Source organism: Cucumis melo, chromosome 5 (genome assembly GCF_025177605.1).
Source record: "Cucumis melo cultivar AY chromosome 5, USDA_Cmelo_AY_1.0, whole genome shotgun sequence".
In the NCBI taxonomy this organism is placed as follows: Eukaryota; Viridiplantae; Streptophyta; class Magnoliopsida; order Cucurbitales; family Cucurbitaceae; genus Cucumis; species Cucumis melo.
Window position 1 is genome coordinate 2096127 of NC_066861.1, and position 66237 is coordinate 2162363.

Here is a 66237-nt window from a genome sequence, read left to right on the forward strand (position 1 = left end):
TCAATAGTATTAAATCTTAATTTTAAGTTATCTTTTTTGTTTTGATTTTTCGTTCCCGTTAGGTAATATTAAAATTGCATTAGAATAATTAAAGAAAAACACATATCTTATTTTTTTTATTTATTTTATCGAATAGACTTTTTGGATAACACATAAAAGTACAAAAAAAGAGGAGGAGTAATTTTTAAAATTTATTATTATGTTTTTGAAAAGTTATTGTAATTAACTTAAGATAGAGGAATTTAAACTCGAATACATAGGTGTCAGTTGACACATTCAGTGTTTTAAAAGGTTGCAGGTACACTAAGGCATAATGGCCCTCTAAAGCCTAGCGTAAGGCGCACAAAAAGGCGTGACTTTTTTTCATGAGACTCACTATATATAGAGAATTTATATTTATGTATGTATGTGTATCTATTTTATATATGTATGTATGTACGTACGTACGTAGGTAGGTATGTATGTATGTATCTACAAAATTCAAAGAAGCAACAATATATAAAATATAAGTATATAACCAAGATGGATTGTTAAAGCCGCTTATTTTAAAACGAAATTGGGATGTTTCTTAGCTTAAAAGATACTTAATTAGGCTTAAAAAATATATATTATATTATAATATATATATTTTAAAAACCCACACCTTAAGAGCGTTTTGCCCTTTTGCACAACTTTGCCTGTTCAAGGAGAAGCCTGAGCCATGTGACCTGGGCCTAGACGTGTGCCTTACTGCACCTTTCAAAACACTAAGCACATTATTGATTTATTTTGTTTTTAAAATTTATTATTATTGTTATTTTTACTATCATTATTGATATATACATACATATACATACATATTGAACTTCTTTTAGCTTATCCTCTTTTTCATCTAAGTTTTTGTCCATATGCTAAGTAGTATCCCACAAAATTTATTATTGACCAATTTCAACATTCACCACATAAGACACTATAATGAAAAGTATTTAGATAGAAAAAAAAAATTGAAACTTTTTTTTTTTCCAAAAAAAAAGGAAGGTAGATTGAAAATAAAAGTAAAAACTTTATAGACACTTTCTACAATAAATCATAAAAATATTATTGTAAACAAACTAATTAAATTCGTACCTATTATATGAAGGTATATAAATAATGTTTAAGTTATAATTATAAAACAGTTATATTAAACAATATATATCACTCAAAATATTTAAACTTATTAAACGTACGTACACTATGCACATGGTCGAATATTAGTAATATATAAAAGAGCATGACATTCAGAGGAGTTAGAACTCCCTTTCCTCCAAACCTTATACTAAATCTGTTGGTGGTTGAAAAACTAGAGGGAGAAAAAAAAAAATGAGTTCAAATGAATGTTAAAATAAATCCTACTTGTTATTTTAATACGCACCTAAATATGAATACCCGAGCTTATGTTGGTTAATATGCCTTTTGTTCATTTTTACTTAAAATAATGAAAGATGGAAAACTAAGAGAAAGAACATTAAGGAAGGGTTCAAAGATGGGAGCATGAACAATAATGCAAGTGCGACGAAGGAAGGTGAGAGCTAGGAGAATCAAAAGAAGCAATGGAAGGAGGGGTGTGAGAGAAGGAGGAAGACAATGTCGAATGACTTTAATCTAGTTAATATCAAACTAATTAAATTATGACAAATATCATATTGATACAAAAGAAATTATTACTATAACAAAATCAAAACAATCCGAACCAGAGGTAGTACCTCACAACCAACAAAAGTAGTACCCCCACAACCATAATGACACATCATTTTCAAAATTAAGTGTTTCGACCTTTTTTGTTTTATTATAATTATTTTTCTCTCGTGAATAATAATGTCTAGCCTAGCTAGTTGTTTTCAAAGTATATATATATAACATGTTTGATTCATGTATGCCTCATAATAATTTGTTTCTCAAATTTTTATTTTTCTTTTTGGTTTTATATGTAGATAATGTAGAGAAATAGTATGTGGGTGAAGTGGGTTCACTAATATCTTATCGATATTATTATCGAGTGAATATTGAGAAGTTGGGATCAAATATAAACTAAATAATTGTCTTTCTATGTGTCTCCCTTTCAATCACATAAAATAAATAAGTATATTTTATTTAGAAATAGTTAAAAACAAAAAAATTATCACGTGCTAATTTGTAATTTAATCCTATGTGACCTTTACCAAAATGGTGTATGCTATAAGCCATTTCTAATAAATTCTATTTATGTTTTAGGGCTTTGTATACATCTTTTCATGAACAATTTTAAACCTTTTCAAAACATTTGTTACAAATTTAGTGTTATAGAATGGGAGCAATTGCTCGGTAATGATATAATCTGCCATTTTAGAGATGTAGGGTTCGATTCCCCATCCTCAAATAGTTGTACTAAAAAAAATATAATTATTTTATTTTTTAACTATTTGAATTACTGCTGATAGACTTTTATAGTCTTAATTTTTTTCTTTAATACATTTTTTTATTAAGAAGAAAAGATAACTCAAGGATATAAACATAGCATTAAATTTTCGTTGAAGTGTCGATATTTCTATCAAATTTTTACGTTTCCATGAGGTCAATATCGATATGAGGAACAAATTTAAGTATATTTCCACATCCGATCATACTGTAAATCTTGGGTTCAAGCATAAGAGGAGAGGGAAAAATAAGTACATATTTGAAATGCCTTTTTTGAAGTAATTAATAATCTTTCAAAAACTTCCTTTGATAGTAATTGGACGTGGATAATTTTATAAAAGTATGTTTGGAAGAAAGGGTTATAAAGGGGAGGGTTGGGTTCGTGTGGAGGAAGGGTTGGGTTCTTCAACCGTTTCTCAACTCTTCCTTAATCCATTTTTTTTCTTATTTATAATTTATATACTTATGAGTTTTGTTGATTTTTATTTTTTTATTTGAAAAACACAGCTTGTTTTTAAGTTATGAATTTAGTACAATTACATTATTAAAATTTTAATTTTCTTCCTTTATTCTTGAATTAGATAATTTATTGTGATTACACAATTAAAATTTTAATTTAATTACCTTCAATCAATTCTATGTTCGAATACATATCAATATATTTGTGAAATTAAAATTTTGATATCAATTTCGTATTGTATTTATGAGATTGATATCAAATTGTAATTTCACAAATATATTGATATAGATTCAAAGATAGAGTTGATTCAAGGTAATTAAATTTTGATATCAATCTCAATCTCATTATTTCTGGTACTTCGTATTTTCAATTATTATTTGTACTTATTTACATGTTTACGGGTTGCATGTCACATTCATAAAACCAATTTATTGAAACGTAACGTATACTTAAAAATATTGAAAAAGAACGTCGTAGTTAAATAAATTAATGCAAATTATTTTATGAAAACTAGGATGATTCGGTAAATTAAACATATAAAATTTCTGTATTGGATTTAGAATATAATTAAAAAAAATTACTTGATCGTAGCTACCTAAAAAAAGGTTGAAAATGAACCTTGTGATTAAAGAAATTAAGACAAATTGTTTTACGAAAACTAGAACAATTCGAAAAATTAAAATATATAAAATTTGTGTATTGAATTTAGAATATGATTTAAAAAGAAAAAAATTATTCGCACGTAACTACTTAAAAAGCGTTGAAAATAAACATCGTATTTAAAGAAATTAAGGCAAGTTGTTTCACAACAACTAATAACGATTTGGTAAATTAAATATACGAAATTTGTGTATCAGATTTATAATATAAATTAAATAAATAAATAAATATTTATATAAATTCCATAACTCTTCTGTTTGTCATAGATTATTTGAGAGAGAAAAAGAAAAAAAAGAAAGATATGCGAGAGAGTCCTTACTGCATCAGTGTTGCCGGTGGTCACGGTGGGCGACGACACTGGACCGCAGGGTTGTGTGTCCTGCAACATTTAATGAAGAAGATATTTGAATTATTCTTCTCTTTTTTTTACTGTCTAAACTAATATATATATATATATATATATATATATAGAAAGCTAAGAATTTGTTATTTAACCCTAACCCATCATACAAATACGAGTTTGGATTTCGAATCCAAAAAAAAAAAAAAAAAAAACTTTCTAGCAGTGTAGCACAGCATAATTCTCTTATACATGCATTATTGTAGTGACCAACAATGGATGCCAGTTGCTAGGTACAATTTTCTTCAAACAAACACATTTTTTAAAGTCATGTGCATGCCACACTTTCAAGTTACAAGTTACAACCATCAAATTATAATTTATATTGAAAACAAAAGATATCAAAACATTATTTGTACTTGATAGACATATCACTGTTGAGGTAATTTCTCTCACCTTAGTTATTGAGACAATGGTGACATTATTGCTGCAATGATTGCAGTTATAATAATAACAACGATAATAACGATCAAGATCTTCGTAACTACTTATGGCTATGAAAAATGACCCATTTGACATGGCCTATAAATAAAGCCACACCCCCAACATACATCTCCAAGATATACTACTTTGTATTTATGACTTTAATTCTCATGGCTATGCCAATTTTTAAAATCCCTATTCTCTTACTTTTCCTCCTTACATCCATCCCTTCCATCTCCTCTCATCCATTCGATCCTCTATCTCCGCTTGAGATTCAAATCGTCACCTCCACAGTCAAATCCAAATTCACCAACATTGCTCAACGTCTCACTTTTCATTACGTCGGTATCGAAGATCCGAACAAACCTGCCGTTCTGTCATGGGTAGCGAATCCCCGTTCCCCGCCTCTACCACGTCAAGCCTTTGTTGTGGTACGAGCAAACAAGCAGACCCACGAGTTCATCGTGAGTCTAGCCAATGGCAAAGGGTCGATTGTATCGGAGCATGTGTACCAAGGCAACGGTTATCCAACACTAACACTTGAAGAACAAGAAGAAGCCATTGAGGTTTCACTCAAACATCAACCCTTTATATCCTCCATTGAGAAAAGAGGGTTAAATATTTCGGATGTTGTGGGCTCTGTATTTTCAATTGGGTGGTTTGGAGAGGCCCAAAGTGAGACGAAAAGGATTGTGAAGGTTTTGTTTTTTTACAAGGAATCAACTGTGAATGTTTGGTTGAGGCCAATTGAAGGGATTGAAACGACGGTGGATCTTGATGATATGGTGTTGACGGAACTTAAAGATATTCATGTTTCTGTTATGCCATCGAGTGAGGGCACAGAGTATCAAGCTTCGACTATGCGGCCGCCATTCGTGGCGGAGACTAAGCCCATTCTTGTTAATCAGCCGCATGGTCCTAGCTTTGTGGTTAGAGGACACACTGTCAGGTTTGTTTGAGGAAAAAGTGGCTTTAATTAGTAACATTTAAGACTTAAAAAAAAACATGACATTTAAACTATGAATTGGTATCTTAAGAGTTCCTCGACCCTACAACTACAAAACATTAATTTTATATGTTACGAGCTTCTTATAACGTAGGCTTTAGAAGTTTACAATTTCACTCCGTATCTCAAATGTTGAGCCCATCTTCTAATACTAGCAAAATGAACTAAAAGCATAGTTATATATCAAAGTAGGTTGATGAAAGTTTGATTCCTTAACAGTTGGGCGAACTGGGATTTTCACCTAAGCTTCGACATGCGAGTGGGAGTCGTAATATCAACAGCTTCAATATACGACATCGACCAACAGAAAAACCGACAAGTTCTATACCGAGGCCAGATCTCGGAGCTGTTCGTACCGTACCAAGATCCAACAGAGGAGTGGTATTATCGGACGTTTATGGACGCTGGAGAATTCGGGATGGGGTCGTCAGCGGTGGCGCTCGAGCCCCACCACGACTGTCCTTCTAACGCCGTATTTTTCGACGCCTTCCACGCCGGCCAAGACGGAACGCCGGTGAAGTTGGAGAATGCGTATTGTATGTTTGAAAAATATGCCGGAGATATTGCTTGGCGCCACACCGAGGCCGTAATTCCGGGAAAATTGGTAATCTTAAACTTCAAGGAAAAAAAAAAAAACGATTTTAAAAGTTGGTGTATAATTTGATATATATATTTGAAATGCAGATAAGAGAAGTGAGAAGGGAAGTGAGCTTGGTGATAAGAACGATAACGGTAATTGGGAATTACGATTACATATTGGATTGGGAGCTCAAAAAATGTGGCACTATCAAGCTTTCGGTAATACCGACACATTACAAATTTTACTTTCTTAAAAGTTTAGGGTTTCCAATTATCTCATAAGAAAAAACTTTTTCTTTTTCTTAATTCTTTGACAGGTGAGTTTAACAGGAATCATGGAAGGAAAAACGACAACATATAAGCACGAAAGTGAGGTAAAGGAGGAAATATATGGCCTACTAGTAGCCCCCAACACAATTGGCATAAACCACGACCATTTCATCACATATTATCTAGATCTCGACATCGACGGTCAGGAAAATTCCTTTCACAAACTTAAATTGAAGAGTTTCAAAACCGATGGCTCAACGCCGAGAAAGAGCTACTGGTCGGTGGTGTCGGAAGAGGTAAAGAAGGAACTCGACGCTAGACTCCGACCAACTGAGCCCGTGGAGTTGCACATTGTGAACCCAAATAAGAAAACTGCAGTAGGAAACAAAGTCGGGTAAGTTAAATCTTTGACAAGTGAGATAGAAAGTTGTCTTGTATTACCTCAAACTTCTGGTTGAAATTTGTTTTAAACAGGTATCGTTTAATTCCGGGGCCAATGGCTATTCCACTCCTATCAGAAGATGATTATCCACAAATAAGAGGATCGCTCTGTGATTATGATATATGGGTTACACCTTTCAATAAATCTGAGAAATGGGCAGGTGGTATGTACGTCGATCGTGGTCATGGTGACAAGACCATTACTCATATAACACAACAGTACGTATCAAATTATTTTCTTTACTAAAGTTTGAAAATCAATATATATATATATATATTAACCTAGCTAATATTGTGTATATAATTTTATTTTGGGCGTGGACAGGAATAGGGATATTAACAACAAGGATATTGTGCTATGGCACACAATAGGGTTCCATCATCATCCAAGTCAAGATGAATTTCCAATAATGCCCACCCTCACCGGAGGCTTTGAACTTCGACCTACTAATTTCTTTGATAGAAATCCAATTCTCAAAATGAGATCCCCATAAGTATTAAGTTATCTTTATAAAACCTCAAAACGACATAATATTCATGTACGACGACTTTTGTGTTTCGAGGAATTCTAGCTCCCCTTTTCTTTTGCTATAATAAATTCTCTCTATTGTTGAAGATAATTAATTAACATCAAATAAGTATTAATTAATTGTCTCTAACATTCATGGGTTTTATTTATTAAGAAATAGGTGTTATATTTTCTAAAAAGTATTGCAATGACTAGTGTAATGTTTTGAACACCTAAGATTTGGATCAGGATTTGAAATTCGCATTTGATATTTGATGGATTCGATATTTCTCCTACATTTTATGCTACTCGACTTTGTTATCCTTGCTTGTTTTGAAAGTTTTTAAGAATGAAAGTTGTCTTTACAAACCAACACAAGTATTTGAGTATGTTTTGTCATCACTTACATACATTCAAGAGGTCAATCAAATTAAAATAGGATTTCAATAAAAATTTAATAACTTTGAATTTCTTATAATTGAGCCACAAAAAAAAAAAAAAATACACTTGTTGGCATAGGTAGCAACTTTCAATTATTTTAAATTTTTCTTAACCATATTTTCATATATCATTAGGAACCCTCCTATTGAATGTGATCTTAAGTTCATTCATGTTATCCTCCTAAAGTCAAGGTGTATGTTACAAGAAGAATTAATCTTATTTTATAATATGAAAGAGAAATGACTTTAACAAGTTTTATGCTTAAATGATTAAAATTGTACTATTCAACCATCATTAATTAGATTAATTAAAAATGTATAAGAAAAAAAAGGAAATCGACAAGCATACATATACAGGGTTCACTAATAGAGTATTAACAACAACGTCCACGAGTCGAGTGAAATCAATTTTATTAGGGTGTTTATTAATTATCGCACTTCTCTAAAGCGTTAAATTATAATCACAAATACTATTAAAAATTAAATAGCAAGATCCAGTACTTAGTTGTTTGTGACACCAATTATATTGGATTCAAGACCTAACAACACTCATATTAGTTATATTTAGATTCCTAGACATATGCAAAGGTCTAATATAATAATAACAACTAACACCATTAACCGGAGGGTCAAGCATTTTAGGTCAAATTAACATGCATTCCTCTAAAGAACTGATAAATGTTTTCGTTAAAGATAACTCACAACATGACAAAGCAAAGCAGTGAGCTGCTGCCATCCTATAACTGAGATGAATTGTCTGAAATTTATATTGCCCATCCTATAAGCTGCTGCCATCTGTTGTTGAACAAAAATGGGTGCATTATTTATAATTCTTTATTTTTATTACTTCAAAAATAGGGATTTATCTTTGTATAAGAAAGTACGTACATTGGCTGTCAATTCAATATAGAGAAAATCAGGGAAAGCTTATCCTAAAACTGTCCTTTCTTCTGAAATCTCCACTGTTTTGAAAAGAAAGAAATGAAAGAAAACGTGAAAAATGAAAGGAAGTGTTGAGTTAGTAATAATAATTCATGAGATTTTCAAAGGAAGAGAGATATAGGAGATATTGTATCATGGAAAGGATATCATGCACATGTGAGAAGATTAAGTACCATACTTTTATTTGCTCTTGTCTTTATTAATAATTTGTTTGTTCGTTCGTTGTTGTCCTTTTAATTGCAAATTCTTGTTTTAAAAATATCTTTAAAAGATGAGTTTGGTCCTAATTTCAATGGATTGAGTGGACTATAATATAGCTTATAATATGTTCAAAGCTGAAAAGAAGTTGTTAACATATAATCAACTATAGTATTATTATTTCATATCTTTCTTTGTTTTTTGAGAAGAGAAGTAGAGGTCGAGAAATCAGCAGAAGCATTCGAACATCTCAATTAGGTTGACACCTCATTTATGCTCCATCATGCCTCTGTCCAAAAGATGCATAAATCAGAGAAAAAAAGATGCAGAAACGCAAGATGTGCCAAAAGTTCGAAAACAAGAAACATAGATAAGAGGCTAGAGGAAAGTCTTCCAATTGAAAGTTATGTAATTATTTCCGTTATAATTACAAAAGAGATTAGATTTAGTATTATTGTTACCGTGCTTATTATATTTTTATACTATGATTTTACATTTTTGATTTGGAATTCAAGACTAGCGGTTCTATCAAATTTAAGGTGTATGTATAAAATATTAAATTGTTACCAATTTGAAAATAGAAGAAGTAAATTGGTATTTTTTTTTTATTAACTTCATCATGATAACAAGTATATTTTTAACCAAAAAAATTGACTATAGATAAGATTGGTCAATAATTTTAAGATTTATATCTAACTATATTAGTATATATATGAGCTTTATATTTTTCTGAAAAAAAAAAGAAGAACATACAAAAAAATAAAAAACTTATCTAATGTTCAAAGTATTTTTAAAAATACTTTATGAACATTAAAAATAAAATGTTCATTTTTAATGTTCAAACACACATTTAAAAATAAAATACCTATCCACTCTAATTTTATTAAAAATTGACTTTAGAAAAATGTCCTCTCTCTCTCTTCTTTTCTTCTAAACACTATAATATTGATTATTAGTAATAATAATTAATAAAACCTTTTAAAAATTATGCATGAGATCAACATTACCTAATTATACCTACAATGATCATTCTTAAAAATAATAACTTTATAAACCAATTGTTATGTGTATTAAATAAATCTTAAAAGTATATGAACTAATTCCTTAATAGTTTTCCTAAAAAATTTCTTATTTATACATTAAAAATAAGTTTTCTTTTTCTCTCTCCTTCCTCTTCCACTTTCAATTCTAATCTTATTAAATAACTAAGTTAGCGATAAACATCCATTAAAACCTATTTATTTTGCCTCCATTGTTGGATGTTGAGACTAATTAGGGTAAATTCAAGTTTTTTTGATTGACTTCCAGGTTGGTTTAACAGGCAATTCTAGAAGGGAAGGCCACAATCTACACTCACACAAAGGATATCAGAGAAGACATATATATTTGGCACTCTATTAGCACCAAACATATAGTGCGTGTAAACCATGACCATTTTCTCACTTACTATTTGGATCTCGACGTAGACGGTCAGCAAAACTCATTCGAAGAAGAAAAGGGGGACGGTGACACTCCGAGGAAGAGCTATTGGAGTACTATGATAGTGAAGGAGACAACCAAAACAGAACTCGACGCCAGAATCCGCCTGACGGAGCCAGCTGAGTATTTGAATGTCAACCAAATTAAAGATACTGAAATTGGCAACCAAGTTGGATACTGACTGATTCCTGGGCCTGATGCTCTGTCGTTGCTATTAGCAGATGATTAACCGTAGATTCGAGAGGCCTTGTCAGATTATAATATTTGGGTTAGTCCGTATAATAGATCTGAGATTTGGGCTGGTGGACACATTGAAAGTTTGGACTGATAGGTAAAATTTACATACAAATAAATAAAAAACAAATTCAATCAAACCTTCCAATTAATCTCTTCTGTTTAGAGGTTACCTCTTTGAAACCCTTTTCATACTAGGAATGATATGTATATAACCCTAACGTGATCATGATAACAAAACGTATACCAAGGGATGCCATGTGTCCCCTAATTAACACAATGACCAGCCCTATTATTTTTTGTAATCGTGTTCTATCGAATTTGATCATCCCTAACGTAGTACTGTAGAAAAGATGTGACTTAATCAAAATGTTAAATTTCATATTTTAATTTTGAGAAGTGGTGGGTCATAAATCACATAGGTCCTTCTGGGTTTGTTTCACTGTATGCAGCAGTAAGCTAATATTTTCTGGGTTTGTTTAATTATTTTAATTTTTTAAAGTTTTAGGAATATATAATATATTCAAGAGGAACTTCCATTAATCCCCACCCCTGAATTTCTTCGACCGGCGTCCCATATTACGAATGAGGGCTCCGGAGGTTGTCAAGGCTCTGTCGCCATGCAACGCCACCGTTCCCTAATCGCAAAGGTACAAAAAGAGAAGTGCATTTAGCATCACAAATGTGGCTGTAGTTTAGTGGTGAGAATTCCACGTTGTGGCCGTGGAGACCTGGGCTCGAATCCCAGCAGCCACAAAACAAATATTTTTGTCCATTTCACATTTTAATGAGAAAGAGATGTATAGAATATATATATATATATAGTATTTTGAAAGACTCTCAATTAGTATAAAACACAAAAAATTGTTATTCAATCAATGGTTTGAAAAGTAGAAAGTCAATAGAGTTTTCCACAAGTTAATTGAATTTCCCATATGAACAATACAATTTGAATTGGTCATTTTATTTAAGCAAAGGGTTCCTGTCAAAATAATTAGTCGGTCGTAGCTCGAAGCCGCCATGGAGGGATGCCATCGCCGGAAACTCTTCTTGGCAAGGGCTATGGTGGAAACCCACTGTGTACCATAGAACAATATCTCTATTGTCGATTCTCCTATTCCTAGACGAACACCCACACAATCAAAACAAATCAGACAATTAAAATGATCAATTCAAAATTAAAAAGGATTATTTAATATCCATTTACCTTTTCGTCCAAACAGCTAAGCCATCATCACCACGACTCCGATCAGCATAAAACCCAGCCGGCCATCTCTCCGACTTGTTATAAGGAGTCACCCACAATGGGTACTTGGTATAAGCCCCTCTTATTTGAGGGTAATCATCGTCATTCAGTAGAGAATTAACAGGTTGACCCGTAATGAGCCGGTAACCAACCGGATTCCCAATCTTTGTCTTCTTATTGGGGTTGACGAACAAGAGCTCACCTGGGTGATCGGATCCGAGCAGAAGCTTAACTTCAGATTCGGTTTGAATGGTTTGTCGGACAATTTTCCAGTAACTTTTCCTAGGTGAGGTGGCATTGATGTCCTCCACCGTTGCCTTCACGAAGTTGGATTTGACGAATGTGTTGGCGGTGCCGTCAACATCGAGGTCGAGGTAGTAGGTTAGGTAGTGGTCGTGGTTAACGGCAACGGTGTTGTCGGCGATTAATGTACCGTATGTTTGTTGGGTTATATCCATTGTGTTTTTGTACGGTGTGGCTTTAACTTCCAACAGCCCCGTTAAAGCAACCTGCCCAATAAAGCACACTTTCAATTTATATAAACAATCACTTCTTTCTTCAACCTTACCTAAATTTAAAAAACACACACACACACAACCAGAGTAAGTTAGTTTCATCCACGTATACAAAATCGATAAATTAATCATAGATTCAATAATATCATATAAAAGATTTTGAATGAGTACAAAAGGATTCAACAACAAATGAATACAGAAGGGTTAAGTTGAGGTGTTATTGTGTATTTTACTAACCACGTGCTTTGCACATCTCAAACTAATTAAACTAAAGAAATTTATAGTACAACAAATAAAGACATTGGGAAGATCACTTTCTCATCTTTCTTTATTAGAAAAAAAGGTTAGTGGAATGAACAATAGGACACAAAATAAATATTGAATTAAGACCAATTAGCATCTTTTTTTAAAATTCGAGGACAAAATAAACAAATCTTGAAAATTCTATGGTCTATTAAGAATCTCTTGTGAATTAAATGGACTAAATGGACTCACTCACTCAAAAGACTTCACCACCAAACTTATTAAAAAAATGAATCTAAAAGAAAGAAAATACCCCAATTTGAATAGAGCCACTTCTTTTGAATTCCCAGTCAAGAACATAATCATAATTCCCAACAGTTGCCACCATCCTCACCACCAAACTCTTCTCTGCTTCCCCACCTCTAATCTGCCAAAAAAAACAAACAAAATATTGGAATCACCATCGTAACTAAAAGTCATTGTATCTTGAAAGGTTGAAAGTAAATAAATAAATCAATTGAATTCTGTTTACCACTTTTCCTGGGATGTTAATCTCAGTATGTCTCCATAAAACATCTCCGGATTGGCGTTCGAAGATACAAATAGCTCTCGATACTTTCTGAGCTCCCCCATTGGCGTCGGCCATGTATCCGTCAACATACTCGGCGGTTTCCAGGCAGTCAACCATTGGCTGCAGAGTATCTGCCGCCCGTCCGAATCCAAACTCTCCGATATCCATAAACGTTCTAAAGTACCATTCATTCGTCGGATCCATATACGGCACAAACGTCTCTGAAATATGTCCTCTGTAAAGCACTCGTCTGAATTTCTTCTTCTCCTCGTCGAAAATGGAAGCTGTTGAGATAATAACTCCCGCTCTAGCATTGAATCCCACGTGGAAAACCCAATTTTCCCATTTCACTTGATGACCTTCAATGGTGAATCTTCTTTTCGCCGCTTTGCAATTGGAAGATTTGGGGTCTGTTTTCCGTGATTGGTAATCGGTGCCTTCCGATTTCGGTAAAGGGGCGATGAAGCGATCGGAGTAGTTGATGATTTTCATCGAATCGACGTCGATTTGTGTGATGATACCTTCGATTGGCCTTGAGAAGACATTGCTTGTTCCTTCTCTGTAAAAGCACGCGACTTTTAAAAGCCTTTTGGTCGTTTTTTCGCCGTACCAGCCAACGGTAAACGGTATGCAAGAAACATGAGACAGATTCAAGCCTCTTTTATGAATGGAAGCTTTGAATTTGGGGAAATTGAGAGGTAATTTGCTGGCTTGGAAAAGCTCAACAAAAGTTAGAGGGGGATAGCCATGGCCATTATAGATATTGTCAGACTTAACAGAGTGCGTGTCAAGGTCTACAACTATCTCGTGGGTCGAATCAGCTGCTCGAACCACAACCTTGGCGTGGCGGGGCGGGCGGTGGAGGGGGTTGTTTTGTTCGCCGGAAGAAAGCCAGGAAAGAACATCCTTCTTCTCTGGTTCTTCCAAGTCAACGAAGTGGAACGTGAGATTTGGAAGCTTTCCAAGGTGGGATTTCTTGATAGCGAGCCGAATCTCGTCGAGCTCCGTCGGGTTTAGAGGATCAAGCGGATGGAAAAAGGGCGGCGCCGCTATACAGAAATGAATTAGGTGAAGGAGTACAAGAAGAAACAGAATAGGATTCATGGAGAGAGGAGGGAAAATTCAAATGGTTTTTGGTTCTCTTTTTGATGAAACTTGCATGCTTCTTTATTGGACAATAGAGATGAAAATTCTACATAGAAAAGCAGAAAGAAAGAAGTCCTCCTTTATAAGTCAACCGTAATTAATAGAGTTACTACCAATCTTAAGAGAATCAAAAGTGAATGAAAGTAAAAAAGTCATTCGATTGGAACGACAGAAAGTTAGATGAGGAAGTCTAATTGCTTTTTGTTGTTTTCAAATGATGGAAAATTGGAACTTCTCCTCAAAGGCATGATGTTTGAAGAGGCCTTTTTCTTGAATTGAGAGCAAGTGTAATTTGATTACCTCAAAGGAAAAGAAAGACATCGTCTCATCTTCACAAAATTCCTTTTTAAAAAATTCTCAACTCACACTTGTCCACTAAATCTCAGAAAAAGTCAACTAAACATTGGATGGACACATCAGAAAGCTTCAAAGGGGAAAGTGCATTTAATATTAAGACCAATAAGCTTAATGGGATGAGATGTGAAGCAAAAATCATTAGATCATGACATAACTCATTTAGCTTGTTATTCAAATAAAGGTACACTGATATGTTTGTATAATATTTTAAGGATTAAAAAACATAAGTAGTGTATGAGTGTTGTTGATGAAGTTTATTCTTAAAGTACAATCCAAGGAGATGGAGGTTTAATTATGGTTTGAAGTCTAAGAGCAATTAGTGAAGTTGACTATGTGGGGTGGGGTGACTTTAAGAACAGGATTGCTCTCAAAGAAATTGGTTGGTCTAAGCTCAAAGCCACGTCTCAAAGTTGGCATTAATGGGTAATCTTCTTGGCAAGGCACATGATGAAACCCCATTGTGTACCACATCACTATGTCCCTGTTCTCTATCTTCCTGTTCCTGCAATATTCATCATCCCATCCACATTAATTCTAGGTTACAACATCTTTACATTTTAGTTCGATTCTATTATTTGATATAAACTTTTGTTAATTATCCTAACTACATCACATGTTAAAGTATACCAACCGAAGTTCCAAAAGTTCCAAACCTACTTTCTTTTTTAACTTTGTTAAATAAACCACAAATCTCCCATCCAAAGGATTCACTTTAAGAATTAATTTAATTAGATTAAGTTAGTAAATCAATATAGTTTACCTGAGAGTCCAAGTAGCTAAGGTATCATCTCCGTGGCTCTGATCAGTGAAGAGTCCAGAAGCCCATTTTTCGGAGCTATTATATGGTGTAACCCACACATCGTTATTGGTGAAAGCTCCCCTTCTTTGAGGGTAATCATCAGGACTTAAAAGAGGACCCGCCATGGACCTTGGGATCAGACGGTAGCCGACGGGATTTCCCATTTTGGTCTTTTGATTGGGATTAACGATGGAAAACTCGAGCTCTTGGTTGCGAAGTTTGATCATCGCATCGGCCTCTGTTTTGGCTGTCTCGGCGATGACTGTCCAATAACTTAGTCTAGGGGAATTGGCGTCCCGCGATCGAACTGTGCGGAGGTTGGATTTGACAGCGGAATTGGCAACGCCGTCCATGTCAAGATCGAGGTGGAAAGTGACGAAGTGATCATGGTGGACACCGATCGTATTCTCAGCTAACAATGGGCCATAAACTTCCTCCTTTATTTGGTCATTGTGAGTGTACTTCGATGCTTTAACTGCTAGCAAACCCGTTAACCCAATCTGTTACGAAGGGCAAAACAAGAAATTTTATTCAACATTGTATGACGAAAAATTATTTTCTCAATAATTAACAAGGTAGATTGTGCCATCCATCAATCAAAGACCACAACCAATCTAAAAAAAGAATATAAAGCAAATTGACCTACATCAACGACAATGGAGCCGCTCTGCTTGAATTCCCAATCTAGAATGTAGTCATAGTTTGCCACAGTAGCCACCATCCTCACCACTAAGCTCATCTCCGCCCTTGTCTCTGTAATCTGTAAAAACGTCACCCCACTATATTTGTCAATACCACAATGAATGATCTCACCTCATGTACTCCCTAACTATCTATTTGATATAAGAAAAATATCAAATAGAAAATTTGAACAATCTATTCGATATAAGAAAATACTTCAACCTAATATTGATAAACAAATGCTTAACTCAATTGTCACTAAAATATACTGAATCATTTGTCTACGTAGACAGCTTAAAATGTCATTTGTAGGACATCTCGAGAGTTTTTTATGTCCTACTAAAACCGAGATGTTATAAAGTTTTTATTTTTATTTTTTACTTGTTTGACCTTTCTTCGTTTTTCAAATATATTATAAAGTCTTGGTTAGGTCAAATATCTTAAATTTCTCAATATCTATAATTTCATTCATCTAAATATTTTTATTTTTGTCTACATCTTTGAAAAAAATCCTTAAAGGTAAATTCAAGAAAGATTTTAAAAATATTTTCATAATAATAATAATATATTTTTTTTTTATAAAAAAAATATTTGTTTAGAAGTTATTGGAATAAGAATTTAAGATCTAAGAATATATTTTCTTTATTTAGAGTGCATTATTCTCCCAATTAACAAAAAAAGAAGAAGTGTAACATACAGGTGTATTAGGAACGTTCTTGTTGCCCTCCGTGTGACGCCACATGATATCGCCGGCATGGCGTTCAAATATACAGAAAGTGTTGGACATCTTCATCGGTCTACCGTCTCCCGCAGCCGTGTAGGTGTCCATAAACACTGCATTTTCCGGACAGTCTCGAAGCGGCTGTAACGACACGGCACACTGGCCCAATGCATACTCGCCAGCGTCGAAAAATGTCCGATAATACCATTCTTCGTTTAAATCCATGTATGGCACGAACAGCTCCGATATAAATCCTCTGTACATTACTTGTCGGCGTTTTTGCTTTTCCATATCGTAGATTGACGCTAGTGAAATAATTGGCCCTGCTCTCTCATCTAAGCTCAAATGAAACTTCCAATTCGCCCAACTGCTTCGTTTTCAAAATAAAACGTTCAAACATTTTTAATAATTCATTTAACGCTAGCTGACATGCCAGTGTACTAAAACAAGATGAGATTGTTGTAAGAAGTAATAATAGTTTTTGCTTCTTTTTCTTTAGACTTTTTCTGTGAAATTAAAATGCTTACTAAATAACATGACCGTTTTCATCCAAAACTAACAACAAAAGTGCATTTTTTAACTATTTTTTAAAATACCAACAAGATAAAAACTTATAAAAGTTTAAGGTTCTTTTGTATAATATATTGTTTAACCTAAGAGTATTTTATAGTTTGTTGTATATTGGTTGATTATATATATAAGATTCATAGCTTAATAATAACTTCCAAATGAATGAAACTAAAAGGTCTACCTAATAGATTGGCCATCGATTTTAAAGCTTGGGCCATCCGGTTGCAGCATCTTAATTCCGTTCAAAGGTGGCAAAAATGGTGGTTTGAGCTTTGATGGTCTGTACTCAGTCCCACTCGCCTTTGGCATTGGGACCCTATATCTATCATGAAACCCAACAATCTTCATCTCATCAAGGTCAACGATCACTATCACTCCTTCCACAGGCCTCATGTAATAATTCAAACTCCCATCCAAATAAAAGCATTGAACTTTCACAATCCTCTTTTCCATTTTCCTTTTCTCCCCAAACCATCCAACGCTAAAACATACACAAACTACCTTTTCTACTTTCAGTCCTCTTTTTTTCACTGCGGCTGCAAACGGCGGGTGGGACAGCGGCAAAGCCGCGGCTGCAAACTGCTCCTCGAATGTGAACGGTGCGTACCCTGGACCGGAGTAGACCTGGTCTGAGAGGATGGTTTTTTTTACTAGGTCTATGAGGATTTCGTGTGTGGCTTTGTTGAACCGGACAATGGCGGTGGCGCGACGTGGCGGCGGAGGGGTTTTGGGGTTTGAAAGCCATGAGAGGACTGACTGCTTGGTCGGGTCGGCGAGGGCAACGTATTGGAAGGTTATGTTGGTGTAGGGGTTGGAATTTGTTATGAGTGATCGGGTGAGTTCAAACTCGTTGGGGGAGAGTGAGTCAAGAGGGTGGCTACCGACGGCAGCGATGGTGAGGAAGAGAAGAGGAATGAGGAGTGAGAGGGAGAAGAGAAGTTTTGCCATATTTGTTTTGGATTTCTTTTTACAAAGCAAATGTAAATTTTAACACTAAATAAGACAATAAAACTTGGGTAGGTTAATTAGGATGTATTAATGGTTATAAAATTATCAATAAAAGATGGAAGTTGAAAAATATTTTAAAAGAAACTATGAAACAAAAATTTAAAATATATATTTAAATAAACATTTTCCAAAATATAAAGTACATTGTTGTATTATCATATTTAAATGACATTTTATTGTTTTTTTTTTTTTTATGTTTCGTAAATTTTTCAACCATAAAATGAACATGTACATGCTAAGCACAAGAAAATGTGAAAATATCTTTTATAGCGATGAAGATTTATATAATGTAAATGATGATCGAAAACATGAATTATTAGACATAACAATATCTATGGAACATGTGTCTTTATGGAAGTTTAGGCTATAGTTAACATTTGTATGCGTCGACAGCTACGATGTACAAAGATATAGATGCAACATGAAACTTTATATGGGTATCATTTTGGCTACAATTGATGTTAATATTGTTAGTGTTAACAAACATAAAGTAATTTGTGGTTTGAATGCTTCCAACTCTTGTTAGTATATTCTTTTACCCGTTGAACATCCTATTTTCTTTTTTCAATCACCGATTAATTTAGTAACTCAAGCTAGTAGGTTATGAAATATGAAGAATAGACAAAACAAGGGCTTGAACATAAGACATTCTAAAGTAAAATGCTCTGATACCAGTTGAGGGTAAATGTAATATAAAATTTTATTTATTTTCTCACGGGGTAAATATAAAATATAATATTGGTTGAGAGAATTTGCATTAAAAATATTGAGTGTTGAGAGATCTTTAAATTTAATGAAATTAAAACATATTTAGTTCCCCTTGTCAAGGGGTAATGAAGAGAAGAAAATAGGGAGGTATAAATGTATAATAAAACAATAATAATTAAGTTTTGTCGTTTGTAAGAGGATTAAATATAACTATTTTTGGTGCTTCCTACCTCTCTCTTTCACACAAAAAAAAAAATAATTAAAATTTTTTATTTTTTAAAATATAAACATGTCAGATTAACGACATTTTATCGAAGAAATTGTATTGAACTACACTTAGAATACACAGTTATATGCACAGATAATCTATAATCTATTAATATCATTCTGATCAAATGATTTTTCTGGTTTAAAGAAAAAAACTATTTTTCTAAAAGAAAAATCGATTTAAAAAAAACTACAAAAAATATTTATAAATTTAGCTAAATTTAATAGACTATCAGTTATATGTACTGATAATCTATCGATATCTATTAGTGATGATATTTGTTATATTTGTAAATATTTTGGTTCATTTTGTTATATTTGAAAATAAAGCTTTCTAAATTTTTTGGAATAATTAATTTGTTTATACGGAGCCAATTTTCCTAATCTATTGGTTATAAAAATAATTTATTAAATTTAAAAAATATAAAAAATTCAAACTAAAACTAAGATATGGATAATTTTTTATTGGAAAAAAGAAAAAGAAAAAAATTCTCATATTGTTACAATTTGGAATCACTTGAAGAAAAAAAAGGAAAAGACAAGTTAGATCAAAGAAAAGGGTTTATTAGAAATTTGGTTTGAAGTTTCAATTTCATAGTTTTGATATAATTCTAATTTGAACTCTAATATTCCAAAGTTATATCTTTTATAAATCAGATATTTTTCACTCAATTGTTATTTTTATTTATTGGTTTTGCTTTTCATTAAGGAAAACATGAAATTTTACAAATTTAAATTTCTATTCCTTTACAAATTTGACTCAATTCATAGTTGTTTGGTTTGTTATTAATGATTTTAATTTCATCTAGTTTGTGATCATCTATAGATTAGTATATACTAAAATTGAATCTAGATATCGAAAAGGATGAGTAAAAATTTGATTCTCATAAATGTGATTTAGAAAAAAAAAAAAAAAAAAGCCTAGAAATAGTACTCTTGCTTCTGACCTTAGACATAGGACAGCAAAACTTTATTTATAACCAAGCTAGGGATTGGTTTAATTAATTACATAAATTCACATTAACCAATAGAATTATACGTTTAGTGGCCAAAGAAACTAAGTTCAAATGGTTGTTCTTGTTGAATTCTATTCACCAAAGCATTGAAATTGAACCCCAAAGTGTTTCAAGTTAATTTACATACTAGACTATAATGCCTTTCATAAAAGACTATGAACTTCTCTCAATTTTTTTTATCAAATTAATTTTCTACCAAAATCCAAAATTATCTATAAGATAGATAAACATACTAAGCGGATAGAATTAAAACATTATAATATAGTTTAATTAAGAGAATTTACTTGAAAATCGGAGAGAAACATAGATTTAAGAACAACTACTTTTGATCGATGTTCGAAATTCCCACATGTTTGTTTGTTGTAATCTCCGATTAGGAACACTTCAAGGACTACTACGAGAGTTTTTCTGATTAATCTTTCCTTTGGAACGAAAGGGTGGAATTTGGGGTGTCACTCATTTCTAAAAGTTTAAGGTGGGAGTGTTTCATTTACAAGGCTTAATTCAACCTTCATTAGCCCTTAATCTCATTAGAAACTCTCTAACATATAGAAGAAATTGATGCAAAAACTTGAGGTTGAATTTGACACTCAAATTCAACTAACCCAATTAATGGGATCAACCAAGCTCAAGGAGAGATTATTCACCTAATTCTCTACTAAAGTGAGAGATAATCCCACCTAAAGTAAGATTTCTCCACCATAACCAAATCAATGTATAAAATTTGGAAGCCATATTTTGACTGCTTGAAAAGTTTGACTAAAAGTCAATCTTTTGATTATTTATTATTTTTGCCAATTTCAACTTTGACCGTTTTGTATAAAATTCAAATATCTCTTTTTCTTCTCATGGATCTTTAGTTCTTTACGTGGCCTTCCCCGCACCCACGACTCTTCTCGCAAAGACGTAGCCGTAGCACCGCCGCCACACGTCATCGTCCCTCGCTAATCTCGTTCTCCATCGGGTCACTCCTTCACTTTCACGTCCATCTTTGCCGCTGTCACCACCTCTCTTGGCAAGGCAAGTTTTAACAACGTCTACGGGTCCTCCTACGACGTCATTCTGTTCAAAGCACGTCCTCTTTTCCCTTGAAGTAGATCTAGCACTGCTGGATGACCTCTTTCATCCCCGTCAAAGTAGATCCAAGAATGTGAAGTTTGGTAAGAGTTCTACTACTGCTAATTCTTTATGCTTGTAGTTCTTACAAGGTTGAAAATATCTAAATCTTCACGAACTGGGGAACGATTGAAGACATTGGGCACTGCACCATTTTCTACTTCTGTATGCTGTTGAGGGTTTGTGAAATAAAGCTTTAAATATTATTCTTTACTTGATCTAAGAAAGGGATATACTGATGGTTAAGGGGATAAGACTTTTCCCTCTATAAACTGAACATTTTTCAAGTATATACTTTTATATGCTGCAGGTGATTTTTAAACCATTTTTATTTAATGCATTCATGAATTTTGACCTAAATGAAATGATTTTGTTTCTTGTGCACAAAATTATGCTGAGAAACATGTTGAAGGCTATATAGATTATGCAATTTTTATATAAAAACATTTCCAATTAACTCTTTTGTTATTCTTTATACGAAAAGCATTGCTTGTAGTTTTGCTTTGTGATGACTGATGCCTCATAATGTTTAACAAGTTTGGTCGTCCTTGTTTTGTCTACCGTTCTACTTATTACTTATTATTGTTGTTTGTTTTCTTAAGGAGATTTCGTCCATTAATTAGAGAACAAGAAGGAGTTTTGTTGAGTATAAAATTTCAAGTCAATCACATATTTTTTTTGTCTTATTTAAGCTTCTATCGCGTAGATACATTTTTTTTTTTTTTTGAGGCATTTAGAAGAAATCAACTGATGTGGATCTTGAATTGAAATGAACTTCCTTAATTCTCGTGTGTAAGCACAAACATCTCACATGGATGTGTTGGAATTAATTCTCTTTGTTGGTTCAAGCTAAGATTCTTGAAGACTTATACTATGTATTCTTTCTTGAGTGATGACTGAGAATAATTCCAGAATGGTAGCTTCTTTGCTTCTTATTTCTCCTCCACCGAAACCACTTCTTTCTCTTTTGTTTTCTTTTTCTCCTTAGGTTGATGGCAATTAATGATGAAAGGGATCGATGCGAGAGTGATACTGCTTGTAATTTGCTAAGAAAGGCCAAGTTGGAAGTAAGTTTTGATATTTCTACGTTGTTTTTGGCTTAAACAAGATAATGCTTTTGCTCATTCCTCATTGTTTGGATGAGGTGCTTTGTTCAGTATACAAACAACGTACTATTGCTTTCTCGTTCCCCATCTTACTAAAAATTTTAATTTATCAGATTCCAACCCACCTATCAATTTATATGTTTTTTCAGTTTTTCTGTTTTATAATTACTAAATGTATAAATTTGGGTTATGATAAGCATAGATAATATAATTGTGTTTCGAGGAAGAATATAATCACTAATAAAAGCAATACAAGTTATTGTTAACCATGCCTCTATATTATTATCAATTTCATAGATTTTTCCAAAAGTTTGACAGCAACATTATTTGTTCTCATCTTTCGTTTGATTTTCTCTTTAAAAATTTGTTAAGTTACAAGACCTCGTTTGATTTTCTCTTTAAAAATTTGTTAAGTTACAAGACCTCAGCATTCCTTCTTGGCTGCATGCCAACCTCTTTAGAGCTTCTTCACATTTCCTAAATGCCTAGCTTTCTTGCCTAGCATACTCTTGACCATCTAGCTTTGTCCTATAGAGGTTGTCTTGATGCCTCTCAGAACATACCACAACTCAACCTTTGGCCGTCCAACTTGTCTCTTTTAGAGTTTCTCTAGACACTTTTGGCTGCCTAGAGTATGCAACGCCCTAGCCAACACTTAGCCAATTTTTAAAAATTCTTTAGGCCTTCCTTTGTTACGATGGCTCTTTTCTTTTGTCATCTTAAAAACAATGACACATCTTCCATAACACTTGAACTTTACCATCCAATCTTATTAAAATTCATTTCCAATCTTATGCAATGAAGAGACACCAATTAGTATTTTCCCAAAGGTTTAGAAGATTTGTAACATTCTTAGTCAAAATTAAAAATTACATAAATTTGCAATACCTATCATCATTCAATCGGGAACAAATAATATATATTGTTAGAATTAATGGACTTGGCCCTTTGAGTATTTTTGGAAAGTATATGGAAGATTTTCCCTAGTTCCTAAATCTTTCCTTCTTTTACTCCTTATTGTATCCTTCCTCCCTCACTATACCTATTGTATTCAATAGAATAATAAGAAGCAAAATATTGTGATTTTTCTCCCTTCTCAATAATCATGAGTTAAGGACAACGTGATGTACCATGACCAAGTCAATTTTTAAAAGGTTGTCATTTTTTACTATAGGGATAGATTTTCTCTCAATATATAAATGAGAGTGTGTAAAGAGCAAAACATATATTCCTTCACTATTTTCAAATTGGGGTAACTCTATTCTTGACTCTTGAGTTGTCTCCAAGACTTGAAGTTCTCAAGAGTTGTAGTGTAAATGACCGATGCAAACAATATTATTTCCAGGTTGGTTTTCTTGTTTTCATTTTTATTTCTCTAATTATATTTCTAGGTTACAACCTTTACTTGTAGGAATGAGTTTCCTATTTCTTTCTTAAAAATACTTTCTTTTTTAACAAGTATGTCTCTTGAGTTCTAACAAGTACACAAGTAAGAATTTCAATTCACGCCTCATTTAGAATATAGAAAGAAATAAGGACTTGTGTTGAACATTGTAGAACTTGTTTTAATTGAACTCGAAAAGTTTGTGAACTGAACTCCTTTCTTTCTCCATGGTTAAAGATGAATGTGTTATATGATTTACATGCAGGACAAGCTCGAAAGATCAAGAACACACAAAAATTGTACTACGAGTTGGGTTTCTCATTTCATCTATAATAGCTGTCTGCCTCGATGTTTTGTTCTTCTACATCTACAACATAGACGATCAGAAAAATTGCATCGTCGTAGACAGAAAAATAAAGAACGTGGCCCTTGGGGCCAGGTCGGTAACGGACTTCATCCTTCTACTCGAAGTCGCCTACAAGGTCTGCCCAAGTTCAATACTTGAGTTATGTCCCAATTCTAAAACGAATGCGGCTACTCTGACTTTCTTCGGACGTCTTGCTGATGTTAGCAAAAGGGTTCCATGGATGGATGTCCTTGTCGACTTTTTGGCTTTGCTTCCCCTTCCACAGGTTCTTCTTCAATAGTTTATGTGATTCTTATACTCGTAACACTTTTGATCTTCACTTCTAGTTAATTTGTCTAGAACATTCAGTTTTGTCATTGACTCTTAAGATTTATATAGAAGAGATACAATTCAAATCTTAAGATTTATTAGATAACATGAAGTTCCATCTCATCGCTTGATTTAGCACAAGGGGAGAAGTATGCATCTTTTTAATATTCTAATTTCTAGCATCTATTGATTTTGGAATATGGGGTTCTTGAGAGGAATATTCATTTCTCGATTCTTCTGTTCAATAGACATAAAATTTAAATCCGTTGAGTCTTCATGACAACCATATCGCGGTATGAGTCTCTCAACGAGAGAGTTTATCATTAATAGATTTTATTATATTTGCATTTTTAGAAATGTTGTTATATGCTTAATTATTATATTTCATGCAATTTCCAAACATAAATAAAAATAAAGGCATGGGCTAAAATAGAAGGTTTACAGCAAAATAAACTTAAGTCAAGCCACACCTAACTAATTTTCAACAAAAATGATGTAAATGATCACAAAAAGTACCTTCAAACTTCAATTCTTAACATTGACAACAGGAAATGTGCAGATTATCCTTGGGGGAGTCTTTACAAATAGGAAAGGTATCACATATTTCGAAAACAAGTGGCGATTGATCTTTCTGCCTCTCTTCCAATTTGTCCCAAGAATCATTCGAATCTTTGTGCTATGTAAGAAGCTTTCCAGGAGTGTCGCTTCTAATGACATAACAGGAACTTGGCAGTTCAGAGGCATATTCAATTTCGTCCTCTTCATTTTTGCCAGTCACGTATGTTATCTTTACCTTCTGTTTATCAAAAATGGAGATTTAGCGTTTTAAGGTTTTGAATGATCGTATTGGTTCTGAAATTGTATTTTTTTCGTTCGTGAAGGTGGTCGGAGGATTTTGGTACTGCTTCTCAATTTTAACAGAATTGAATTGTTGGCGAAGTGCCTGCGAATTTAACGGTGGATGCAGGGTGAATTCATTTTCTTGTGAGGATATCACGGGCAATGAACAGTTTGTTGATAAGTATTGCCTTATCAATCCGCCCATATTCGATTTTGGTTTATTTCTTAACGCCCATCAATCTGGTATCACGAGGGTAAATGATTTTCCTGCAAAGTTATTATACTGCTTCTCTTGGGGACTACGTGCATTAAGGTTTGAAACTCTTCCTTTCAACACATCTTTGTTTGTTCTTAATTTTAAATGGCTATTGCCTTAATCATCAACTATTGGTGTAAAGTTTATGGTTTATGTGAGGATAATAGGCTTTAACTCAACTTAGAACTCGATTGAATGGTCTTTTGAGTTTACAAGCTCAATGATTTCCTCTATATGTGTTGGTCTTCATCATCGAACGTAATCTGAGCAAATAAGGGGAGAAGAAAATTAGACTTAAAGATCCTAGTTTGAGATTATGTTGATCCGTTATGTTTTCTCAACTTCTAACCTCGCCCCCTCCCTATGAGACCACCACCAAGCCATGCTGGTTATAATATTCTCGAGTATGTTTGAAGTAACTTTCAAAGATAGTATTTTTAAACGATAACTCGAATTAACTCTTGTTTATTGAAATTATGAGATCACTTTTCAACTTCCAAAACTCTCATTTGGTACAAATAACTTCCTAGTTTTGAAGATAATGAAATGTGATAGTATCATCTCATGTTTGATCAAATGCAATCTGCAGCTCATTTGGGTCAAACCTGACTCCAAGTAGTCATTCATCTGAAAACATCTTTGCGGCTCTCATTACCATTTTTGGGATACTTCTAGTTGTTTATCTTATCGGCAACTTGCAGGTTTGTTAAAGATCTTTTCATCCAATATGTCAACCTCTCCTTTTCTAGATCAGTAACAAAGAAATGGTTGCATCATTAAACAGGTATATCTGCAGTCCTCAACTTTAAGATCAGAGGAGAAACGGAGGACGATGCAAAAGAAAGATGTTGAAATAGATTTATGGATAGATTATTATAACTTCCAGAAAAAGAAGGAAATCAAGGAGTTTGTGAGAGACAAGTTTGAGTGGAAAAATGATGTCAATTTGAAAACTCTACTCGATGTGTTTCCGTCTCCATTCATTGAGGAGATAAAGAAAGAACTTTGTTGGGATATCCTAAAAAGGGTGAGTTTTGCTTGATACATTTGTGAAGTAAATTGTTAGAATAGAAACGAACGACCTTGATCAATGTTTCATTGGTAGGTTCCCATGCTTAAAGAATTTGAAGAGGAGAAGTTAAAAGAGATGATGAAGGATATGAAGCCAATGGTTTTTGGAGAGCAGAGCTATATTATTCGAGAGGGGGAGCCTGTTGAGCAGATGCTATTGTTCACAAAAGGTATGGGATTGACATTTAGCAAGAGCACTGGAACTAGAACAACGATGAACGCTTTTGGAAAAGGTGATTTGTTTGGGGAGCAGCTACTAAATTGGGCAGCGGGAAATCTTCTTGTATCTGAAATTCCTTTGTCCAAATGTACTCTCAAGGCACATACCCAAATGGAAGCCTTTGCTCTTAAGGCTATCGATCCACAATATCATACCAAATGGGACACAAATACGTATAGGTTAAGTTAAAGTTTAATCTTCCTTGAACTTTATGTTTGTGTTCCTATTTTATAAACTCGTTTTTTTTTCTTTCTCTTTTGTAAAGGCATAAATTCATTTCAATTGTTTGGAAAGAAAATTTAATATAGAATTATAGAACTATTTTCATAAATATATATACTATTTGAAATGAGTTATGGAGAGAAACATTTTCTTCTGCTCATTTTAGTGATCGGTTATAAGGTCATGGGGCTATGGAGAAAAACATTCTCTTGTGCTCATTAAAATTGATGGGTTATGATAGAATACATATCCAAATAGAAACAAGAATAAAACTAAAATATTCAACCTTATATTAGATAACAAAGTCATTAACCATAGTTACATATTTGTGGATTATGAATTTTAAGTCAAAATTAAATTACCAAGAAAGAGTGAATCGAGACGAGAATAAGTTTCTTTTATTTTAATTGTTTGGTAAGGCTTTCATTTGAAACTAAAATACATTAAAATTTAGAAACTTATTTATATTGTACATAAGTCAAGTTGTAGATAGACGATAATATTTTACTATATTTTATAAATATTTTAGTTTATTTATATATATATATATATATATATATATATTTGAATTGAATTTTGAAGAAAAAACCATTAAACAACTAAATTATTGCATAAAGAATTGAGTCAGTATAGTCGTTTTCAAAAACTAAAACATAGAGACAATGAATTATAACCTTATCTTTTGGAGATAGTTTGTATACTAACTCTATGTTTGCGAAGAGTATTTTTCGAAACAACCCTACAATGACAATTTAATGGTGCAAGTGGGTGTCGGGGGGTAGAGATAGGGGACCATAATCCATCTCCATCATCTTGACACAAAAGAAATCATTGCGTAGGACATCACCATGTAAATATAATTGTTTAGTGATAAATGTACCATACAAATACATTTATTTTTATTATTTTTATTTATTTATTTTCTATAAAAAAATAATATAATATCAAATGAGAAGGACCCGATAAATTTTGATCAAAGTACAAACAAAACACAACATCTAACAAGATGACGAGTATTGATTTTAGATTATACTTTTAAAAAGACCCTAGAAGAGTAAATTACTACCCTAATTTTGTGAGAAAAGAAATGCTACAAATTTAACCTTCCTAATTAAAAGTCAAAACTCTTGTAACAATACATTGAAAAAAGTCAAACTTGTTTAACAATTGGTTATTATATTAGTTTTTTTTTCTTTTTTCCGAATTTCATACCTATCTCTCCTTCTTCATATGCTTTTTCACTTTTTCAAATACAAACATTTCAACTCAAATTCAAACTTTTAAAGAAACATTTAAAGAAAGTAAAATGTATTATAAATATAATTAATATAGATGTCGATTATTATGCTTAGTGACACTTCTCTCTACTTCCAACACTCCCTTGTTCAATATCTTGAAGATATCAAACCTTACAAGTTAAAAATATATTTATAAGTTTAATTTTTTTTTATTGTTTGTAATGATTTAGTTTTTCTATTTTCAATTTTATAACAATTTAATTCATGAACTTTAGTACGTAAGAATTTAGTTCTTGTATTTACAAATTTGTAAGAATTTAATCAATGTAAAAAAAAAAATCAAAATTTGACATTGTGGATTTCTAATTAGTTTATCAATTTATTTATGCAAATATTATTAAAGTCTAAGATAAATATGGATTGAAATTACTAGTTTAAGATTGAACGACCCAAAATTGAAGGTTGAAATGGATATTTATTCCAAATTTTAAGCTATCTAAATAATTAGATTATGGTCTCTATATGGATGGTGGAGTTTAACCATTAAATTATGTTAAAAATGCATGCCCTACATCATGATTAATATTATAGTAATAGGTAATAGTTTAAATATAATTGCTAAAATGAATAAAACCAAAAAAGAAAAGGTGAAAAAGAAATGGCACCAAATTATAGCAGCTTCAATTGAAGTCATAAAAGTTTAAGCAAAGCGAATCCCTCCTTTTTTATCAATTCTATAATTATCTTCATCAACCATGGAAAACCGCCGATCCCTTTCTCAACCTCTCCTCTCCTCAACCTCCGCCGCCCCCACCACTCCCACTTCTCCTAACCTCTCCAATCACGCCGTCCTCCTCCGCCTCCTTCTGGTAGCCGTCGTCGGACTCACTTCACTTTGGGCCAATCACGAAGCCTCAAAAGGCTTCGACATAACAATTCTCAACAACGCCAAAGGCTCCTCCGCCGGTCAACGTTTCGATCTCTTCTACGTTTCAAATGACGAAGCCACGCGCCTACTCCTCAACGCCAGTAACTTCATTCAGAATCTGATCTACCCTTCACAAGACCTCCCAAAGAAGATAATCAAAAGCGTACATCTCACGCTCTCCCTCCGGGATCTCTCTTCTAATGTCGCCGTCGAGCAGCTCGACGGTGGAGTTGACTTTGCCGTCCATTTGAGCCCTTCTATTTTCAATGACACAAACATGAATCACGCCATGTCAACGGCGATTCTCAGAGGTATGTCGCGCGTGTGGTTATGGAATGGAGAGGGCCACGCGCCGCCCTCGCTCCTCGACGGAATGGTCGAGCATATCGTCGCGGCAGCCGGATTTGTCGAGAAGAAATATTCCGGTGGGGCCGTTGGCACGTTGGCGGCATGTGAGCCCATGTGGTGGAAGGATAAGGACCCTATGGAGATCGCAACGTTTCTTGATTATCATGAAAGACAAGGGGAGGGTTTCATCCAACGGTTGAATCAAGCTTTGAGGTCCAGATGGCAGGATCGGACCGTTGATAATGTGTTGGGTTTGCCAGATCAGCGCCCATGCGGTTCGTTCAACACATCCGGAAGCCTATAGGGCAATGGGTCGTCCACATGGGTCAATTATTCCAATCCAACGAATGCAGTGCCGTTCTTGAACTGCCACGTCGGATGGGGTTGTCTTTCCAAAAAAACAATCTCTTCTACTTTATTGTTTCTTTTTTTCCGGCCATTTCGTCCTTACAATTTTTTACATTTGTTTATATATTTTTGTAAGCTCCGAATTGCACAACTTTGTGTTAAATACTCGCATTAAATTATCCTTCGACAATGTGTATTAATTTCGGTTTAATATAGTGATTATAATCTCTTATGGGGTGGTTTCTTCTTTTCCGAGGATTGGTTTCTAGACTTAATTATCTTTTTGGAGAATCAACTCTAGGACTTGTTCATGAATTTTTGGATCGATCTTTTTGGGCTTCATAATTTCAAGAGCTTCAAAATCCTCTGATCTTTTAAAAGTTTTTCGAGCTTTAGTTTTGTTTTTGGATCATCTAGAGAGTAAAAGTTGATATATTTGGAGCTTTGGTTTTTAGAGCTTTAGTGTGGCTTTTAATTTTCAAAACTTGGAGGGAATTGTGTTCCTTAAAAATTTGGAGCTTTAACTTTTTTAGTAATCGAAAGACTTCAGTTATTCCAATTCCTCAAAATGAAGGAGTACGACCTCTATTTACGTAGGTTTTTCTATGTGCTTTTATGGGCTTAGGCTTAGTTGTTTTGTTGGACATGACTTAGACTCAATATCTTACTTTGTTCAGATTTTCATAATGGACTTAAATTAGTATAGATCTTGAACCCAAGCGACTTTTGTTACTAACCTATACAATATCATTTTTCAGATTTGAGTATTGGTTGCAATGATGTGCCAAAATTTGACTAGCCAAACTTTCTCTTTCAACAAGGATTGTTCATTCAAAAATTGTTTGACTGGATTCCTTGATTTAGATCAATTAAATTAAATATTTTCTGAATTGAGTAGTTAAATTAAGATCCCATGTTAAGGGGAAGAAAAAAAAGCTAATGTTTCCACTACAAATGTTCGTAGATTGGATTGGGTTGAAAGAGCTTTTAGACCCAACCATAAGATTGTAAACTTCTTCAACATGCCTAAATAAAGCTTATTAAAAAATAAACAAAACCTAACCCAGCCATAAAACAATTAGATTGAGTTGGTTCGAGTTAGTGAGGTTATATATTTAACTTTTTATGCTCTAAAAAGAAATAAAAAGGTTAATACGTAAAAACTTTATTCAATTATTTACGTGTATTGAACTAAAATTAACAATTCAATATCAATTAAATTTTCGTTTCCTTAAAAAAAACTATTTCCAGAGTGGTTGGAGAATCATTCATAAGAAAAATAAAATTAAATAAAACTAAACGAATATATGTATATATTTGGAGTTTTTCTAAAAATAGAAAAAAAATCTACAAACTGTTTACATTTCATAAAAAGAAAACAAGACTTGATTTTTACGTGAAATGTAAATATTTTGTCAAATATTATATTTCAGACAATTTCACTATATTGTTTTTATTTATTTTACTTTGTTTTTTTAAAATATTTTCTTTCATTTCTAGCAATTCCTATTCACAAGAAAAAAATTGGAAAAAGAAAAAAGTTATATAACTTTTTGTTAGTTCTACTTTTCATGGAGACCTAACATATATCAAATTATATATGTATGCAATCATATTTTCTACCACACACACACACACACAACATATATATCCTTTGATCTATTAGCAGTGAAAATTAATTGACAGATATATGTTGTGTCAATGTTAATTTTTAATTTGATACTGATGCCATAAAAATTAAAAATGAAATGAGAATAATTTGTCAGATTCTTGTTGGTCTCAAATTCAAAAGTAGTTGGCAATCTTTTGGATGAGGATTTGAAAGTGATCAATCCATAATACCCCTCTGCTAGAGGTTGATTCTAATCCATAATTTGATGAATTCAATTCTTTGTTTGAAATTCAACTACTCTCATGCTCTTTCAATATTTTGACAACAATATTTTTTTTTTTTTTGTTATTCGTGAGATTTCAAACTAAACTTGAATAATTTTATGGGAGAATCCGTCTGATCTAACAACATTTGGATGTCAAGAAAATTTGTAGAAAATAATTAATTCCTAAGTAGATTAGCCATCATAGATTGGACTGTCATGACAATAGTGTTACTAAGTATCAATTTATACTTCAATCAAACGTATGTTTGTGAACAAAACTACACTCGTTCGTATTTGATCCTTGGTATCTTCATCTATTCCATTCTTCTTCATCGTTGTCTAGGCATCTTTGAACTTCCTTAGAACAACCATCGTCGCTGCCATCTCCACCACCAGAATCGTCAACAAACTTTCAGTAATTCAAAAGTCTCCTTAACAAGTAGTTTGAAGGTTGTTGCTATTGCAGAGAAAGATCGATGAAAAGAAACAAACTAATAAGAATAGATGGAAACCACTTGCATTTGATGTTTTTATCGATGTCTGTATAGAATGATAATGATAGTACTGTATCTCAAATAGATAAAAAAAAAATAGAGTACTTTCATGGTTTATTTCAGATAGACATCGATAGAGTACGTGTACTTTTTTAATCTATCTTAGATAGACATTGATCGTGTTCTATCATTATCTATCTCTATCCATTTTATCTCTTTCTATTTTAGATAGACAAAATTATTTGTTTGGAAACATAAATTACCGAAAAAGAAAAGTAAAAAACATGAAACATTCAAACAAATGAATTCCAAATTAACTCTCTGTTTTTAAGAAAAAAAAAGAAAAAGCAAAGGACTTGTTGAATTGTTGACCAAAACTCTCGGTTTGATTCACTCACACAACCGATTAACGATTTTTCTCATTTCTCCATGTATGCAAAAGCTCCTCAATCTCGTCTTCTCGAGAAAATAAAATATGGTGAAAGGTGCATATCTCTACTCCAAAATTGACAAGAAAGCTAGGGATTCCTTAATTGCTTATTATTCTCTCTCTCTTTTTCTTTTTATGTGTTTCTTGTTTTTCAACTCGTTGAAATGGTTCTTTTGTACTTTCCACAAATCTTCTCTACAACGATTACCTAAGCAATCTAGGTGGATGAATGTCGATGACTTGGCTCTATAACGTGGTAGATTATAGATCGAGGATAAAAATCTATGTATAATGAGTTTTTAGATATTTTATACAATATAATTAGTTTGATTTATAAAAAGATTCTTTAGAAAAGTGTTAGATTTTTAGAAAAATATCAAATTATTTTACAATTCTAAACATCATATCCATTGATTTTTTTCCCTCAACGACATATGCTTTTTTTTTTATTATTCTTTTCTTTTCTTTTGTTTTACCATTGTTTTCAAATTATTCTGACCACATGTTATTGAGATAATAGTGATATATCTTTTCATTATTATAGATAATAGAGAATTTTTACGTTTTTTTCTTTCTTTTTTTTTGAATTTTTTCATAATTTCTATTTTACCATCGTAACCTTTAAAAAATATCGCACATTTTTCACTTCTTTATACAATAGAAAGAATTTTAGAATGATAATCATTAATTTGATTTATTTTATATTTTTTGTGAGTTAACCTAAAATATGGTAAGATAATATTTGAGATAGATTTAAAGTTGAATGAAAATTATTTATAACATAATTGGACTAACGGCGTAAATATATGATTTTTCTATTAACAGCAAATATTTTATCGATTTTTTCTAATTTTGAAAATTTCTCTAAGTTTTAAATCATATCTCTTTTCTTTTCTATAATTCAATTTGATTACTTTTAAATTAATCTATTTAAATTTACTTTTTATTTTTTATTGCTTTTAAAAAATTTGGTTTGTTTGGATTTTTTTTTATTTTACGTAGAGAATAAAGGGAAAGAGAGAATGAAAAACAAGTAATATTTCACGTCTCTTAAATTATATAATTTTTTCAGTAACATTTTTAAAAATAGGAAAATATTAAAATTATTTACTAAATATAAATATAGCAAAATCAATCAAATTCCCTATAGCCTGTTTAAGTTTTTTTACTATATTTTGTAAGTAGTTTCACTATTTTGCTATTCATGATAAATTCCCATTTATTTACTCAACTTTTGATTATATTAATCTGTTTGAATTTAATTGCAATGAAGGTATATTCTTTTAATTATTTTTTATTTAATTGCATTTCATTTAAATACAGTGATCCACCTTAATAAATTTTATTTAATTTATTGATACATATAACAAGAGAAAGTCAATATAAGCTCAACTCAATTGTCGCATACATTTAATGACAAGAGATCACAAGTTGAAATACTCATCCCCAAATTGTATTACAGTACCTTTAAAAAAAAAAGACAAATTAGCTGAGAGGATATATAAAAAAATAGTTGAGAAAATTAGGGAGATATAAATGTGAAAAATAGAATTATGATGGTTTTGGAAACAAAACATATTTCATGTTTCATTCTAAAAGTTATAATTGAATAATCTATTCTAATTTTTGTAAAAAAATATATATTCTACAATTTAAATATCTAACAATACAAAAATTGTTGTATTTTTTTTTTATTATTATATAATACTTTTTTTAATTTTCAAAAAATACTTTCTGATTTTAATGAACCTACAGAAAAATCTACTTAGAAAAATCTTTGAAACAAAAAACAATAATAACTTGACCAATAGACCATCCTTATCCATTAAATAAATCCTAACATGTTGGAGTAATTGATGTCATTTGATTTTAAGTCTTTTTTTAAATTATGAAAAAACTATCATGTTATTTTAATATTAAAATTTTTATTAATAGCAACAAATAATACAAAAATATATTATTGAAATTTAAAAAAGAAAAAATTGATAAACTATTATATACATAACCACTCAATTTAATTCAAACTAATTTAATCATACCTACTCGGCTTCAAAGATTTGTTTCATAAACTTCCAACTTTATAATTAGTACATTCTTAAACTTTTAATTTTGTTTGAATCTGATAATTAATTTTTGATAAAATCAAAAGTTTAAAATTCTATGTTGAAATACCTTGACATTGTTACGTGGTGCTACAAACAACTAGTACATGGTATTACTTTTGATCATAAGACTTAAAAAGAGAAGTACTATTCTCTAATTTAGTCGCACTGATTTGTATGTTAAAATATTCTCTCTAATAATATTTGTTATTCGTTTGTTTGTTAATATATATAGCTACCATACGGACGGACTTTGATTGATTTTGATTTTAATAGTTTTATGAATGATAGGGGAAGATGGGAAAGTGAGTGTAATCCAAAAACAGCAAATGAAACGATGTAATTAGAAGTTAGTGGGAAGAATTGAAAAAGAATAGAGAAGAGGGGAGGTAGCAAATTGCAAAAAGAAAAAAGAGAGAAAATAATTAAGGAAAGACATTGACATAAGAAAGCTAACATTTTGTAATTGGAAGACTATTTTATTATTGGAAGATTAAGACATCAAATTTATTTGTTAAATTAGAGTGTATGGTATTGACACGTGTCTTGGTGGGGGGGGGGGGTGTTATAATCTAATGCAAATGCACTCATTGTGCGACATAAAAGCTCACTTTTTAGGTAGTTTATTGTTGGAATTAATTTAATGATTCTATTCATTTATCTCTTCAATCAATTCAATAATTTGATTGATTTAATTAGTGTACCCTTTTATTATCTCTCAAGACTTTTAAACATTTTTGATGTTGAGATATATCTCAGGGCCAACGAGGTAATTAAACTTTGATCGATATTCTTTTCTATATTTTTCATCTCGATTCGTATATAAATCATGGTGTGTACTTACACCAAACAACTAACATTTTCATTTAATTTATATTTGAATTAAGTTTTTTGTACGACATATTTTTTAGTTTTCAGTCAATCAACATCTCAAATATTCTACTTAATCGCAATTCAAAATGGTACAATCAATATTTACTATATTTTTCTTTCATTTAAAATAAAATGGATGTGTAATCTCTGGGTAATCTAGCCCACCATATATTGTTATTTCAAATTTTGCAAATTAAGTGTACATACTACTATACTAACATTATCATTATCATGACTTTTAATTTCTGCATTTAATATACCCTTTGAGCTTAAATTGTTAGATTTAGAACTTGATTGAGAAGAAATACTGCACAAAAACTAAATACCAAATGTGACATTTAATTATCACAAAATCCATGTAAAGCAAGTTCATCATCAACACAAACAACGTAACACAAAATAACAATTAATAGAAGCTGCTCATGATGAATTTGGATTTGTACCAAACAAGAAAAAATACACACACACACACACATATATATATCTATGTTGTTGTTTTTGAGGATTCAACACCTTCATTCCCAGCCAACATCAAATACTTATCCTTTCTAGTAAGGTTAGTACATTGAAATCCCAAAACATCACCCAATTGTCTTTGAACATAGTTAGCAACCTCGTAACTTGATTTTCCTCCACCACCACATGTTTTTTCCTTTGGAATCTTAGGAAGAACAACCATATGGTAATTAGCTCTTGGATTCATCAAAAAGAATATTGGATCCAACCATTTTAATCCACTTGCTGTCGTGCCATAAAACATACTAACCCATGAATCCACAGCAACAGGTACTATTTCATCTGTCAATTCAGCAAAGAGTGGACTAAATCTCAACAAATACGGCTCCCGACATGTCGTCCCTTCAGGACAAACAACCAAATCCCCTTGTTCGAGTAATTTTTGCATTTTTTCACCATCTTTCTCTCTCTCTCTGCTCAATCTCACTGTTTTAATTGGAGCTATGATTTCTGAGAATTTGCTTAAACTATATGTAACAGCAACTAATGGTTTCCCAAGTAACGCACTTAAAAACACGGGGTCTAATAATGTTCTGTGGCTACAAACAAATAGAACTCCTCCTTTTTTTGTTGTTGTCGTCATCGTCTTCGTCGTTGCGTAATCTTTTAGAGTTATGTTTAACCCACTCCAATGGCCTAAACAAAGACATAATTTGTAAGGAAGGAGAATGCCTATCAAAATTCGGTAAACTGCCAGCAAAATACCAAAAGGAATCCATAGGAATGTGCAAAGACTTGCAAATGGAGTTGGTAAAAACGCTAGCCTTCCATCGTGAAATATTAATGGCTTTGGATATCTTTCTCTTCCTACTACTTCTCCTTTTTTCATCTCCTCCTCCTTGTTCACAACATATCCTTCCTGTCAAAATATACAGATATATATTAGACATATACTTGATATTGGTGGTTGTTCATGTCATATCATAAATAGCACCTGTTTTTTCTGGCCCACTATTTTTTTTTTTTGTTTTCTAGTACATACTACATCAAGAAGAAAATAAAACACCGTTGTGAATGCGAATCTTAAGAAATGAAAATTAATGGGTTGGCTGAATTTTCTTCACGACTCCATCTACTACATCTTCATGTACGGATTTCCCTTAAAAACTTGTATTTTGAATTAAAAACTATATTGAATGAATTTTCAGAAGGCAGGTAAGATTTTTTTTTTTTTTTTTTTTTTTTTTTTTTGTAAATACTCTCATCAATTTAGGGAAAAATCAAACAGAAAACGCACTGACATGAATTATTCAAGAACTTGGTCTGACAAAATAAGCCACTTTTTCTGTCACGTGTAAGGATTTTTATGTTATTTTCTATAAAAATAACAAGTAAAAAATGGTTGTATTTTGTAGCATTTATTAATAGACTAGACAGACTTTCAAACTTAGGTAGCATAGTTAAATAGTGGAGCCAAACTGATATATATAGATTAATTAACTATATGTACGTGTCTCTCTCAGTAACATTCATGTAATAACCGACATAAAATTCATAATAAAATTACCTTGCAAAGAGAGATGAAAAGATGATCATGAAGATGGTTTGGAGATCCAATACCAATATCAGGCCTCTCTTCTCCAAAATACTCAAGTAAAGCTTTATGTTTGACAAGCAAACCATGTTGAGACAGAAGACCGGTGTAGTAACGGCCATAAGTTTGCAATTCAGTCCCTACAACATCCTTAACATTCAAATAATTTCTCAAAAACCCTTCCACCATAACTCTAGGAGCACTAGTGAACACAACCTTAGTGCCAGTAGCTTGAAAGACTTCAAAAACATGAAGGTTGAGATTCTCAAGAAAAAACTTAGGGAGAACAGCCTTACTAACATTGGTCATATCCTTAATTGGTAGCCCACAATAAGAAATGAAAACCATAGCTTTGAATTTGGATTGGGAATCCAAAAGACAAAGAAATGGCCACGAAATAAGCAAGATCAAAGCTCTAAAAATGGTGCCACCTTCAAAGCAAACAAGCATGAAATAAGGGAAAAGGGAGTTGGTTTTTGAGGAGTTTAAAAGTACATTTAAATCACAAACAAGAGTTTGGGATGCTCTGTTTTTAAGGCTACATTTGGAGATGTGGGGGTAAAAAGCAGAAGCAGCAGCAGCAGCAGCAGCAGCAGCAGCAGCAGAAGAAGAAGAAGAAGAAGAAGAAGAAGAAGAAGAAGAAGAAGAAGAAGAAGAAAAAAAAGAAGAAGAAGAAGAAGAAGAATTATTGGGTGTTTTGAGAGATGGGTTTGTAGTAACAAAAAGGGAAGTAAAGGTAAAACCATATTGTTTTACTTTCTTAGCTGCTTTGTAACATGAATTGGCTAAGAGTTGGTATAAAACACATTCTATGAGCTTCAAAAGAAGCCTTGGAAAAACAGCCATTGCTTTTTCTAAAGATAACGAGTGGATTGATTTTGGGTAAGTTTGGGGTTGGAATATGAAGAAGACGAAGAGTTTTGAGAGAGTATTTATAGGGAAGGAATTGAAGTTAATTGTGTGTATTTTGGAAATTGGAAAGTTGACCAATGTAATTTTGGTTAGGCGACCACTGTGGTTGGCATTAAATTGAATTTGTGATTCATTTTTTTGATCCATATATTTATATGAAAGTGCCGTTAACATGCAAATATTACAATTACTAGTAGTCGGTTCGGTTGGATTGTAGGTGACCTTCCACGGAGTAAAGAAGAAAAAATGAAATTACATTGTCAACACTATTTAATTACCTTTAACACATTTCTTAAATCACTATTCTAATCCTTAACTTTTTCACTCTTTTAATTCTTTTGTTTGATCTTTTTTATGAATTTATATATTAATTTTGATGAGTAATTATTTGGTTTTGTAACACTTTACTTTTCTTAAGTGCTGGAAGTGAAAAAAAAAAAAAAAAAAACCTTAAATATCGTTTTGTGAAATAAAACACTGAAAGAAATCAATCTATTTTCTTAATTATCTTTTAAAAATCTACTCGTTTTGTTTAGTTTTTTTTTATTATTATTATTAAAATAGCAATTTTTTGTTTAAAAAATTTATTAATAATAATATAATACAATTTTAATGTGAATTAAAAAAAAAAAAAGATTATGTGTGTTAAACAGTTATTGGTAGCCCATTTATTTAAGTATAAATGAAAAATAAATGTATTAAACATTTATTTAAGTATAAATGAAAAATAAAAACGTATTTAATTTTCTTTTGTACGAAAAATTTTAATTTCCCATTTATTTATGTTCAGTTTACGCTGTCCTTAGGGAAAAAGGACACACACATTTGATTTCTCACCATTCTTTTCCTTCTGAAGAAAATGAAATCTGTGGGTACAAAAACAACCTTTTTTTCTTTTTAAGAAAGTAATTTACTTATCATTAATTTACAAAAATAAAATTAAAACTATCTACATGAAAAAGAAAATATAGCAAAATCCAACTGTTCATAAGAATTTAAAAAGAGTTGGATCAGCTTAGGCAATGTAGTAATACTTTTGTTCTTTTGTGGGAGGAAATGTCTCTTTTATAGAGTTAGATAACCAATATTGTCTGTTATTTGAAAAATCTTTCGCACCGATTAATAAATGTTAAAGAGCTTTTTTCTATAAAAAAAAATAAATAAAATAAATGAAGAACTAAATAGTCAAAATGTATCAGAACACAACAAGATTCCATTGACTTAATCTTTTCTTTGATGTTATGTTAATAATAAAAATTGACTTTGTGTTGGCGGCACCCTGATCATCTCGGCCTCCTCAATCTCCCCAATCACAACACCGCAGTGATTTAAATTTTATTTGTTTGTTTCCTTCTAATTAATACACTCTGAAGGTTTACAGTTTAGATCATTTCAGGGGTCCAATAATTTCACATCTTCATTTAGAAGGGTCAAGACCTTTAATTTAAATGGGTGCAGCATCCAAGAAAATGGTTGGGGGTAAGAAATATTGAGGTGGTCATTTCCCAATGCAATTTATAATATATAGTAAAGGGCTAAGTGCATGACCATCCTCATCTAATTTGTTTTCATCTTTGAAAACTTCTTCTTTCCAAATTTTGTTGTGTGGTAGTTAAGCTCATGCATTTACAGATGGGTTCATAAGAAAACTGGGGGAGAAGAGAACTGTTTATATAATCATTTTGTATGAATGCTGATATATAGTGTGTGTGTGTTCTCTAGAAAGGCATCATGGTAACATTGTTTTGTTTGCATGTACATTTCATGTATATTACAGTACAACACCCTTTACACACACACACACACACAATTTAGTTTAAATTACACAATTAAATCACTCTTTTAATTCATATTTATTGTGTTGGTTAATTTATATATTACAATAAATATGAGCATAAGAGTACCTAGCTATTACCTAGAGGTTAAAAATTCCATCTGTTACCGGCCTACTAGAGGTGTTGAGGTCTGCATCTTGGGGTGAGTAATTGAGTGGGCTATTTAGGCTATAATCAACCAACATTCGAGGGGTGTGTTCAAGCAGTTGGGGAAGTAAGGGTTATTTTAATTAACCTTCACTCTGCTATAGGGTAAAAGTAATTAGAACCCTAAGTGATTAAAATAATATAAACTCTCTTTCGATTATGAGTGTTTTTGCTATTCATTTTATAACAATTTTGTCATTCAACTTCAATGTAATGTATGAATAGTAGGTGAATTTTAACTCTTTCTTCCCATTTCTCTAATCATTTCAAAATTTGATTATTGCTCTAATTAACTTCGTGGATAGTGGAAGAATTTTTATAGGCATGATAATAAATTCAACTAAGCATTTTCAAATTCTCTAACTCATATTTTCTATCAATTTATTTAATATAAATGTATGGTATCCTTCTTCTATCGAAGAAACAAGTCATTGTCAAACGGAGAGGGAAATACAAGGAGACAAGAAAAATGAGAAGATAAGATAAACAATGAATTTAAAAAATTGCACCATCAATTAAGGTGGAGAGGAAAATGCTAGAAGACAAAGATTTATTTCTTCGATGTTGGAAATCATATATACAAATATCTTCTTTCATTTCTTTGGAAATATTATCTTTTTTCTATTTCTTTGAACCTATTTTTCTTTTGTTATTTTTTTAGTTATAATACATGAGAGAATGAAAAATTTTCTTACATATTCTTTTCTGAAATATTAATTCTAAATAAAAGTAAAAATCAATAAGATGTAACCCTAAATTAGATAAAATTTTATAAAATTATGAAAATTTAATTATTTTATTTATTTTATATTTCAAAAGATAACATGCATTTACATTAAAAAATTTAATATATATAAAATTTAAGATATGAGAATAATTTAAATATTCAACCATTAAATTGATTTAAGATTTAACATAACAAACAAAAAATTGACTAATTCAATTCTAAGGTTAATTAATTACCTAAAGGAAATATGTTTTTTTAAGTTGGCAACGATGTTTTTATAAGTTGTCAACTTAAGTACCTAAACCTATAGGCCATAACAATTCTTAAACAGAGTTCTCTTTGTCAATTTTATTTCTGATTCATTGATATCTTATTTAAGAGTTAATTAAATGATTAGTTAATGAATCTCTAAATGAATTGTTAACCTCATTAAAACAAATTGACTAAAACACAATCTTAATCTCATATTTGAAAGATAAAACAATGTTGTTTGAAAAAAAAAAGGTAATTTTTATTAATATAATAAATTGGTAAAATATTTACAATACGTGTAACAAAATGAACAAACTCATGAAGCTAAATATTCTAAGTTTGCCCTTCCTTTTTATTATCTTTCTTCTCTATCATTTTTTTTCTTTCCATCGTTTTTATGCAAATTTATGTTTGTCCTTACTTTCTATCGTTTTTTTCATTTTTTTTAATGTAAATTTCTGTTTGCCCTTCCTTTCCATCTTTTTTTTCTTATACAATTTTTCTTTTCCTTTCCATTGTCTTTTTCTCTTATTCTATATTTTTTTTTTCAAATTGTTATTTGATTCAAGATCATGTACCAAATATAAAAAAAGTATACAGAGACAAATAAGGAAACTCATTAACAAATACAGAGAATAAAAAACCATTGTATCATCAAGTTCATATATACATAAAAATAAACAATATGGAGAGAATAGAAAGACAATATGGAGGGAATAGAAAGACCTATAAATTCCAAATTTTGAGAACTAAAATAATAATAATACTAAACATTCTTAAAAAAAAATCAAATTTGGTGCATAACTTACAACATAGGAGAGCATTAGAGAGAGAGTTTCAGAATCCTGTTGGTAATTATAGTGATCTGATTAAATCATGTTCTGATTACCTCAAGAAAACTTACAAATATTGTAGTGTCAAAATAAGGATCATTTTTTAAAATCATAATAATGTGTGTAATAATGTTCATATAGCTAAGAAAAACCTCACACCTCTGTCTATCACAAATAAAAACCTCGACCTATACGTCAAAAAGAAATCCGTCATGTAAAATTTTTTGACAATCACTCAAAATAATTCTCTCTTCCGATCCCGATTACAAAATTACACTCTAAAAGATTTAGTATTACTAACTTTTTTCCTCTCTTAAACTAGAGAATACGTAAAGTGATTTTAATTAGAGTTAGAGTTAGTATGGGTGATTCTAACAGATGATACTTGAAAGTAGAGGCATGGGTCCTTTTAATAGACTTAGAAACATATTCAAAATTCTTTATTTTGGTCCATGTGGGGATAAACTTTAGTTGTAATATTTTACCAAATTAAATTAAACACAAAACCTAGAAAACAACTTAAACAAATGAGATGAACATTAGATTGCTACAGTACTCTAACCATTTTCGACAGAGAAAATATTGTATTTGGTCGATAGACAGACAAATTTTGTGAAGAATGAACTTTAAAAAGTAAAAACACAACAAAATTTTGATTGATCGGACATTTTTTTGTTCCATTTTCACTTTTTACTTTTTGCAATTGAATTGATATGTAACCTCATTCAAGTTGAGAGGTTTAAATTACTATTCCCTCCATTTCTGTACTACATAAAAATTAAAAACGAAAAAGAAAAGCTAAAAGTTATTTATATATTTGAAAGTATTCATGAATCTCCAAAAGGACGCAAATTAACTCTCATCAAATCTATTCTTGATAGTCTCTCATCAAATCTATTCTTGATAGTCTTCCCTCCTATCACCTCTCTGCTCTCAAAGCTCTTATTGGCATCTGCAAGAAAATCGAAAGACATTGGTGTAATTTTCTCTAGAAAAATCAAGAGTATTTTAAAAAATATAATGTTTTTTGAGAATAATGATAGAAACAAGGTAGTTTGTGAAAACGTGACAAAAATAAGGTAGATGGTCAAACTATCGTAAAAAATAGGATAGCTTGTGTAAATGAGGGAAGTTGTGTAATCGGTACACGCTTTCTTTTAATCCATGATAGCCTAACTAAAGAAAGTCGGGCCGACTTCCATAATTAAAAAAAATTATGGTTTAAATACCCAATTTAAATTAAAAATAAAAATTTTTTAGTCAACATTATGGTTTAAATATGCAATTAAATACTTAATCAAATTATAAATGAAAATTTTTTAGTCAATATTATGGTTTACCTACGTACTTAAATAAATAATCCAAAAATGAAAATTTTTTAGTCAATAGACTTAAATAGCAATTAAATGCGAAATTAGAAATGAAATTTTTTTAGTCAATATCATGATGGAATTTAAATTTATTGATTTTATTTTGCATCCAAACATAGAGATTTATTTAAAATAAAGAAGCACCGGTAAACAATAAAGAGAAATTAACCTAAAGCTTTTCATTGTAAACCCGTTCATTTTCCTCTTACCTATCACGTGCTCCCCTTTTTCTTCCTCTCTCTTTATCCCTTCTCCTCCTCCTCCCTTCTAGCAAGCTCAGTGTCATTTTTGTCGTTTCCCACTCTCACTGATTCAATGCTTCCACCATCATTTGTGTTTCTTCTCACAACTTGTTATAGCAAGGGGTGATGGATTGACGATGGTAAGGAAAAACTACAAATTTGAGGAGCTGAAATGGTTTTCTACTGCGACGGAAAACGTCATTAATGATGAAAAAATAGGAAATGAGGAAGGAGAACAAAGATTATATTGAAAATTTGAATGAAAATAAGAAACAAATGATTGTCTTTTGGATGGAAGAAGATTACTCTATTCATGTTTAAAAAAAAATTAAGAAATTAGAAAGAGAATAGATGAGTTGTTTTGATTATTTTTTTATTTTGATTTCTTAGAACGAAGTCGTGTACTTATGCATCCGTTCTACATATGATCGGAATTGTGTACTGGGTATACGATTCCAGTTAGATTTTGGTCCGTAGGCGTGTACTCGGTCCACGATTTAACGGTACACGACTTTGTGTCAATATTTTTTAAAAAAATATTATTTAAAAAGAAATCAAAAAACCATAACATGGATAAACTCACTCAACTTCTCAAATGGTCCAAAGTTTCACTTCCTATTGAAAAAGGTGGTTTGGGTTAAGATGGCCGATATAAATTTCTCCTTTCTTTGCAAATGGCTTTGGAGATTTCGTATGGAAATTGACCCTCTTTGGAAGAAAATTATCAAAATATAAGCAGTTTTACATTGGTCAATTGCCTTCTGCAGGAAAATACTGCACCACAAAAGCCTCATGGAAAAATATTATCAAAGGTGCTGAATGGTTTAATACTCAATTGAATCGGTCTGTTAACAATGGTGAAAATCTTTCTTTTCGGAAAGGTATCTGGTGTGAAAACAGCCCTCTTTTTTCTTACATAAACCAAGACCTTTTGCTCTATCTACAATCCAAGAAGCATCAGTTAAAAGATACCAGGAACTCCAATATCTCGGACTGGGATTTTAAACCCAAACGACCCCTGTGAAGCTTGGAAAGACAACAAAGGGATGTTATGAAACAGACCTTCATCACCCCAAATGACAGCATGGCGGCAAAATGAGCATATATTCAGAAGAAACACAGTGTGATTTTTATTCACAAGAGAGACAGAACTTCCTAAATAAAATGTAAAAGTGTTCCAATATTCTTATAATTAGTTCTTATAAGACATGTCAAATTTTGTTAAAATGAACTGTCTCAAACGAATATAAATATTCAACTTTACATAGGAACTCACGTTCAAAAATTGAACCCTTAATGGGGTTTAGAGATAAGAACAGAGAAAACGTAGAAATTAAGGGCAAAATTATCAGGTCGTAAAGGAAACTCACAATGCCACAGTGAACACTGCTAGGCTTGACCATAATGTAAAATCTGGTCCACTCCACCAAAAGAACCCTTTGCACTCCCAACGCCTGCCTTTAAGAAGTTGAATTAACAAATGAAAATGAAACAAGACACAAATTCAATAATCATTCACTAAAAGTTCCAAAACAAGATGTTAATTATCCATATGCTTCATTTATATTCTAAACTTTCATAATTACAATCTTAATTATTTACTAAACTTATATTTGGCTCTAGTAATCCAATTTTTGGCCCCCTTTATCCTCAACTAGACGAGTATGAGAAACATTGCCGAACCAAACCTAAAACCAATTAATTAGTTAATCATACACCTAAGTTAAGAAAAATCCAAAACATTTTTAAGAAAGAGACAACTCTTAATTAGTTGTAGTAATCTCAAATCATTGAATTTCTATAATTAATTATCATAAAGCCAGAAATATCTTCCAATTTTTTTAATTTTTTAGAATCTCATTTTTATTTCCATCACGCATATTACTATATTTGTTCATTCTATCATACAAATTATATATATATATATATATATATATATATATATTCATAAAACTCCAAAATCAAAATCTTCGCTTAAAACATACCAAAACCTAAAACGATAAATAGTCAACCAAAAAAATTATATAACTTTATTTGGCTATCAACACACTCTCAACTAGTAACGTATAAATTTTATTAAAAGTTTTGAGTCTTAAAATCATTTAGTGCTTTATTTCTTTTTTTATTATTATTCAAGGCTTATTAAAACAAAATACGGTTCTATTCAAAGCTATATTTTAATTCATTTTCTGAAAGTTGGGTATTTCTAAAACTTTTGAAATTTTGTAACTTCTTTTATATAAATATTGTAAAGTCGATGGCACATTTATAATTTAACCTAAAAATAATGTAAATTTTTTATAAAAGGAAGATATAAATGTTAAAATTATAGTTAAAAATTAAGCAATTTATAATTCAATACTTCATATTTAAATTTCTTTTTGTATAATATCTTACTTCATTTTTACCTAATTGATTATTCCTCAAACTTCATGTTCAATATTTTATATTTCAATACCAAAATGAACATATAACTAAACATGATTAATATACTATTAATCTATAGATTATATGTAATTATATTAGACATTATAAAACCTACTAATTAAAACTAATGTTAGGAGGCATTTTTTTAAGTCTTTTTGAACTTTGGAAAGTTCATGATCTTTTTTAACATAAGTTCAAAAACATTTCATAATTAGCATTACAACTATGTCTATTCACTCAACAAAATGATTTTTTTTAACATAAAAAAAAAAGTTCAAAAACATTTTTACAAGTAGAATTAAAATTATGTTTACTCACTCAATAAATTATATAATTGAACATAAAAAATTTTAAATTATTATAAGAAAAAAAATACTTATTCATGGTTATTTCAAAATATTAATCAAAATGATCTTAAAGAAATTAAAGTTTCAATATATAATAAAAATTTAAGTATTTCTTAAATCTATTAGTTGTATTTTTTATTTACCTTATATAACATCAATGGATAATTGATGATACAAAGTAGACTTTTAACTAAAAGGAGAGAAGAGAGATTTGGAATTTGATTCTTCTTAGTCTAATTTTGAAAGTGGCAAACAGAAATAGAAATGGATATATATATTATTCCCACACTTTTCTTTCCTTTTCCTTCCTTCATTCACTTCTATATACACAAATTCTATTTTGAATTCAACATTTGAGTTGAGAGAGAGAGAGAGAGAGAGAGAGACCATACCTAGTGAAGACTCGCAATTCCATGCTGACTGCTTAACCATACTCATTTTTCAAAACTATTTCTATTCTTTCTAAAATTAAAACGCTTCCTTAACAATAGCCTAAAATGAAAATTAAAATTCCAACCAAAATATAAAAATGTAATATTTCTAAAAGAAAATAAAGAAAATTATGATTGGTGTTAAAAAGAAAAGAATATATAATGAGAGAATATGAGATGATAGGGTTGAAGCGAAGTGAGCAAGAAAAATGCCTTTTTTTTTTTTTTTCTTTTCTCTCGGCGAGGAATGCATTAATTCCATTTCAAATTTCCAATATAGAAGGAGATGGGTCCCACCAACAAAATTTGAATATATAAAAAAGAAATAATTCCTAATTTCCCTACGTCTTGTTTGGTAACTTGTATAAGCTACTCTTGACTTGGAATTCAACATCCAAGTTTCTACTTGGTATATACATTCAATTCAATTCAAAGTCCATAGCAAACTATACTTATTTTGGCAAAATATGTTTTATTTTAACTTATAGTTGTATATAGCCTTGGTTTCTTCTTCCTTTGAGTTTAAGAATTATATTGGTATAGATTGAAATATCAAAATATTTTATTTGCGATCGAATTGATTTTATTTTATTTTAATTAAAATTATGAAGATTAAAATGAAAATTTGAAAACGTATGATAATTGATCGGGGTCTTTTTTTCTAAACGAGAACGACAAATATCAAATTAAGATCATGTAATTAAGCATATTTTTTAAGGCATTAAAGATCATTTTTTATTTTTATTATAAACATAATTCATAAAAAAAAAATAAGAAAATTGACAAAACCATATATTTGATGAGCATAAATTTTTGTGTTTATTATTGTTGTTGTTATTTGAAAAACCCCAAAAAAACAAAAATAAATATTAATAGTTGAATTAAAAAGATTATTTAAAAAATGGTTTTAGGACAAATTATTAATTTATATATATATAATCGTCCCCAAAATCTATTTCTCCACTAACACTCTCTTTTGTTTCCTCTCTCTCTCTCTCTTTCTGCTTTGAGTGAAAGCAGCTTTGTGGTGGAAGTTGAAGTTGTGGGAATCAATGGCAAAGCCGCCGAAGAAGCACATCTTTCTCTTTTACTGCGAGGAATGCGAAGAACTTGCTCAAAAAGTTGCAGCTCAATCCGATTCCATCACCTTACAAACCATCAAATGGAGGTCCATTCCTTTTCCTCTACCCTGACATGCAAATTTCTTTGCTTCCCATTCGATAACTGTTTGTATTTCTAAGTTTTGTGGCTTTTCTGTTGGTTTTCAGTTGTTTAACTGTAGTTTCTTTTTAGCTTGTTAATGTAACGATCATCTTATGCTTGAAAATCTACAAACTATAAGTAGACTGAGATAAAAAGTTAAAGAACCCATTTATTCAATTAGTTTTTGTTATGAACAAACTTTTCCTGAAAAAATAGCTGGTGGCGATCCTTTGGGTTCTTAATTTTTAAAGTTGAGCTTGTTGCCCTTTCCTGTGGAATTGTTTTGTCCCTGTTCTACTTCTAAAATTTAAAGTATCTCTGCTGGTTTGTTTGACAGATATTACTGTATAATTGTTACAAAAGAAAAAGGTATTTAGACATTTTATTTGTTATGGATCTATGTGAAAGACATTTAGTAAAGAAAATGGGAAAAAAGTGATGAAGCTTGAACAACTCTAGAACTCAAAAAGAATCTAAGAGTTGCAAGGGAGTGAAATTTCTATACCTACCCACGTACCTATCTGTTTTTAAAGCAAGAAGAAAACTAAGGTTCACGAGACAGTAAATTGGTTATCTTTTTGTCTACCTATCTACTATAATCTGTCTGTAGACCTCGTATCTATGTTTATCTATGTTTTTCTAATCTTGAGAAGCAAATAACACTGGAAAGTGGCAATCGACTGCATTTTAGTCCTTCATCATCTAATTACCTATAGGCCAGAGAGCTGTAGATGAGGCTTTCTCACTCGAAAAAGAAGAGTTGAGTGAAGAAGTACGGTTTCACGTGGGATTCAAAATGAATATTGTAACAAGAATACGTATTTGTATCCTTGTTCCGTGGGGAATGGCATTTTATCAACTATAAATGCATTGTTTAAATTAACATATTAATGTACTAGCCATGTCCTGATTCTGTTGAAGCTGGGATTTTCCAATTCTCTGCTGCCATATCTGTGCCCTTTAATTGTATCCTTTCTTCTTGGGTTCTCTTTGTGATGCCTTTGCTTCTGCTAAGAGTTTGCTTTGTAGTTCATTTTGTTAGTATGTCAAGACTGAAGTGACAACTATACTGCTGCTTGTAAACTGCTTGAGGTAGTCTTTCATTTGGTAAGTACTATAATCTGATTATATTCACACTATATACAGGACATTTGATGATGGTTTTCCAAATATATACATTAACAATGCTCAAGAACTGCGCGGGAATCATGTAGCATTCCTTGCATCGTTCAGCCACCAAGGAGCTATCTTTGAACAGATTTCAGTCATATACAATCTCCCAAGGCTTTTTGCTGCTTCATTCACGTTGGTATTGCCTTTCTTTCCTACTGGCTCCTTTGAGCGAATGGAAGAAGAAGGGGATGTAGCAACAGCATTTACGATGGCAAGGATCCTATCAAATATTCCTATTTCAAGAGGTGGCCCAACAAGCGTAGTAATCTATGATATACATGCCTTGCAGGTTTGTTATTATTGATTGAATTTATGTTCTTAAACTAAGCTTTCCATTGCTGATGATTACGTCACTGGATAGCATAGGAAGCAGCTCTGGACATGGCCTCTTGCTAGTTAGTGTAATGTCAGTTGCTGATTTTGCATTACCATAGCTAGCTACAGCTGTCCTTATATTGATCATCTTTGCGTGAATTAACTTTTACCAGTAGCTTTGTAACCTGGGAGAATCCTTTGACATCTTCAATCTCTTAAAAATTTATCTTCCCCTCGTTGCCAATGTGGTTATATTGGAACGATTTCATCTTTTATATCGATCTCCCTTTCACTGCAGGAAAGATTTTACTTTGGGGATAATGTTTTGCCTTTGTTTGAAACTGGAATTCCACTCCTGAAGCAACGCCTACACCAACTTCCTGATGCTGACGATGTGAGTATGCTGTACAATGCCCAAAAAGCTTTCTTTCGAACCCCGTTGTGGTTTTCCCCCCTTTTACATTGTCCATGATTTAACCTTGCTATTGTGCAGGTAGTAATAGCATTTCCTGATGATGGAGCTTGGAAGCGATTTCACAAGCTACTTGATCGTTATCCTGTGGTTAGTTGGAGTTATCATATCTTCCAAGTACAGTGTCTCGTTTATGATTACATTTTTCTCAACGTTCTAAAATATGATGCTGACTAATGGCAGGTCATCTGTACGAAAGTTCGTGAAGAAGACAAAAGGATAGTGCGAATCAAGGAAGGAAATCCTGCTGGTCGTCATGTGGTTATTGTTGATGATTTGGTACAATCTGGAGGAACCTTGATTGAGTGTCAGGTATTCCTCTCCTCTGGCTCCCAACCCTGCTAGATACTCTTGCGAACCAGTGTCTCAAATATCATTTGAACTCAATGCTCCATCACTTATTTGGTTTTGTACCAGAAATGCTGCATACTAATTGTTCCTCACCCATACAAAATAAAGAACAAAAACGAAACAAAACAAATACTTTCATACCATATGACAGCTGAATAGATTACAAGCTTTAAATCGTTGCCAATTGGCAGAGGTTGTGAGAAAAGCCTCATTGAATATGCTATCAAATCCATCAATTTTCCTCAACTAATAACAAGATCCTTATTATCGTTCAAAAATCAGCCCTTTTTTTGCAAAAAGGAAAATAAAACAAAACAGAGAAACAAATATTATTATTGTGTTTTTAATCGGCTGTGAGCTGCAAAAAAAGTTCCTGTCACTTGAACGTCTAACTTTTTATGCCATAATACCATTTCTGCACACAATTCTAAATTTCGAAGAAGCGTGCCCATTTTCCAGATTGATTCTTTTTCAAAAGTTTGTGATCAAGATGTATGCTATTGCTAACAACCTCCAATCGTATTCTTGGCTCTTGCTTGTCTGCTGCATTCTAATTTTTCTGCTCATTTTACTATCAGAAAGTTTTAGCGGCCCACGGTGCGGCCAAGGTTAGTGCATATGTTACTCATGGTGTTTTCCCAAAGCAATCTTGGAAGCGGTTCCTTCACAAAAATGGTGAGTGGTTCAAGTTTTAGGAGTGAGCTTAAAGTTACTTGTATCCGGCTCAAAATCACTTTAGCATATCTTTAGTCTTTCAAAATTAATTATGTTTAATTTCACACATTGCACTTCCATACAAACAAAACTGATTTAAAATTTTTAAAAACATATTTCAAAGCGACTTTGATCGTAACAAAAACAATTTAAAAATCACTACCAAAAATGTCATTAACCATTCCAAGCATGGTAATCTCTTTCTTGATATTCTTTCTGAAGGTTTGGAGATGGCATTTTCCTACTTCTGGATCACTGATTCCTGCCCTCATACAGTCAAAGCCATAGCAGATAAAGCTCCTTTTGAAGTTTTGAGTCTTGCAGGTTCCATTGCTGATGCTTTGGTGATTTGAACCAATAGGTTGTTAATGAGACTTCAATTATGCGAATATGATTACATATCTTTCACAATAATGCATAGGTGGGACAAACCGTTCCGATTCTGATATATGAGTGAATGCTGGATGACATCCTTTTTGATGAAATTGATGGTTTAATAGTATTGTTTTTGTCATCTTTCTTTTTCAAATACTTCTCTTATGTCCGACTTTCCATCTTGCACTTTTTTTATAACTAAATATATTTAATTAAAAAAACAAACACAAACAAATCGAGCATTGCATAAGAGCTGCAAAAGCTCAGTGAATATATATGAATAAATAATGTTTTAAGAATTGCAGCTTTAAGAGAGAAGTTACAATCCACACAAAGAGAGAGCAAGAGAAGCTTCTTTCAAATGTGCAAGTTTAAGTACAATTCTGATTATTCAAGGATCCAAGAGAGAAGACAAGAATATGAATTTACAATGTTTAATTTGATGCAAACACCAATTCTGTTGTCTACATGATATCAACAACTTAACATAGGGAAGAAACATCCTAGTGGCCTCCCCCATCTGTACACTTCTTCAACAGAGAACCTAAACCCTATATGACCCACAGAAATTTACCAATATCAACAGGAACAACTCATATTTGCAATTGGACTTGAGAGCCCCTATGAACAAAGACAAAATGCAAACTCCTCTAATATAGACTCCACAGAAGTGATGGTCACAAACAAGCTGGAAGAAACGCTCGATGCCGCAGAGAGACTTAGGCCAGTAGCCACGTGATTCTCCTTATTTACCATTGGTTAAATTACAATATGTTCCTCTACCTACAACCAAAAAAAAAAAAAAAAATTGCTCTCTGCCTCCTTGTCTGCAATACCCTTCATGAAAAATAATGATCAAGTAAAGTATTCATCAATCACAATTACTCCATCAGTTCTCACTTAGTTTTACCATATTAATACCTATCCAACAGTTAGTTTTCCCAGCCTTTCTTAATCTCAAGGCTTAGAAAATGAACCAGAATAAGTTAATTTTCTGGCTTTTCATCTGGGTGGCCCTTTGGGCTGTCCAATGAGTCCCCTGAGTACGATCCATCTGGCTGACGAATGCATATGTTCAGGTTGCTGGAGAGGAGAATATCCTGGATTTGTGATAGACAACATATTGAATCGGTCAGCGGAAATGATAGGGATCTTCTCTGGATACAAACTACCAGTTAACATGATTCAGTTAAGTTGTATCTCCACTTTCAATCATAAGTGCAACAAAACGAGACAAGTAAAAATACAACACACACTGAACAAGAACAACTAGGATTGATCACAACATGTCACCTGGTCACCAATCTCTTGGCCTTCAGATCGAAAGAGAATCGGCCGACATCGCTTGTCCTCATTCATTAGGCTCGAGTTCTGAAAGTGTGTTACTAGAGCAGTCTTGCCCTGAATTCGAGCATAAGCTAGTGAAGCAACCTTTTCACTATTGAACTTCTCCCACTTCTTACCATTGAATGCCTGGTAAACATTATATTTCCATTATAAGCAAGAACTCTAGAGACAAGAATTCTTATGGTTCTTACAATTTAAGCATCAAATTTTGATATACATATATATATATAGGAGTACAGCCAAATTCAGATGATCAGAAAAATATACCAGATAAATGCATTGTTCACCCAAAAAAGAAATACAGCGATGAACCAAGACATACCTCATAGAAGGGAATAATTTGTGTGGGTGACACCATATTGATGAAGGCATAACCGACATTGCACTTATTCTGAAACAGGAAATTAAACCATAATTGGAAGTCAGTATCATAGGGTGTTTGATGACGCAATATATTCTAGAAAACAAATGCTACCTTGAAATCAATGGGCAAGTATAGGAAATCATAAGCACCACGGTGATTTTCATCAATAGCAGCCAAAAGCATCTTTGACGTGTACCTATAGCAACAAATAAATATACGTTTATGAAAAGAAACACGGTATAATCAAGGTGAAAATTTAAACTGCTACTCTTAAATAATAAACCAAATAGGTTCTTACTTGTTGGGGATGTTTTTTATCATTAGTGTCGTCCTAGTATCTTCCCCACTGACAATTTTTTCCAAATCAAGCTGATACTGCTTCTTGCTCTCAATTTGGTTCCCAACATTCTCAACTCGCCTACTACGACGTTCCAGCAATCCATCAGCACTCACAACACCAGACCCAGGAAAAGAGCCATTGCCATAGTAAATAGAGCCTTGCCTGGGCAAAGACATCATTCTAAAGTTGGGAGAGCCATTTTCAACCATATTTGTCGGAAGACCAAGACCACCAGTCATAGCTGCTCGTGTACTCAAGTTCATAAAATTACCATTGTGTCGACTTAAACTTGTGCTCCCTAGTGTACCTGGACTCATGAAGGATGTTTCTGGTGACTCTGGGAAATAACCAAAAGGCCTATCAAGAGGAACACCAGATGGAGCAGATCCTACGTGATGGTGATGAGAACCAAGCAAAGAACCATGGTGTCTAACATATGGAAAACCTTGTCCTTGCCCATTAGAAGTAAATGGCTGTCCTGCAGATGGTGTCGGCCAAGCTGAAGAATTTGGACGTTCAGCATAGGGGGTTGGGCTTCCCCATAGGAACTGAGGACCAGATAATGTCCCAATACTGGATGAATTGGAATTCAAGTCAGCAACAGAAGATGTAGATCCACCATTTGAGCTAAATTTGTTGTCAGGAAAGGATTGATGATTGTGGTAGGCTGTTCCTTGCATCAATGCAGAATTGGTGAGCACTTGGTTGGCATGATTAGCCCTTCCTTGGTCCTTCCCAATTGGTGCTATTCTTGGAGAGTTTGACAGATTAGGAGGAAGAATAGAAGCCAAGCCAGACAAATGACTGCTGTTTATGGGGCTCAGGCTTCCCAAACCAGGGGACTTGCTAAATGAATTATGTTCCACCGGACTACCAACATGTGACCAGTTACCTACCATTGAAGTGGTTCTAATGTTAATGAGTATTCAAAATAGATGATGCAGAGAAGAACTTCTGTCCAACGCTTGAGATGTTGTAGGTAATCATAGATCCATAAATATAATCAGGAATCCAGGATTCGAGAAAAGCTGTATAAGATGCTCACCTGGAGGTGAATTGGTCACTGGGGAACCAACCTGATGACGAAAAGTCCGAGCGTCATCTTGTTCCAGCTCTTGACTTAATTGCTGCATTAAACTATATGAATGATAAGAGCATGTCAGTTTGTAAGCAAACATGATATTGCATAAAACACATACAAATGCCAAAAGATATAATGTCTACTAAAAGTCTAAAAGATAATCAATGGAAATGATGAAAGTAAATCATCTTATACTTATTATCTAGGGTAAGCATATAAAAAAAATCTAGTTCAGATAAGTGTGAACAAAAGTGACAGGCATAAGGAACTTACTTCCTACGTGCCCCTCCAGGACGGCTAGGTTCAAGCTTTATTCGCTTGCCTGCTATATCACTCCTATTTAATGCCCTTAGAGCAGCCTCTGCTGCTCTAACATCATAAAACTCTATGAACTTATGATGACGCTTGTGTGGTGTTTCCCTAATCTGCAGTTTGAGGAAGGGAAGTTGTCCTTTTAGAAATTTAATTGCAGATGTCCGTATTAGGATTCCATACAAATCACATGTGACATGCATCCTTGCACAAACATGCAGAAATCAAAGGACTGATTGTGCAGGCAATTCTATATAAGCGTGTGATTGTCAGGTGTGCTATAACAGAGTTGAAAAATACCTCCTTTACTTCTCCATAAGCCCCAAATATTCGACGAAGGTCATCATTTGAAACTGAGGCATCCAGATTGAATACAACAAGAGTTCCCTGGTTAATATCCTTTTCTGAAGGATTATCCTGGAAAATGGCCAAGCAACAGATTTAAAGAGTTAACAAGTTAATGATGTTGGAACAATGTACAGAAAGAAGTTAGAACCAAGAAAGGAAAACTGTATAATAAGAATGGCCATCTCAGCCCAAACCTTTGGTATTGAAAAATGAATGTCAAGTTTCCGTCGCCTCAAAGGTTTGTTTTGCAATGCACGCATTGCTGTGCGAGCCGCTCGAATGTCATAGTAAGATATCATCACAAAACCCCTATGCTTGCAAGCAGTGTATAAAGTTCTTATATCTCCATATTGCTGTCGAGATAGGTGCAGTTAATGAACTAGAATTTGAAGTGAATAAATAGAACTGTTTCTGAACCTTACAGAAATTAAGCAATGCAGCAAATAGTACAGAAAGTAGTCTCATCTACATACAAATTTACTAAAAGGGGCTTCACGGTACCAATAACAACAGTAAACTAGTTCTCCATCACGAAGTATCAGTTTTAATGCCACTTATCTGAGCTACCAAGGATTCAATATTTTAAACTTCAATAACTATTGAGAAATCTAAAGATATATAAACTCAAATATATTGAGGCTCCAGTCCGTAACATGCACATCACCAATCTCAAAGCCTGCCAAGTGCATGCTTATCGACACACACAACATGCCCTAAGTCGAGGGGCACCACAAGCACAATCAAAAGAAAGCAACATCAGAATGAATACGTGCAGATAATGCTAATATCCAACCTCATCACATACAGTGAAATTCAAGGAAAAGATGTAAGCAGGCTCTTCAGGAACCTCTTACACATGAGAATTGGAATCAAGACTAAATACTTATCACAAACAAAAAGATCTAGAAGGCTGATTTGATAATCTAAAATGATTATTTAAGATTTAAAAAGAAACCTTAGTAGGCGGAAAGTTTCATGGTACCATAAAATTTATGGAGACTTGCACATAATTTTCCAGAAAATCAAATAAAAGAACAGAAATAAGGAGAAGATGAGCATAAAGACAAATCTAAGAAAGTAAGCTCATGTTACCTTGCAAAGATAAGGAAGTAACTCACCAAAGAAAATTTCCTCAGAAAATTTAAGGAAGCAACTCGTTAAATAATATTACCTCAAAGAGGGCTCTTAACTCAGCATCCTCGACATTACTATTGATATTCCTTACAAACAACGTCCTTGATGGATGTTCCCCATATGGATGCTCTCCGGCCACCGTTCCCACTCCATTTGGCAGAGCATAATGACTAACCATGCTTCCAGTAACACTGTCAGACAGATTCAATTTTGACATACCCATACTCAGGTTCTCTTGAGGTTCAAAATCTAGTTCCATTCCCCCTCCACTGCCAAATAGGTCATACTCTTCCAAATCCTCTAGTTGACTGGGCAATCCACTTAAGTCAAAATCATCCATTAAACCGCTGAAAAGCTCATCATCATCGGGAAGCAGATTGCCTATTGCATCTACCTCTACCTCTTCAAGAGGGTCCTTGATGTCAGTTTTGGGGTCAAGTTCGTTGGATAAGTCAGCAGCATCAGATTGACAAAGCTCAGAATCAAAATCCACTGCACATTAGCAATGCAAGACTTACTTAACACATAAAAACTAAACAGATCGTTGATAAGTATGTTACAACAAGCACTTGTACGTACATTTCTCATGTGGTAAGACTGGCAATGAACTGGAAAACAAGCTAACATCAGATGAGGCGTGAAAAGAGTCAGATGCGCAAGGAATTCCCCATGCACTACTTCCCGCTTTTCGGGGAATGTTAACTAATAAATTTTTGGCTTGGCCTGCAAAAGCAATTATTGTTAAGTATTCAAATAGTCTGTTGTATAATTAAACCCGCATGTAATGATGTTAATGCAAGAAATTAGTAGGCACTTAAATGCTCTTAATCAAATTCTCTTAGTTGAATAAACAAAATTACCCGACATAGAATCTTCAGATTGTTGCTCCATTATGCACTTTCTGCCAAAGAAGAAAAAGTAAAACATGCATAAGTTTATAAATCGAATACTTTGAAACTTGTAAGTGTTTGAGAGCCAAGTACACCAATATCTATATGCACAGATAGATACAGTATGCATATTGCAAAATCGTTCAAGAGCTAACAGTCAGATTTCAATAATCATTCATCCAAGTGCGCAAAAATTTCTCTAATGGCAGGGCACTGAGACAGAATCCAATTTTGGAAGAGCATAATTACTAATCACATTAAATACTGTCAACATATTACATATTAAAAATTAAAAACCTATACCAGTTTTCCTGGTCAACATATATGCAAACTAGCAACATAATAGATGCACACCATCAAAGGTATTGCTTTTTCTTTTTATAGTAACCCTTGAAACAAATCAAGACCAACCCTTGTCTGGAAAATGAAAATGAAACGTCTTGCTCTCACCTAATAAACCAGAGAAGAAATCAAGCGGTTGACATGGGCCTACTCAATAATAGAAAAATCGGTCTATTATATCTCTCTTTATTCGATAGGTTTACATCACAAAACTAGTATGGTGAAAAGCATAACTAGAGAAAAGGCTCGTAATGATGCAAGTTAAAATTCTCCGCAAACTACCAATAACATATCCACATCAGTAACAAAACATTATGCATGTTCTCTCAGAGGCATAAATAAATCCACAATATCACATAGTCTTGGTAACAATCAATGGGTTCGTACAAAGTTGCCCCAAAATGTTCCATGAGAAAATTAAAACACGATTAGATAAAAATTGGGGACAAAGTTGGAAGTAAAATCAAACAGAAAAGCTTGTGTGCTTGTAAATTTCACTGTTTTCCAGTCAAAGAAGTAGCAAACTAAAAAATCATCATACGCAACCATCAAAAGGAGCAAATTTGAGCATACCCAAAAACACCCAATAACTCCAATAACGTTTTTCATCAATATCATGCAGTACTAAAAGCTTAATTCTAATCAATTTCCCAAATAGCAGCAGCTAGAGTAGCCGATCAAATGCAAAGGGAAAACAAAATTGAATGATATACAGTAAACACCCAGATTCAAAAAAACAAAACCCAAATAAAATATGGCATAGCTTTTGAAGCAAACAGAAAAAGTAAAGCGAGAAGTACCTTGAAACAAAGTACGCTAAAGAGAGAACATCGAAGGATGGTGATTAGTATTTGTTTTGCGAGAGAGAGAGAAAGAGAGAGAAGATGAATATTTGGAGAATCGAGACAAGGTTCGGTGTCGATCAAGAAATTAGATTAATTAGAGCGACAAATAGAGAAAAAGAAAAAAAAATAGAAAAAAGAAATAAAGAAAAGGAGAAGAGTTTCCGTAGAAGCAGAGAAAAATCTTTCTTCTACTCTTCTACTTCCTGTAGTCTCGCCGGGAACCCAGATAGAAGAGAAGGACAGCGAGAGAAGGAAGCTGAGCAATTTTTAGAAAGAGAAAACCAATTGGGGGCCAAAAAAAAAATTAATAATAATCCTACAAATTTAAAAAAAAAAAAAAAAAAAAACCAAGGAAAATGATTGGAAGAATGGAGGACAAGAACAGTGGCAAAAGAAAGAAAGAAAAATTAAAATACCTTTTTCTAAATATTACATACTTGGTTGAGTTTTAACCTCTTTATGATCAATAAATCTTCAATTTATTTGAAGCAAATCTTAAACATAATTATTCCTCTCAATATATTTCAAATGCATTGCTATTAAATAATCAAAAATCTTACCATTATAATGGAATCACAACTAACATTTCGTGGCTTAAAATGACATATTAACCCAAAAAAAAATTTGACTGTTGTTCAAAGTTATGTCGTTTCATCTTTTTTTTTTTTCTTTTTTTTTTTTTCTATGAAAGAGTAAAAATTCAGCTGAATTTGAATCCTATTTGGCGTCCGTTGACACCAACGAATTTCAATTTCACTGCTTGCATTGTTCTATGATTCTAAATTTTGCATTTTTATTTTTTAATTCCGAGAAGAAAAGAAAAGAAATTAATATTTATTTGTTGGATAAATTCCCGCAGTTTTCTCTGACCTTGATTATGGATTGAATTTCGGGGGTGCCATGCCATCAGTTTGGATCCATTATGGGATGCGTGGCGGAGCGTGATTGGATTTAGAGAACGAGTGGACTTCTCTTTTAGTTATGGACGAGTTCACGTGTTACTGGATACACCCGATTTCTACTCGCCATGGTTTTTTTTAAATAGTGACGTCATCTTGCGTCGGTGGAAACGTGGGGAATCAGGAAATCACCTGCTTCCGTTCGTAGGATTTTACATTTTCAATCAACCATTTACATGCCCCCACGTGGCCCTGATCAAACTTTTGAAGCTTTGTGGTGGGCCCACCCCTCTCCTCTAAAACATTACAAATATCTCATCGTGCATGGGGCCCACAATAATAGAAAGAAAGAACAAAAAAAAAAAAATTAAAAAAAAATCTCTCTCTCTATATGAGTATGAATCAGCAGCCCCATCCTATCCTCTTTCTTTTTCCCCCCAAATTGGAAAAACAATACATATAATTCCATTTACTTATAATTTTAATTCATATAGTTTTAAAAGTTTGAATTTTAGTCTCTTTATAAATAGTGTTGTAAGAGTTACTAATCAAGTAATTACGGTTAAAATTTAATCATAAATTATAAAATTTGTATTCTAATTTTTGCAATATATTTCAAATTTTCATTTAAGTATAAAATATATTCCAATGTTCGACGGAAATTGAGATCTAAAATAGTACTTGACTTGACTGACTTGTAACAAAAACTACTACTTAAACATTGTTGCGCTTAATTGATTTCTCTAATCTTTATTGTTCGTTAGATAAAAGTTAAAATAGAGCTGGAATAAATTACCTTTTCCTGTAGTTTTTTTTTATCGTATTAAAAATTCATCAATCTTTTCCCTCCAAAAAAAAAAAAAAAGAAAAGAAAAGAAATCATCAATCTCTTTAAAATATGATTTTTGATGTAATTATTTGTGTATGGTCGTATACATAAAAAAATTGAACAAGAGCACGTGTGATCGCTTTAATGAGCCTAATGGGCTGGGCCCACTGGGTGAAATCATAAATTTTGACCAACCATATGAGTTGGGCCTTTGGTGGGCTAGAAAGTAAAAAAAAAAAGAAAGGTGTCCAGTAACAAAAGGCAAGGCCCACATTCTCCGAGATTCCGGAGGTGTCAGTGCGAGTCCTTAGTTCATAGATGGCCACGTCGGCGGGTAACGTCGACAGCATACTTTGTCTATGGTTTGGAAAACGACAGCTATGGGACCCATTAAGAAAAGTTTAGGGCCCACGGAAGAGAAATATCCAAATTGAGACAAAACCTTAGAATGAAATTATTTCATAGACACATTCGATTAGATATATAGTTCGTGGATGCATGGGCGTTGGAGACTTGAAGTGGTCTTTTGGACTGCCACATTTAGTTAAATATAGATTTCCTCTTTTTTCTCAATCATTTATTTGAAAAATAGAGAATGTTGGGCAATAATTTGTATGATTGTTGTAAGGTGAAAATGGTTGGGATTGATATGAAGTTCATACGTATGATTTTTGGAGAGCTTGATGTTACTTTGTTGTGTTCTACATGTGCATTGAAACAAAAGTTAACCTACCAACGGTTTGGAAAAAATTTCCAAAATAACTTTATTTGGTTTTCACATTTCGAAAATAGCGTATTTTTGGAAAAATCGTTTAGATGTTTTTTCTTAATCCTTTTCAGTCGAGATTAAACTCAAGATCGAGTTAATATTTTGATGGCTGTAAACAATTCGTACAGACAATGGCGGATCTATAAAATATATTGACAGAGGCTAAAAGAAAAATATGAAAAATAAATTAGTCAGAATAATCACTAAGTTAACTATAAATATTAAAAAATAAGTAATATTATCTATATATTATTATATAAAGACAATAAAGTTAAGGGGGTCCGAGCTCCCTTGGACCTATGCTAAATCCATCGATGCGTACACATGTAATTAGTCGTTAATCGAAAAAGAATTTTACTAATATGCACTCAGTGTTTAAAATATTATTATGTCATATTTATTATAAACCCAACCATCGGCTTGTTAAAGAAGTTTCTAAAACAAGTTTTCAAAAGTAAATAGCTGACATGATCTTCATCATTTACATAATCTTAGTGACAAATTCATATTTAACAATGTTTTTAGATCGTTAAATTACGTAATCTTACATGCCAACGGTTAAAATTAATTTAGATCTAAAAATGTTTTTCTTTAAAAGTTGAGAATAAAATATTTTGAAAAAAGTTATTTTTTCTCCATGATTTCAAGTTTTTGTTTTTATCAAATAAGCTTCTCGATTCTATTCTTTATTCCGATCAGTGTACGATTGAGTTGAGAAATTGTTTTAAATTTAGGGAATAACCGACATGTACAATTTAGTACCAAGATTATACTATGCAAAATCTTGCTTTCAAGATCGTGGATTTTTTTTTTGTTGACACAACAAAGATTGATATTTAATAACAATATTTTAAAGATAAATAGCATATTTTGGTCTCGAAAATCATCAACATGTGAGAAACACAAAAGTGATTTAATTGGGCTTCCAAAGTTGAAAGAAGGCCCGCCAAAATCATCTATAGAGTCCAATTTCCCAAATTGAAATTAGAACTTAACGTTTCAAAATCGTTTTAAAGACTAATTATAATGTGCACTCATTTTAGGATAACAATAAATAATTATTTCTAATGATTTTCTTATATTTAAGATTTTTTTTAAAATGTTATCATATATTAATACTTTTGAATTTAATTCATGTATTTACGATTGTAGTTATTTTAATTATTATTATTTATTATTTAGTTTAGAGAGGGATGAGAGTAAAGCTTGAATATGAGAAATGACTATTTTTAAACTTGAAAAGTTTTCATCTTTAGCAACCAATGTTTTTTAGAAACTATTTTTTAACCTATTTTTTTCCTTTTAAGATTATAGATGAAGAATTTCACACAATGAAAATACAATTTTATTTGTTACTCATTCCATGCTTCTAATATCAAATTTACGTGACACAATTTTAAATCTCAACTTCAATTTTTAGATTAAATCTTTTTTGGTAAAAATAGACTTGGAAATCTCAAAATCATTTACCAAACATTGGAGTAGATTGGAAGTTAATACTCTTTTCCATTTTATTTTTGTTAGATTTCAAACTTACTTTTTCTTTTTTCATTTTGACAATTATTTACAAAATATAGCAAAATTTATTGAAGTATACAACCCTTTGAAATTTTATTTTATATTTTGTAAATTTTTTTATTTTTTTGTTTTTTTATTTATAATCATCATCTCTTAGATTTGGAAGTTGAAAATCAAAAATAAAATATTAAAAAAAAAAAAAAATTAAACTTGCTGGCAATATAGTAATATAGTTTAAGATTAAAAGTTAATACATATTCGATGAAATTGATATATATATATCTTAAATTTAAATCAAGAATCTCTTATCCTAGACTACATAAAGCTAACATTTGATTTAAGCTCTAGTTAGTGGAACTTTTTAAGTATTAAAGTGATTTTTTTTTGTTAAGATTATTATAATAACTATTATGAGTTTGCGACTAATAAGCTCAATTAAAAAGAAAAAACTTCACAGATTTTTGTGAAGATCATTAGATTAGGTCATTACGAGCTTTTGATAAGACGTTCTCTTAAAGTTTATCTGTTTCTTCACATTCTTCTTCTCCATCTCCATGGATGATGCCTCCACTCTCGATCTCATCAGGCAACATCTTCTCAACGATTTCAACTCCACTGCAGCCTAGATTTTATCTAGGTTGAGGAATTCTATAAAGTTTCTTGAGATATGGATAAACTATGAAATATCTAGAATAATTAGAATTCTAAAGAGACATTTTACTTGGGTTCCAAAGATCTCACACTTATATGTAGAGTTTGTGTCAATCTTCATCTACGAACTAAGCTAAACAAGCAAAGTAAACAAAGAGAGGAAGAAAGAAAGTAAGTGAGAGACTTTAATTCGAATGAAATTGAGTTAGTATCTTGAGAGTGAAACAGTAAACTCTTCAAAAGCATCTATCGTTTGTAAATTTCTTTTAATAAAAGTTTCTTTCTTCCTATTATCTTTTTCTTTTGTGTCAATTTCTTCAACAGAATCGTCATTACTATTATATTGATATTAATAATTATTTTTAAAAAAATTAAAAACACGACCTCAAATTTAATAACACATAGGTTTCTTGTTAATTTGGGTTCATAGAGAAAAATGTAGCGCAAGAAAGGTTGGTAGAATAAGATAACCAATATTGAAATTGTGTGGTGCAAGAAAAGTGAATTCAATAAATTTAATTAGGGAGAGCTTATTAAATAACAAATAAGATTTATTAAATTAAATTGTCACACACACACACACAATAACATTGCAATATTATTATTGAAAGTTAGATGAAACGTCTAAAGTTTGATGGGTGTAGGGTTGGGTTTCATTACCAAAATATACCAATACCCCAACCTCTCCTTCATCACACATAGGTAATCAAAATGCAACATGATTAGACACTTAAACCACAATTGAGAAACAATCTTATGCTAAATTATGTAGTTTCAACAAGTTAATTAAGGTCCAAGCTAGTTAATTGAACTTAAAAATTGTGACAAATTAGGTAATCATAGATGAAGATGATCTAAGTTAATGAAGTGAATGGAAAAATTAAAGAGTTATATGTTATAATATTAATATTAATATTGGCGTGTTAGGCTAACTAAAATGAATATGGTTCAACTAGTATAATAATATTAACTTACAAATCATATATTTGATTTATCTATCTATATATTATAAGAAGTATGTCTATTAATATTTTGCTATTTGAAAGTTTTTCTAAAAAAAAAAAAAGATAAAAATTGACAATCTAACTTAAATTTTTAGATACATTTTCTAAAAATAGCAAAATATTATAACTATTTATAAAACATAACAAAATTCATCGAACTCTCTATTGTCCATTTGAAATTTTTGTTATATTATATGAAAAAATATCTTCTTTTGTGCTCTTCGTAACAATTTCTCCTAATTTTTATTTTGCTTATAAAATTTACTATTTTACAAAGTAATAATAAATATTGTCCAAATAAAATATATTTGAATGGATAATCACGTCATTTCTCAATTACAACTATTTGAGTTTAAAAGATAAAATATATACATTATTAAGAAAACACGATCTAATCATAATATTGATCTAAATACACAAATCACATCATCGTTTTCTTTCAATGATAGTAAAACAAGTTATAAATTTATTGAACTATCACACGTGTTATGAATTAGTAATTATCGAACACAAATCAATAGACGTATTATTTATTTATTATTATGAAAAAAGAAGCATGGAAGCTAATTATTGAGAGGGAAAAGGTTATTGTAAAATGTTAAAAAGTGACCCACACCCACACCATTGATTGCCAAGTTGCTCACATGCTATGTCGATTAGCCTTCTAAATCAATACCCCCACGGCTCCACTAACCCAATTTTACATAATTTAGGTTTAATTATAGCCACCTAAACACCAATATAATTTGATTTCCAATCAATTTTGACAAATAATTTCTTTAATAAAACCCTTTCAAGTCCTAATTAATGAGTGATTATAATTTATTCATTTATATTTATTAATGGTTAATCATGTCTACGAAGTACTCTCACATATTTTTTCTACTACTCTATACTTTGTAAAAATATATATCATTTAGTAATGGATACAAAAGATTTAACTACACCCGAAATAGTGTTTTGCTACGTCAAAATTAACTTTCGTGCCTAATATATTTATCGTAATGTGAAGATATGAAGAATAAACAAACATCTAAACTCAATAAGCCACCTTTTATATGGATCACATCCATATACAAATGAATACATTTACTCGATGTGTAACGTCTTATACATGTACAAAAACAATCAATAGACACTTAAATTCACAGAGTCTTGTCCCAAAGATTGAAGTACTTAATGAGTAACCACTTGCATCCTATGAATTGTGTCCCATTAAACATAAGGTTGCACTTTTATTGTTCTAACATTTCTCAACAAACACCAATGGAAAAGTGGTGTTATAAAAATGAAATGATAAAATAGTTATTAGCAAGAAAATGTCGAAGCAAAAAGGGAATGACAAAATTCTCCTATTTTCTCTACTTTTAATATAAATATAGATCTAGATCTATAAATTAAATCAAAACAATTATATATTTCACGGTATAATTTTCCGAATTAAGTCTAACGAAGTATGGATTAAAATTGTAAGTATAGTTCAATAGAAATAGTTATGAATTATACCGCTTAATATCGAAAATTTCAATGAATCACAATCTCATTTCACCGCTATA

At 31.9% G+C, this 66237-nt stretch overlaps 8 protein-coding genes and 1 non-coding gene across 14 annotated transcripts; 5 read left to right on the plus strand and 4 right to left on the minus strand.

Moving 5' to 3' along the window:
* Nucleotides 1-4466: 4466 nt before the first annotated feature.
* Nucleotides 4467-7313, plus strand: LOC103491401 (primary amine oxidase-like). Its single transcript, XM_008451329.3, has 6 exons — nucleotides 4467-5307; nucleotides 5584-5968; nucleotides 6049-6162; nucleotides 6261-6607; nucleotides 6688-6873; nucleotides 6980-7313. Exons 1-6 carry the CDS (start codon nucleotides 4514-4516, stop codon nucleotides 7146-7148), a joined length of 1995 nt encoding a protein of 664 aa, XP_008449551.3. The 5' UTR covers nucleotides 4467-4513; the 3' UTR covers nucleotides 7149-7313.
* Nucleotides 7314-11139: 3826 nt separating this feature from the next.
* On the plus strand, nucleotides 11140-11211 carry TRNAH-GUG (transfer RNA histidin (anticodon GUG)). The gene has a single exon. It is a non-coding gene; the product is annotated as a tRNA-His (tRNA).
* A 94-nt stretch (nucleotides 11212-11305) lies between these two features.
* Nucleotides 11306-14383, minus strand: LOC103491400 (primary amine oxidase 1). Its single transcript, XM_008451328.3, has 4 exons — nucleotides 12992-14383; nucleotides 12773-12886; nucleotides 11663-12210; nucleotides 11306-11575 (listed from the first exon to the last, which is right to left on the minus strand). The coding sequence occupies exons 1-4, from the start codon at nucleotides 14132-14134 to the stop codon at nucleotides 11419-11421; spliced, it is 1962 nt and encodes a 653-aa protein (XP_008449550.2). The 5' UTR covers nucleotides 14135-14383; the 3' UTR covers nucleotides 11306-11418.
* Nucleotides 14384-14657: 274 nt separating this feature from the next.
* Nucleotides 14658-18264, minus strand: LOC103491399 (amine oxidase [copper-containing] alpha 3, peroxisomal-like). Its single transcript, XM_008451326.3, has 5 exons — nucleotides 17486-18264; nucleotides 16711-17101; nucleotides 15979-16092; nucleotides 15294-15832; nucleotides 14658-15035 (listed from the first exon to the last, which is right to left on the minus strand). Exons 1-5 carry the CDS (start codon nucleotides 18250-18252, stop codon nucleotides 14840-14842), a joined length of 2007 nt encoding a protein of 668 aa, XP_008449548.2. The 5' UTR covers nucleotides 18253-18264; the 3' UTR covers nucleotides 14658-14839.
* Nucleotides 18265-21065: 2801 nt separating this feature from the next.
* LOC103491398 (cyclic nucleotide-gated ion channel 1-like) lies at nucleotides 21066-27338 on the plus strand. 5 transcript variants are annotated; one of them, XM_051085142.1, is made up of 8 exons: nucleotides 21080-21463; nucleotides 22408-22486; nucleotides 23700-23870; nucleotides 24175-25363; nucleotides 25467-25738; nucleotides 26271-26382; nucleotides 26478-26708; nucleotides 26787-27338. In XM_051085142.1, exons 4-8 carry the CDS (start codon nucleotides 25085-25087, stop codon nucleotides 27159-27161), a joined length of 1269 nt encoding a protein of 422 aa, XP_050941099.1. In that variant the 5' UTR covers nucleotides 21080-21463; nucleotides 22408-22486; nucleotides 23700-23870; nucleotides 24175-25084; the 3' UTR covers nucleotides 27162-27338. The 5 variants fall into 5 exon arrangements, 3 of the variants coding, with proteins under 3 accessions (XP_050941100.1, XP_050941099.1, XP_050941101.1); XM_051085143.1 differs by lacking the exon at nucleotides 23700-23870 and having other exon boundaries at nucleotides 21066-21463; XR_007821116.1 differs by lacking the exon at nucleotides 26271-26382 and having other exon boundaries at nucleotides 21086-21463; nucleotides 26383-26708.
* Nucleotides 27339-29100: 1762 nt separating this feature from the next.
* Nucleotides 29101-30288, plus strand: LOC103491397 (uncharacterized). The gene has a single exon (XM_008451322.3). It carries the CDS (start codon nucleotides 29188-29190, stop codon nucleotides 30010-30012), a length of 825 nt encoding a protein of 274 aa, XP_008449544.2. The 5' UTR covers nucleotides 29101-29187; the 3' UTR covers nucleotides 30013-30288.
* Nucleotides 30289-36238: 5950 nt separating this feature from the next.
* On the minus strand, nucleotides 36239-38902 carry LOC103491396 (glycerol-3-phosphate acyltransferase 1). The gene is made up of 2 exons (XM_008451321.3): nucleotides 37856-38902; nucleotides 36239-37207 (listed from the first exon to the last, which is right to left on the minus strand). The coding sequence occupies exons 1-2, from the start codon at nucleotides 38726-38728 to the stop codon at nucleotides 36317-36319; spliced, it is 1764 nt and encodes a 587-aa protein (XP_008449543.2). The 5' UTR covers nucleotides 38729-38902; the 3' UTR covers nucleotides 36239-36316.
* Nucleotides 38903-48362: 9460 nt separating this feature from the next.
* Nucleotides 48363-52147, plus strand: LOC103491395 (ribose-phosphate pyrophosphokinase 4). Its single transcript, XM_008451320.3, has 7 exons — nucleotides 48363-48573; nucleotides 49755-50070; nucleotides 50395-50490; nucleotides 50590-50658; nucleotides 50752-50880; nucleotides 51498-51594; nucleotides 51856-52147. Exons 1-7 carry the CDS (start codon nucleotides 48458-48460, stop codon nucleotides 51984-51986), a joined length of 954 nt encoding a protein of 317 aa, XP_008449542.1. The 5' UTR covers nucleotides 48363-48457; the 3' UTR covers nucleotides 51987-52147.
* Nucleotides 52148-52428: 281 nt separating this feature from the next.
* LOC103491393 (protein MEI2-like 5) lies at nucleotides 52429-59348 on the minus strand. 2 transcript variants are annotated; one of them, XR_007821118.1, is made up of 14 exons: nucleotides 58967-59348; nucleotides 57795-57835; nucleotides 57514-57657; nucleotides 56972-57426; nucleotides 55995-56153; nucleotides 55753-55869; nucleotides 55414-55565; nucleotides 55105-55196; nucleotides 54018-54951; nucleotides 53831-53915; nucleotides 53678-53746; nucleotides 53302-53481; nucleotides 52930-53108; nucleotides 52429-52791 (listed from the first exon to the last, which is right to left on the minus strand). XR_007821118.1 is itself a non-coding variant. In XM_008451319.3 (13 exons), exons 2-13 carry the CDS (start codon nucleotides 57823-57825, stop codon nucleotides 52995-52997), a joined length of 2532 nt encoding a protein of 843 aa, XP_008449541.2. In that variant the 5' UTR covers nucleotides 57826-57835; nucleotides 58967-59348; the 3' UTR covers nucleotides 52429-52994. The 2 variants fall into 2 exon arrangements, 1 of the variants encoding a protein (XP_008449541.2); XM_008451319.3 differs by having other exon boundaries at nucleotides 52429-53108.
* Nucleotides 59349-66237: the final 6889 nt, after the last annotated feature.

What these genes read in the sequence shown, in the direction of transcription:
- LOC103491401 (XM_008451329.3), top strand. Translation starts at nt 4,514, where the DNA reads ATGACTTTAATTCTCATGGCTATGCCAATTTTTAAAATCCCTATTCTC. An exon ending in GTGGCACTATCAAGCTTTCG is followed by an intron (nt 6,163 to 6,260) that starts GTAATACCGACA and finishes ATTCTTTGACAG; the next exon opens with GTGAGTTTAACAGGAATCAT. An exon ending in ATTACTCATATAACACAACA is followed by an intron (nt 6,874 to 6,979) that starts GTACGTATCAAA and finishes GGGCGTGGACAG; the next exon opens with GAATAGGGATATTAACAACA.
- LOC103491400 (XM_008451328.3), bottom strand. Translation starts at nt 14,134, where the DNA reads ATGAATCCTATTCTGTTTCTTCTTGTACTCCTTCACCTAATTCATTTC. An exon ending in TTAACATCCCAGGAAAAGTG is followed by an intron (nt 12,887 to 12,991) that starts GTAAACAGAATT and finishes TTTTTTTGGCAG; the next exon opens with ATTAGAGGTGGGGAAGCAGA. An exon ending in GTGGCTCTATTCAAATTGGG is followed by an intron (nt 12,211 to 12,772) that starts GTATTTTCTTTC and finishes TTTATTGGGCAG; the next exon opens with GTTGCTTTAACGGGGCTGTT.
- LOC103491399 (XM_008451326.3), bottom strand. Translation starts at nt 18,252, where the DNA reads ATGGCAAAACTTCTCTTCTCCCTCTCACTCCTCATTCCTCTTCTCTTC. An exon ending in ATCGATGGCCAATCTATTAG is followed by an intron (nt 17,102 to 17,485) that starts GTAGACCTTTTA and finishes AAAACGAAGCAG; the next exon opens with TTGGGCGAATTGGAAGTTTC. An exon ending in AGAACGTTCCTAATACACCT is followed by an intron (nt 16,093 to 16,710) that starts GTATGTTACACT and finishes ACGTTTTTACAG; the next exon opens with ATTACAGAGACAAGGGCGGA.
- LOC103491398 (XM_051085143.1), top strand. Translation starts at nt 25,085, where the DNA reads ATGATCACAAAAAGTACCTTCAAACTTCAATTCTTAACATTGACAACA. An exon ending in ATCTTATCGGCAACTTGCAG is followed by an intron (nt 26,383 to 26,477) that starts GTTTGTTAAAGA and finishes GTATATCTGCAG; the next exon opens with TCCTCAACTTTAAGATCAGA. An exon ending in GTTGGGATATCCTAAAAAGG is followed by an intron (nt 26,709 to 26,786) that starts GTGAGTTTTGCT and finishes TTTCATTGGTAG; the next exon opens with GTTCCCATGCTTAAAGAATT.
- LOC103491397 (XM_008451322.3), top strand. Translation starts at nt 29,188, where the DNA reads ATGGAAAACCGCCGATCCCTTTCTCAACCTCTCCTCTCCTCAACCTCC.
- LOC103491396 (XM_008451321.3), bottom strand. Translation starts at nt 38,728, where the DNA reads ATGGCTGTTTTTCCAAGGCTTCTTTTGAAGCTCATAGAATGTGTTTTA. An exon ending in TTTTCATCTCTCTTTGCAAG is followed by an intron (nt 37,208 to 37,855) that starts GTAATTTTATTA and finishes ATATTTTGACAG; the next exon opens with GAAGGATATGTTGTGAACAA.
- LOC103491395 (XM_008451320.3), top strand. Translation starts at nt 48,458, where the DNA reads ATGGCAAAGCCGCCGAAGAAGCACATCTTTCTCTTTTACTGCGAGGAA. An exon ending in TTACAAACCATCAAATGGAG is followed by an intron (nt 48,574 to 49,754) that starts GTCCATTCCTTT and finishes CACTATATACAG; the next exon opens with GACATTTGATGATGGTTTTC. An exon ending in GCGGTTCCTTCACAAAAATG is followed by an intron (nt 51,595 to 51,855) that starts GTGAGTGGTTCA and finishes TTCTTTCTGAAG; the next exon opens with GTTTGGAGATGGCATTTTCC.
- LOC103491393 (XM_008451319.3), bottom strand. Translation starts at nt 57,825, where the DNA reads ATGGAGCAACAATCTGAAGATTCTATGTCGG. An exon ending in AGTCTTACCACATGAGAAAT is followed by an intron (nt 57,427 to 57,513) that starts GTACGTACAAGT and finishes GCTAATGTGCAG; the next exon opens with TGGATTTTGATTCTGAGCTT. An exon ending in AGTTAAGAGCCCTCTTTGAG is followed by an intron (nt 56,154 to 56,971) that starts GTAATATTATTT and finishes CTATCTCGACAG; the next exon opens with CAATATGGAGATATAAGAAC.